General features: G+C 42.0%; 1 protein-coding gene and 1 pseudogene across 1 annotated transcript; one reads left to right on the top strand and one right to left on the bottom strand.

Annotated features, from left to right (window-relative positions):
• Nucleotides 1-23,748: 23,748 nt before the first annotated feature.
• Nucleotides 23,749-24,811, bottom strand: LOC108491481 (annotated as a pseudogene).
• Nucleotides 24,812-31,003: 6,192 nt separating this feature from the next.
• Nucleotides 31,004-53,302, top strand: Adgrf2 (adhesion G protein-coupled receptor F2). The gene is made up of 8 exons (XM_008846743.1): nt 31,004-31,075; nt 36,121-36,163; nt 36,865-37,016; nt 39,600-39,830; nt 41,420-42,778; nt 46,731-46,772; nt 49,962-50,021; nt 53,267-53,302. The coding sequence occupies exons 1-8, from the start codon at nt 31,004-31,006 to the stop codon at nt 53,300-53,302; spliced, it is 1,995 nt and encodes a 664-aa protein (XP_008844965.1).
• The last annotated feature ends 18,787 nt before the right edge of the window (nt 53,303-72,089 follow it).

Consider the following 72,089-nt stretch of genomic DNA (forward strand, 5'->3'; position numbering starts at 1 on the left):
CCTTTTCTCTCTTTTGCTCCTTTATCTCTCCAGCTGAGAACTACCTTGAGACGGTCCTTTGGTCTCATCTCCTCTGCTTTTCTGCTAGCCCTCTCATGGGCCCTACCTGCTTCGTACTGGTTTTTGTTGCTGTCGATATTATTATAGATGTAGTGACGTAAACAACAGAAGTACATTATTCACTGGAGCTCAGGATTCTGATGTGAATCTCAGTAGGTTGAGATCGATGTAGGCAGGCCTGTGATCCCTTCTGAAGGCTCTAGTGGAGAATTCATATCAATGCCTTTTCCAGTTTTAAGAGATTGCTAGTGTTTCTTGGCTTATGGCTCCCTTTCTCCATTTGTAAAGCCAGCGAAGATGGGCCAGATCTGTCTGACACTGCATCACCCCAACCTTCCTGTGCAGTCACACTGCCCTGCTTTGTTTCACTCATCACCGTTCTTTTAAATTGGGGTGTGCCATTCCTTAGGTACTGCAGTACCAGGTGGATGTGTGGAGTGGATGGAGCCAGCTTCATTCCGTCTCCCTGATCCCAAAACTCATTTAAGTTATTGTGCTTGGATAGAGGGCTTGTCAGATACTGAAAGATACCATTCTTGGCTTTTGTTTGTTTTTTTGTTTTGTTTTGTTTTTTTTTTTTTTGAGACAAGGTCTTCCTATAGCTCCAGATACCTGGCCTAGAACTTGATATGTAGACCAGGCTGGACTTGGTTTCACAGAGATCTGCCTGTCTCTGCCTTCTGAGTGCTGGGATCAAAGGCTTGTGCCGTGACGCTAGGCTAAGAAAAGACACCAGGCTTGATCTTAGCCAAAAGGCTAAGCAATCACCTCTTTACTGTTAGGAATCTTCATGATCACATGGAGATCAGCTGGACAAACCAGGCTGTCTCCATCTCAAGGCAAAATCACATTTAAAAAAAACAAAAACAAAAAAACTCTTTTGCAATGAAAAGCAGTATGTGCACAGGTTCTGGGAGGAGGGATAAAGGCATCTATGTGGGGGTAGGAGTGATTATTCTGTCTGCTACTGGCTATCTGCTTCCTGTCTACTGAGATGCTCTTGTGTCCTTGCCCTCTCTGTGTTGTTTACTCTCCCCTCTTGCTGGTAGTAATGTTGGAAGACTCTCAGGAAATGAGTTCAGGCCACCCATGAGAGAAAGCCTATTTTGGGGGGCATATTTTGACAATACAGTGACCTACTCATGGAGCTTTCTTGTAAGGCTGCGTCACCCCAATCATTAAGGTAAACGAAAGCCAGAACACTTTCCATATTATTTTACATCCAGTAGATAGCTGGACTGACTGGATATCTGTGATAACTAAGACTCTAGTGCTCCAAATGGAAAGTTCTAGAGAAGTAGAAAATTCATGGTATTGCTACCTTTAAGATGATTTTGTAGAGTTGGGAAGATGGCTCTGTGGTAAAGTGCTTGCTATGCAAGCCTGAGGGCCAGAGTTTGGATTCCCAAGTGGGCTTGGCTATAATTCCAACTTGGAATGTCTGGGGATATCAGCCAATTGGTGAGCCCTAGGTTTGACTGAGATACCCTACCTCAATTAATAAGAAAGAAAAATCGAGGATGATTCCTAACATCCTCCTTGGGCCTCCACACGCACTCGCACACACGTGCATCCCCCATGTGTGCCCACACACATGTAATCATGCATACACACATATGTGTACACTTATATACTAATACACACGTGAAGATAGAAGATGTTTTAAAATGAAATTGCTGTTTTTGTAAATGTGTGGGAGTGTATTGCCTACATGTATGTAAGTGCACCTGTGTCATGCAATGCCTGTGGTGGTCAGAAGAAGGTGATCCCCCGGAACTGGAATTATGGACAGTCAGTTGTTAGCTGCCAGGTGGGCACTGAGAACAGAACCTAGGTCTTCTGCAGGAGGAGATGGTGCTTTTAACCTCTGAGCCATCTCTCCAGCCCCAATTTTGCTGTTGTTTTATGTTGTGGTCTTTCATCTGCAGGGCGCGATTGCAGAGTTGTCTACGCTTGCTGTACCGCAGGGAGAACGCACCCTAGAATTCCCTTCTCACAGGTTGGGAAGGAAGCACAAGAAGCAGTTGTTCTCCAGGACACGTGGTAGGCAGACTACAGATGGGGGTGGGGCTGGGGCTGCTCCTGGGAATCCCCCACAGTGGAGCTCCTGCAGCTTCCAGGGCATTACAACCAGCTTCCCAGCTGTTCTCAGGTTCCCTGGGGCAGAGCTGAGGCTTTCTAAGCACTTAGTTGTTTTTTTTTTTTTTTTTTTTCCTCCTACAGCATTTCCTGCCTATGGGCAGCAGGCGATTCCTGAAGGCTCTGGGATTCTCTGGTCAACTTATGGGAATCATCCCTTCTAAGGTACAAGCTGAAATTCTGGAGAATGTTGCAATTCCCTGAGCCTTTCCCCAAACTGTTGTAAGACTCTAATTCCCATTGTTCAGGCTCCTCATATTTAGATCACAGAATTGTTTCTGTTTTCTGGGCTGAATCCCAACTGTGAAGCTTTTAATTTTGCATTAAGATTAAAAAATATTTTCATCATGAAAACTTGGGAAATATCAGTATACAAAGACTTTTCACAAAACCACTAGCCAAAGGACAGATAGCTAGAAACACTCTAGCCTCTTTCTTTCAATACTTGTCCATGGTTTATATAAATATATTTTTCCTCCAAATTAAATGGTGTGTAGGCTTTTGGATATTTAGTCACTTGACATTTTAGTGATTCTTTCCATGTTATTATTTCCATGTTATTGTCTCAAAACTTGAATTTAGGGGCCAGGGACATGGCTCAGTGGTTAAGAGGGCCTGCTACTTTCCCAGAAGACCCGAGTTCGGTTCCCAGCATCTATGATGGGTAGTTCACAACTGCCTGTAATGCCAATTCCAAAGGTCCTGATCCCCTCTTCTGGCTTCTGTGGGCACTCATAGGCACATGGCATGTAGTCACGGAGACATATACAGAAACAGAAATAAATCTTTAAGTGGTGCGTGGTGGTGCACACCTTTAATCTCAGTTTTAATCCCAGCACTCAGGAGGCAAGAGGCAGGCAGATCACTGTAGCTAGTTGTAGGCCATCTGGGCTACAAGGAGACTGTCTCCAAAAGACCAAAAAAATCTAACCAACAAATAAATAAACACATCTTTAAAAAGGCTTGAATTTGCATGCTGTTGTAAAAGTGTGTTTATGCCATAATAAAGTTAACCAATTTACTTATTGTGTACGTATTCATATGGATTTCGGTGTTTCACTGTTAATGATACTGTGATAAGGATATTTTATGTGAGTATCCAGAATCATCTAATTTCTCTAAGATAAAGGCCTAGAAATGAACATTTCTAGCACTTTTTCATTCAGCCAGTGAGTCTCTAAATAATATGTACCAGTTATAATCCCCTTCATGCCAGACAGGATCGTGCTCTGTGACCCAGTCTGGTTTCAAACTCATGATTCTCCTGCTTCAGCCTTTCAAGTGCTAAGATTACAGGCATCACCACTACAAACAATCTCTCTCTTTTTTATTTTTTGAGACAGTGTCTCATGTAGTTCGGGCTTTCCTCAAATTCACAATGTAGCCAAGGATGACCTTGAACTTCTGATCCTCTTGCCTCCACCTTCTACATGCTGAGATTACATGTGTGGGCCACCACCCTTGATTTATGTGATACCGAGACTCAAACCCTGGGCATTGTGCTTGCTAGGTAAACTCTCTACCAACTACCTACATCCCCAGCCCCACAAATCTCTCTTAAAAAGACTAATCTCAGCGTACAAAGGCTATGGGTAGGGAACCCCAGGGTTCCCTGGATAATGAGTTTACCCTGGTATGGATAACTTCCTACTGTAGAGGACACTCAAGTCCACAGTGAGGCAGAGAAGCAAAGGTGAGCCCAGAGGACACCTCTAACAACAAGCTGACACCCTTCCAGCCCAGGTGCTGTGCTATAGATGGAGCTTTTCTTGACTTTTGTCTTTCTTTGGGATGAGTTCTGCAGCACGAAGCAGAAGTTCCTCAAACTAATGTAACCATCTGCTAGGATCCTACCATGCCCGCCCGACACTGCCAGTGTAATCTCTACCAACGTTTCCAGCTTTTCCTTCTGTTAGGTTTGTCTTCCTTAAGGCTTGTATGTGCCCAGCTGCCCTTTTAATCCTTCTAGTAGTAGAAGAAGAGGCTATAGTAGTAACAGTAACAACAGAAGCATTAGCAGGGAGAGGGTTGGTCAAAGATGTATACTACACCTGGCTAGCTTAGCCTGCTTTGTGCTGCTATCACAGAATACAGGAGACTGTGTAATTTGTAAAGAACAGAAGCTTATTTCTCCCTTTTGAGGCTGGAAGTTCAAGATCAAGCACAGGAAGGGGAGGCGTGCTGGGTCCTTTCCGGGCCAAGGAAGAGAAGAACAAACTCCAACTGCTGAATGCTGTACACAGTCTCTCTTTTTTTAAGATTTTATTTTTAATACACAGTTAAAATTTGTGTGTTTGTATATGTGTGTGTGCGTACACATGAGTGCAGTGCTGATGGAGGCCAGAAGAGGGCGCTGGATGCCCCAGAGCTGGAGTTGCAGGCAGTTGTCTGATCCTCTGTAAGAGCAGTAAGAACTCTTAACCACTAAGCCATGTCTCTAGCCCCTACACTGTGTCTTTTGTAATAATATTCAGGAGGAAACACTGTCCACAGCATAATCACTTCTTAAAAGCCCTTTTTAACATCATCACATTGCAACACTTGAATTTTGGAAGCAACACATCCAAGTCACAGCATGTCCGGTATTCTAGTTGATTTTAAGTAGGATGACTGTGTAAGGCAGGTACTCTTATTGAATCTTGTATTTAACTGCATGTACCAAAAATCTAGGATAGTGAGTTTCTCATAATGGCCTAAGTAAGGAGACAGTCCTTGTGTTAAAGTTCAGAGAAGGAATCACAGAGTTCATCTGTTCTACATCCTGTTCAGCCATTCTTAGCATGTGGCTTTCATTTTAGTGTTTACAATGTAGATCCTGCATCATTATCTCAGTCAGAAAGAGGAAAAAGGATAAGTAGTCCAAATATGCTTTCCTGCTAAGGATGCTCATAGGATCAAGGCCTGGGTGCTGGAAGTCCTAATGAGCTAGGCTCAGCCACTCATTCTTGAATGCCGATTAAGAGACTTACAGGTAATGGTGAAAAGCAGGGAAGAGAGACTTATCCAATGTAGCTACATGGGGAAGATGAACCAATAAAATGGTTTAGTGACCCCAAGTCTATCTTTAGCATTCTGATATGAAGTTTAGGTTTAAATAGAGGGCACGGAGTATGAATAACTAAGCAATCTTGGTCAAAGTGTGGTCTCGCCCATGTTAGTGTCTGGGTGTGCTGGATAGCTTTAGTGTCAACTTGACACACCTGGGTTGAGGGAGCCTCAATTGGGAAATTGCCTCTATTGGACTGGCCTGTGGCCATGTCTGAAGTGCATCTTCTTGATGAGTGATGTGGGAGGGCCCAGCCCACTGTGGGTGGTGCCACCCCTGGGCAGGTGGGCCTGTGTTGCATAAGAAAGCAGGCTGAGCAGGGGCCAAAAGAGCAAGCCTGTAAGCAGCATTCCTCCATGGCCTGTGCCCCAGCTCCTGCCTCCTGGTTCCTGCCCTGAGTTCCTACCTTGGGCTCCCTGATGAACTGCGTGCGACCTGGGAGATGTAAGACAAATAAACCCTTTCCTCCCCAAGTTGGTACTGGTCAGAATGTTTTGTCACAGCAATGAAGAACAAACTAAGACACTGGGTTTCAGTCTCTTCAGCAAGGTGCTCTGACAAATTGTCAGAATTGTGTGAAATCTCTTCCCTGGACACAAGCTTCCTTCTGGCTAGTCAGGGCCTCAGCCTTTCCATCTCCTAGGATGAGACTCCTGGGGAAATTACAATTCCTTGGGGCCCTTTGTTTCAATAGTCTGACAGGTAGGAGGGGCACCAAGGGCCGTTGTTTAGATAATCTTTACCTCTGCCAGGATGGTATTATGCTTTTTCCCATTTTATTTAGTGGAAAAATGCTGATTTTCCCCAAAGCCTGTTAAACTGACCAAACAATTTGGTCACAAATTGTTTATATCCCCAGTCCTAGTTGCAGAGGTCTGTAGGAACTTCCACATTTTAACAGAGCACATTGCTGCCTGAAATAAATGTTGAAGTTCACTAATAAAGAGCAGAATAAAAAAATCAATGGACAAATAAGTGTCCTTCATCTCTCCCTTTATAGAGAAGCAAACTGATAGAAAGGATGCTAAGCAATTTGTATAGGTAAGTGATTGTTGGGTTAGTTTTTCCTTGGGAGATGTGGACAAATGTCTACTCACCCCAGACAGGGTATCAACATGACAGATCAAAGTTAATGATTCCACCAAAGTTCACCTTTACAAGACAGTGAGTTTATTGAGCTTATAGAACATGGGTGAGGGGTTACTTGCAAGAATGTAGGTGACCTTCAAACAGTTACACTATCAAAAAGTCCCAAGTCATCTTGAATAATGACCATATGGAAGTGACATTGTTGAATCCCTGTGCAGCCTGAGGGCAGCTCTGCTGACATGCTGATCTCCTCAGCAGTTGTGACTGCTTGTATAAACATGGGGAGGGGCTTTGAAAATCTTGTAATTTTCAGGACCTTTCTGGGACTTGTAAGTTTTGTTTACTTTTTGAGTCTCAGGAGCCCTCCCTCCCCTTTTCAGGAAGAATGCTTTAGTTTGGAGGATTATTGCCCAACAGTGAAGAATGGGAGTAAGCTTGGTCTCTTAGAAAATCAAGTTCTGGCTGGGTGTGGTAGTGCACGCCTTTAATCCCAGCACTTGGGAGGCAGAGGCAGGCAGAGCTCTGTGAGTTCAAGGCCAGCCTGGTCTACATAGTGAGTTCCAGGACAGCTGGGGCTACAGAGAGACCCTGTCTCAAAAAGACCAAAAAAAGAAAATCAAGTTCTGGTACAATGGATCTTTAGGCTTTGGGAATATTCCAACAGCTTCAGAAAAATGCACTAGACAACACAGAAGACAGTGGTGCATGCAGTGTTACAATGTCATGTATCTCTAAAATGTATTAATTCATATCTTTACAGGATCATGTAGAAGTCTTGATAACACTTAAAGGAACCAATGATAACCAAACCTTCACTTACTTATTAAAGTTGGGTAAGAGAGGACTCATAAAAGAAAGAATTCCTAAATAATGCAAAGGGTTCCTTACAGTAAAGTGTTTACCACTTGGAAAGGGAGATAGGATTTGAGATGAGTTCTAACTTGGCCTTGTGTTCACCCTCTTAGGGATTTTTTTTAATAACATCTTTGGATATGTTTATTCTGCTTGAAAAATTGAATTTCAAGAGCTAGTATAACTGTAATAATTTACACACACACACATACGTATATACAGATACACACATGCATACATACACACTTATGCAGTGTCTGTCCTTCTGACTCTTGGTTGCTGATGTAACAAAAATTTCTGATTGTACTCCCCTTTAGAGCATTCTGTTGTTTAATCTTAGAGGAGGACACCCATAGTCAACAAGTCAAGTGTGTACTGATTCACTGGCTCCCAAAAAGCTTTTGCCTCAGCTGAAACACAAAAGTCCCCAGCATCATAAACAGAATAAAGGTACTGGGAGGCATCACTGGAAGTCAAATGGAATTAGAGTGGCCAGGAAATGTTGAAAAACACAGGAAATGAGCCTGAAGAACCAGTCTTTTCATAAAGAAGAGAAGGCAAGCCTGATGATATTCTGAACAGGAAATACTTTATACTGAGAGCAATTCCCCACCACAGCCCATTCCGACAATTGGATTCTTAAAACTAGCCAGGTGGCATGGCGAATTCTGCAGTATAGAATCACACTACAAGAGAAAAGTGTTTCCTCTTAGTGGTTAAGACAGGAATTGAAGTCTCTGACTACCTCTGTGAGCCATCTGAAAGGTGAGTGATAGACAACGGACAGGGAATAGAAATTAAAACTGAAGGTGACGTTTAGAACACCAGAAAAGAGCTCCCTCCATACCCCTGAATTTGTTTTAAGGCTCAGAGGTTAATGATTCCAGGGCAGTTTCAGTAAATTAGTGGTATGTTCAATGACCAAAAGTTGTTCTTTTTGTCCTTCCAGTCCCCCTGTGCTCAACCTACTTATGATGTCCTAGATGTAGAGATGTCTTATTACTTTCAATTGCTGTCATAAAATATTGACCAAAACTAACTTGGGGAGGTAAGGGTTTATTTAACCTTCAGGTTACAGTTCATCATGGAGGGAACCCAGTACAGGAGGTACGAGCAGAAACCTGGAGCACAGACCATGGAGTAGTGCTGCTCACTGACTTGCTCTCCTGGTCCATGCTCAGCCCGCTTTCTTATACAACCCAGGACCACTGGCCTAGGGATGGCACTGCCCACAGTGGTCTGGGCCCTCCCACATCACTCAAGAGAACAATTAAGACAATACCCCACAGACATGCCCACAGGCCAATCCAATTAGAAAATTCCTCAACTGAGGTTCCCTCTTCCCAAGTGTGTCAAGTTGACAACTGAAGTTATCCAGCACAAGAGATTATATCCTCTCATGGTTCCCAAAGCCAGAAAGGAGAAAGGAAGGTACAGAAATGGGGACAAGATCGTTATTTTTTTAGTGTAGCTAGTAAATCATTTTCATCTTTCAGATAAATATCCTTCCTAGAACCTCCCTTGCTCTTCAGATGACTTCCCCCTAAAACTCATCAAGTGAAAATGGTCCTCAACCTATGTCTAGTTCAGTGATCATCACTGAGGACTTGCTGCAGCTGGTTAAACCATGAGGAATCATATCTAGGTTTGGGTAAGAAAGCAGGCAGCATGGTGTGGGGTATGCCAACAGTGACTGCGTGAAGGGAATGCTTCTCTGGGGAGATGACGTGTGAGCTGAAACCACACGGCAAGGCAGAGCCATCCTTGCACGCTATGGGATATAAAGGGAGAACCAGCCAGGGAGGTTGGTTATGGAAAGCCTGACAGAGGAGGAGACACTCAGGACAAGGGTGAGTCAGCCAGGTGTGAAGCTGCAGGTGGAGACGGGTGGGGGCTATCCAGGCTGCAATAAACGCCAACAGAGAGGCAAAGAAGGGATGGGAACCAGTTTGTGGGGTTGGAGCAGGACAAACAGGATGGGGTAGGTTGCTGCCTTGTGAGGATGACTTGATGGGTGGGGGTGTTAGAAATCAGATTCCAGCTCTGTAAATTCAGTGATAAAGTGCCCTTTGCTAAAGGAAGGTACTGGGTTTCACCTGGGCTTCGAGTGAAGTTTCCTCCAGCAAGTGTTGGGTTGAGTTCTGCTTGAGCACTGGACACAGCCAGTAGGCAGGCAGAAGCAGGTCACCAGCGTGTACCAAGGCTTGGAGGCTCAACATAAAAGAGCCTTCTACAAGGCTTTGCCAGAGTATTATGGGTGAGTCAGAGGGTGGCCTCGTTGCAGCTGGGGCTGAGGCTGGCAGCCCTGCTTTGTGTAGTGAAGCCCAGTACCCACCTTGGTAAAGGCTGGGAGTTCCAGCCCCACTAATAATAAGAAAAGCTGAGTTGATTTTCTCATTGTGTGGAGTGGTGTTGGGCTAGGGTGCTCGCCAATAACATTTCCATCTTCTATGTTCTAGGTCTCTAGTAGATGCTTAAAGAAAGTTTGCTGAATAAATGGATTGTCAACAAAAACTCTGTTCATTGTGTGAATCGGACAAGTGCCTCTAGGCCTGGACTGGCTCTGTGTGGTCCATCATGCAACTCCTGACCAGTTGAGCTTCTAGCAACCCCTCCCTGTTTTGCAATAAATAGTCAGATCTTAGCAGATAAGTGTTCAGACGCGTTTCATATTTATATGTATTTTTCCTCTGAGATTGTGGACTCTGAGAGCAAAGGGGATACCTTTTTATTGTTTCAGAATTTCATATATGCATGTAATGAAATACACATTCCTCCCCCCAATTCCTCTCCTGTCTCAGCACTTTCCCTACCAACTTCATGTGTTCATTCTTTGTTTCTTTTTAAAAATTTTATTTTATTTTATTTTATATGTAGAGTGTTAGGTGTGCATGTATGTAAGTACTTGTGTCATGCAAGTGACCAAGGAGGACAGAAGAGGGTGTCAGCCTTCCTGGAACTGGAATTATTTATGGTTGTTTGCCACCATATGGGTGCTGGGATTTGAACTTAGGTCTTCTGTTAAAGGCTCAGTTAGTGCTTTTAACTGCTGAGCCACCTCTCCAGCCCCCGGGTGCTTTTTGAAACCCACTTAGTCAACTTAGTGATGCCAGTATGTGCCTGGATGTGGGCCCATTTACCAGAGCAAAGGTGCTTTTCCTGAATAAAAGTGACTCTCCCTCACCCAGTAGTCACCAGTTGCCAGTGGCTCCTCAGCCAGGGGTGTGACTTCATGAGTCCCTCCAAAGGGAGCATCCTTTACGTAAGTCTGCATACCCACAGATGTCTGACACACTGGGACTCGTTTATATACAGAGTGAAACTGCGACTGATAAAGATATATCTTTGAAGATTCTTTAGTTGTAACAAGTACACCACATTGATGTGGGATGTTGATAAGGGGGAAGGGTGTGTGTGTGGGGGATGGGAGTAACTGAGATCTTTACATTTTTAAATAAAAAAAATGTTTAATTTATTATTTTTATTTTATGTGTATGTGTGTATTGCTTGCATGTATATAAGTGCACCCCTGTCATGCAGTGCCCATGGAGGTCAGAAGAGGGCATTGGATCCCCTGGAACTGGAGTTATGGATGGTTGTTAGCTGTCATGTGGGTGCTGGGAATTGAACCCGGGTCCTCTACAAAAGCAGCCAGTGCTCTTACTAAGCCATCTCTCGAGCCACAACAAATGTAATTTCTTACTTTATTCTAAATATGTCTCTCTGTATACCATGGCACACATATGGAGGTCAGAGGGAATTGGCTCTCTCCTTCCAGCATATGGGTTCCTGGGATTGAACTTTGGTCATTAGGCTTGGTGACAAGTGCTTTTACCACTGTACCATCTCACCAACCACAAATCTTCATATTTTCTGCTCAATCTCGCTGTGACCCTAACACTGCTCTATAAATAAAATTCACTGAAAAATAGAATTTTCCCATTTGGTTCACTTGGCTGAATTTCCAAAAGGGAGTGTTCAACTCCAAAGAGGATTCTGAAATCTGTAGTTTGTAAAAAAATAAAAACTAAGTACAGCACCTACTGACTTTGCCTTCTTGCCCTGGTCACTCCATGGAATAATGATGGTTAAAACTAAGGGGTTACTCTCACTTTGTTACAAGAACTTCTTTGTGTTTAAAAAGAAAAAGTCACACTCTACATAAGCATGAATATGATTTTCCAAACATCAACGGGGAAGTAATATGTTCATGAATAGTAAAAACAAAAGACTTTTCATGAAAAGGATATTTTAGTTGCTTTAAGTATCAAAAAGATATATTCTGGGACTGGAAAGATAGCCCAGTAGTTAAGAGCACAGGCTGCTTTTCCAGAGGATCAGTTGGCTTTTTAGCACTCATGTGTGGCTAACAACCATCTATAACTCCAATTCCAGGGACCTGACACCCTCTTCTGGCCTCCATAGGCATTTCAGGCACGGGTGCACTTATATACATACACATAAAATAAAATTTTAAAATTAAAAACATGCATATAAGAATCAGTTTTCTCCAGGGATGAGACACCTGATGGGTTATCCCATCCTAAGTGATTAGCCCTAATCACTTGTGCATATGAGCACTACACAATGGACTCACTAGGTTCAATAGATGTATGCATGTGCAGCAAGAATTATAGAAGAACAGGTCATGAGGGAGTTGAGAGGAGGGGGAAGTTGGAGGGGGAGGGGAGATGTAAATATAGTGTACTCATGTATGAAATTCTCAAAAATTATTTTGAAAAGATAGGATCATGCTACTCTGCCAGAGCCTTTGTGTTTGTATCAGTGAGTATAGGCTTGGTTATGCTGCAGTAAAAACTAGCTCCCAGGTATCAGTAACTAAGAAAATGAATAACCTTTTCTAAAAAAAAACATTTTATTTATTATTTTTATTTTATGTGTATGAATATATTGCCTGCATGTATATAAGTGCACCCATGTTGTGCAATGCCCATGGAAGTCAGAAGAGTGTGTTGGATCTCCTGGAATGGGAGTTAGGATGGTTGTTAACCACCACATGGGTGCTGGGAACTGAACCTGGGTCCTCTGCAGGAGCATCCAGTCCTCTTAATTGCTGCTGGAGTTATCTGGAGCTATCTCTCTAGCCCCAGAGTAACCTTTTCTTATGCTCTTGTAGGTTAACAGGGGTCTGTGCTTACAATACTCACCCAGGGACCTAAGGTGGCTGGGGAGCTAGTATTCTGAATTGCTGGTCACCCTGGTAGAACTGTTTGTGTGTACCCATGCAACCACAAAGAGGTGGGGAATTGCAATGTGATTTGTCCTTGGAGTATCCCAAGGATAAGTAGGGAGCTATACTAGAATAATCTTAGGGTAGGGAAACCCAGCCATTGACAGAGCCCATGTGCAGGCACATGTGGTTTCTATATCTCTCAAGCTCAGGCAGACTTGGAAGGATGAATAAAAAAAGACCAAATACCACAGATCCCGTGCCACCACCACAACCCTGGGTCTCTTGCCAAAGATGGAGCCTTTACAGTTTGTGAGAGTCTGTGTGTGTCAGCTAGCATGTGACTCATCCACTCCCCAGCTCTGTGCCCCTCCCACTGCAGGTTCTGCTCTAGGGCAGGACCGGTCTGCCAGGCTGAGGCACCCCTGCACATGGGACAGAGGTCTGTGGGAGGACAGGGCCCAGCGAGGCTGCCTTAGTCTCCAGAGCTGAGTTAAAGAGGTCCAGGAGCCTAGCTGCTAATCTGAAGCAAGCTATGACGAAGGAAAGCCACTGATGGCCCTAATCCAGCTGCCACAGAACGGAGCAGGTGTCCCCGTGAATCTGTTGTTGGCCAGTCACAGTGAGTAGTCTTGTCTCCTTCCAATGACTTTCTTTGCCAAGGAATTTCAGACATGAACAGCCAATTATGATTCCATAGTTGGGAGGCTTTGATAGTTTGTGCTTCAGTTAGTAACATGTACAGGGAATATGTATCAAGAAAGAATTGGATAACTTACAAGTTCTTTGTGTAATTCAGTAAGAGGACCAGTCTGGGGTGAAAACATTTGTTTCTATCTGTGGTTCTGTGCTCTCCTGATCCCATTCAAATTTCAGAACACAGGAAATTAGAATGCTGGAATGACTTTCCCCTTTTATAATGTCCATGGGATAATGTCCATGTGTTCTTGTCATTTTTCCATCAAATGTTGTTTTTTGTTGTTGTTGTTTTTGATTTTTCGGTTTTTGGTTTTTGAGCTAGGGTCTCCCTGTAGCCCCAGATGACCTAGAACTTGCTATATACACCAGACTGGCCTCAATCTCGTAGAGATCTGCTTGCCTCTGTCTCCCAAGTTCTGAGATTAAAAGGGTGAACCAACACACCCAATCAAGTGTCATTTTTAAAATATATACTTTTATCATTTTTATTTTATGTGTATGACTGTATTGCCTGCATGTATGCAAGTGCACTCATGTTGTGCAATGACTGCAGAGGTCAGAAGAGGGCATCAAATTCCCCGGAACTGGAGTTATGGTTCTTAGCCACCATATGGGTGCTAGGAATTGAACCTGGGTTCTCTGCAAGAACAGCCAGTGCTCTTAACTGCTGAGCCAACTCTCCAGCCCAGGCAAGTGCCATTTTATTATTAAGGTTTCACCAACTTCAAATCTCCTTGAAGCTGGGGGACTATTTTTGTACTTTCTTAAATAAAAACAAAAACAAAGCAAAACAACAACAACAAAAACCATGCAGTTCCATCAACTAACCCAAGACATTGACATTTCTTGATCCTGGATATTCTTTCACTTAGTAAATCTGAACTTCGGGGAGATTTCTATTGTTTTCATTTTAAATTTTTTAGTTTATTATTTTATTTTTATTTTATATGTATCAGTGTTTTGCCTGCATGTATGTAAGTACACTCATGTGCACAATGCCCATGGTGGCCAGAACAAGGTGTTAAATTCCCTAGATCGAGAGTTATGGATGGTTGTTAGCTGCCATATGGGTGCTGGGAACTGAACCCCAGTCCTCTGGAAGAGTAGCCAGTGCTCTTAACCATTGAGCCATGTCCCCAGCCCCCTTGGTTTAGTTTTTTAAAAAGTATTTATTTATTATTTTAGTGTATGTGTGTGTGTGTGTGTATGTGTGTGTGCATGAGCATACTCATCATAGTGCATATGTAGAGATCAGAGACAACTTGAGGGCATTGTTTCTTTTTGTACCACATGGGTGGTGGGGATTGAACTCAGGTTGTCAGATTTGGTTGCAAGTACCTGTATCTGCTGAGCCATCTCGCCAGCCCCTCTCTTGGTTTAGAAGGTTGTCTTTGGTGTGCCTCTCTGCACTGTGGGAGAGGAAAACCCAAACTGACCTCCATGCTCTCATACTATTCTTTAAAAATCATGTCGTAGTGGATCTCTAACTTTAGTTCTTTTTTCTTCTGAAAGATCTTTGTCAGAATTTTGTTGAATGTGAGTTTTACAAGACCAGTGCTCTAACCCCTGAGCTATGGAGGGAGCCCTGGCTTGAATGTGAATTTTAAAAGTTGAATTTATTCTCCAAAAAGTTTTGTTCTTTGAATTTTGACAAAATGTATTTTCCTTCAAAATAGCTTACTGTGTGAAAAGGGAGGCTCACATTAGTCTCTCATTATTTTAGACTTATTTCCTCTTTCAAAGCTGATGCCTGCTCTTATCAAAAAATTGACTTGTTAGTAGCTCAGAAAAATTATCTTAGGCACATTTTCAGCAAATGCTTAGCCTTTTTAGACTGTAAATTTTGCATTTTATATCATTATAGGTCATATTCTAAGATCAGGGAGATCTAAACCCCTTCGTAGCAATACTTGAAGAACATAGAATAGCACCATTGTCTTTTTGTAGGACGAATGAAAATCTGTAAACAGAAATTAGGATTTTTCTAAAATTCAGGAAAGTAGGAGGGCACAGGGACTGGTTTTGGAAGTAGTTTTCTGAACCCAGGAAGTACAGGGCACTGTCTGTAGAGAACGATATCTTTAGGAGTGTTTAAATGACATTGTTTCTTTTCTGGTGATTCTTTTTCCTCCTCATTTTCTAAATTCACAGCGTTATTTCTTTTTAGAGATACACACCCCATTAAAGAAATAGTCGCAATTTGTCTTACAAAGAAGAAAGTAAATACCTCATACCACGCCACAGAAGAGATCCTGAAGGCCTTTTCAATAATTGATGTATTTCAGAAATGGTTCTAGTTACTTTTCTGTTACTGTGATAAAACAGTGACCAAAATCAATTTGGGGAGGAAAGGGCTGATTTCGCTTATAGCTCACAGTCCATTTTCAAGGGAAGCTGAGGCAGGAACTCAGGCAGGAACCTGGAGGCAAGAAATGAGACAGAGACCATAGAGGAACACTGCTTAATGGCTTGCTCCTTTACCTATGCTCAGCTCACTTTCTTATATAACCCAGGACCACCTTCTCAGTGGTGGCGCACCTACTATGGAATGGACCCTCTCACATCACTCAACAATCAAGAAAAGGTCTAACAGACATGCCCACAGGCCAATTTTATAGAGGAAATTCTCCAGCTGAAGTTCCATCCTCCCAGGTGTGTCAAGTTGACAACTGCATTTATTCGCTACAGAAACCTTGAGAAATGGATTTAGTTAATCAAAGCAGCTTTATGTACTGAATGATTCCACCACTCTATGAATAGCTAGGCATTTCTTTAGTAATGTTATAGAAAGAAAGGAAAAAAAAATCTGTTTCAACCTCTGTGAAAGCACATTCCTTTTCTGTGTATATCTCTATTAGTACTCAAAACATTCAGGCTTGGTGGGTTCTGGTAATTCTCAACCATATCATAGAAACATGCTACTTCCCACTGGGACAAGCCACATCCAGCGCCACTTTCCCTCCCCACTTAGTACTGTGTCTGATGTAGGAGATGTGATTGCATTCATAGCAGAGAAGAATCTCAGCTCACCGTGACTGCTTCTGAACACCCACAGTTCAGCAGGCAGTCTATGAGTTCCATGATTTTGGGAATATATAGCTATGGGGGTTTGTTATCTTGATATATTTTTCTTAATGTAATAGCAATAAGTAGTCAGGTTTTAATAACCCCTGATTTTATTTTTATAAAAGGTTATAGACCCTTTATTGCCCCTGCATATCATTCCTGAATCTTTTGAAAGCAATGAGCAAACTCCTACGTCACTCTAACATGAGCCCACAAAGTGACTTTCTCACAATAATACAGGTGCATTTGGGAGAAACACGGCATGAAAGCAGCCTTTCATTTTTCACTGTTGTTTCTCTTAAGGCATTTTCCTCAGTCTTTTCTTTCATAGCTGGGTGGTTCTCAGTGACTTATTAATATCAATCCTGGGGTTTTCCCTCATATTTGTGTGTGAATATCAACTAATTTTAAAAGACCATTCTGCCCTGACCTGAAAATGCTGAGACAGTGAAGTAGGAGGAGACGTACAGAGGTGTTCCCTATAATATGGTTCCAGTCTGCCAATAGTAATGAAATTATGCAAAACAAGGAATTTTAGGAAAACAGTGGTGTCCAAACTTCTAGAAATTGTGATGGATTTCATGAGTCGGTCACATGTGTTATTACGAAGGTCTTTTTGGGATCTTACTATGCAGTGAAATTGAGAAATTACTGATGTGAGCTGCCATCCCTTTTCACCTTGTCTGAATGAAGAGAGCGTAGCTTTTAAAATTCTTGTGCTGAGGGTTGATGGGTCCAGCGAGGTCAGCTGTTGTCCCTTAGCTCAAACAACTGGGTCAAATACACTGTTTACTGGCTGCACTCTCAGTAGACATGGAAGGGGCAGGAAGATTCCAGACAAGTGTGGGTGAGGTGAGAGCATGCCTAGGCAAGTGATTAGAAACAATAATGACAGTACAATAATAATAAATAACAATAGCAGTAATAATGCTATTAATAATACTAGAAGTCTAGTATAATCTTCTATCAAAAAAGGCAAAGCAAGTCCTGATCTGCTAAACTTGAGAACATCTGTTGGTCGACCAGCTAAAACCCTTACTTATTAATATAGCTTTTTTTCTTTCAAATTAGATCTTTGTTTGGAAAGATTGGAATGATGTGAATTACTTTTTATTTATCTGAAAGATTTGTAGTATAAAATACAAATTAAATAGATTTGGCAACAAAAACCAAACTCTACCTGTATCAGAGTAGTCCTTCCAAGTTGCTATGCATAAAATAAACAAATACTACAAAGTATGCACAGTATAACGTTCTGGTTGTAGGAGGTATAAAACTTGCCCCAGAAAAAACACCTGGTTTTAAAGAATCACATTGTTTTAGGGGCTGGAGAAATGGCTCAACAGTTAATAACACTGGTTGCTCTTGCAGAGGACCTGGGTTCAGTTCCCAGCACCCACATGGTAGCTAACAACCATCCATAACTCCAGTCCCAGATGCCCTCTTCTGACCTCCACAGTCACATTGTACACATATGTGCACTTACAATATGCAGGCAAAACATTCATATACATAAAATAAATAAATACTTGCTGCCAAGACTGATGACCTGAGTTTGATCCCCAGAACCCACATGGAAGGAGAGAATGAACTCTTGAAAGTTGTCCTCTGACCTTCACATGTACACACACACACACACACACACACACACACACACACACCCCACAAATAGATAAATGTGAAACAAAGATCATTCTTTAAATCTGTTAACAGCCTTTCAGTCCTCCCTATTACCTCTAATTGCCTCCTCCAGTTTTTGAGCTGTCTCTTTGAAGGCTCAGGATTCAGTAAGAATTCTGAGCTTCTTAAGCAGCTTCAAGTTGGCGTAGAATCTGGAAGATTGGCAGTCTCACTTCTGTGAAGGCTATGGCATGGAGATCTTTTCCATGTTTCCTAATACCTGGATCTCAGACATCAGTTCTCCCTGAATTTGCACTCACCCACCTGTGAGGTCCTCTAACTTCTTGAAGTTAGAGCCAACGACCAGGAAGTCCACATAACCTGTCCATTTCCCATGCCAAAGGAAACTCTTCTTTTTTTTTTTTTTTTTTTTTTTTTTTTTTTTTTGCCACCGGGTGTGGTGAAACTCACCTGTAATCTCAAAACTCGAGAGGTAGAAGCAGGAAGATCAGGAGTTCAAAGACATCCTCAGCTACATAGTGAGTTTGAAGCCAACCTGGGCTACAAGAAAACTTGTAAAAGCAGCAGCAGCAGCAGCAGCAGCAGCAAAACCATTTTTAGGGTTTTGTTCTGGTACCTACCTACCAATTTCCTTTTTGGTTGTATGACACAAAAGCTGTTAATAACTCATTGGACCAGGGAGCTTGGAATTTTAAAACAATTTCAAAGAAGACAATTCTTCATTGGTCTATTCTTTCACAGCAGTGAGACAGACACCCCTGCAATCTCAAAAGACTGTCTAGATACAGGTCTCTGCGCTTGGAGCCATCTAGCAAAGGGTGTGAATGGTGCCCACCAGCACATCTCTGTTTTGGTGGAGTTAATGATGAGGGGAAATCTGAGATGTGTAATCAAGATGACAAACATCTAAATGGCAGCATTTCCAACTGGTTCCAAAGAGACAACTGAGTTTCTTGTAGCAAGAACTGGATTTTGGGGAGACAGAAAGGCTCTTGAAGAAATGGAGCAGGCAGAGAGAAAAGTAAGAACATAGGATGAGGGAAGAGCAATCTCCCATACCTGTGAGAATTGCCAGAGATTGGTCTGGACTCAGACTCTGGCCATTGAGAAAACAGAATCCATGTGATCTGTGTACACCTGGCTGACAGCTGCAAGAGCGAGACCAGATGGTGCAGTGTGTGCAAAGCTGGACTGAGCACTGACACACAAAGACCAGCGATGACTATACACCTTGGCAGGAGCCAGTGTGGTAGAGGAGATCTAGTCCATGCTGAAAACCAGTGAGCTGACCTTGCATGGGAAAGTTTTCCATTATTGGCTCAGATTCCAGGGCTCACTGAGTTCAACTACTTGATTACACCCAGGCCCACCTTGTTTCATGACTGCTAGGTCTTTGTGCACTTGTCTTAAGTGCGAACATTAGGTTCTAGTCTTCTCTCTCTACTGACTTGCCAGGAAAGCTCTGCTTCACTTTGAGATGCAGGCAGGGCCTCTAGGGTGCTGCATCTCTTTCTAGTGAGCCCTGTGCAACTTGTGTCTCAGCTGCCCCGTGTCCTTCAGGCTAACTTTTCAAGGAAAACCATTTCAAATGTATTGATGCAGAAGCCTCTTCCCACTCCAGCGACAACCCAGACACGTCCCTTTTCGAGGCAGAAGCAGTGGCGACTTGGCTGTGTTCTCTTTCCTTCAGTCATGCGGAATGGGAGGGAAATACAGCATTTGTACACGTACAGAGATGAAACGGTTCATCACACATTCATGTTCATAAAAAGAAACGGGAAAGGATGCATTCCAACAAGAAGCAAAGTGAATGTGAAGAAAAGAGATGTACAAGTGATGTGGGGCCAGTGAGATGCCTTGCAAATCTGGAGACCTGAGTTTGATCCCCAGAACCCACATGGTTGAAGGAGAGAACCAACTCCCACAAGCTGTCCTATGACCACTCCTGCCCAATGCTAACTAACGACGTACATGTAATAATAATAAAAAAGAATGTGACTCAAGAAACAGAGCAGGAAATGAGTTTCCAACATGGAGAACGTGGGAGGAAGGGAACACTAGACATTTTCATTTTGAATATCAATCCAGGAGCACTTTCCTCTATCCATTTATAAAATAATTAATTATAAAATAAGTATTTATTCCTCTCCCATATCTACCTGTAGTTCTACATGGAGAGAGGGAGGGAGAGACCAGCAACGAGATTTTCTAGATTTGTTTCTTATTTCCCATCTCGTTGCACAGCATTGAAATTGCTGGTTCCAAATACACAAATACTGTGTTCATTTCCCCTGCTTTTTCCATGACTTTTTTCCATTTAAACTCTAGACTTCCCCTCCCCATCAAACTTCTGAGCTCTATTGTTGAGCTCCATCTCTAGTACTTTAGATCCATTAAAAAAATTATTTTGTGTGGGGCGTGGGGAGGGGGTGAGGGGGTACACGTCAGAGTGTGCCAGTGGAGATGGGAGGATACTATGCAGGACTTGTTTTTCTTCTTCCACCGTGTGGGTCCTGGGAATTGAACTAGGTTGTCAAGCTTGGTGGCAAGCACCCTTACCTGCTGAGCCATCTCACTGGCCCTGGATTCAGATTTTAGTGCCCTTTACTCCTCCTTCTTGCTCATTTGGGCATTGGGTCCTGTTGGTTTTGTTGACTTTGAATCCATGCTCCTTGGTTTGGGTCCTTATTACTGTTTACCCAGATGGAAGGATGCTTTCTTCACTAGTGCCCTATCTTCCCACTTCACTGTGGCAGCATAATCTCTGTGAAATGAAATTCGATCCTGTCTTTATAAGATCCTGTCACCGTTCCTCATTCTCTATGGAGGAATGTCCTTGCTTAGCTGTGGTACAGATCCAGCCTGACTTTAGCCTCTCTCTCTCTCTCTCTCTCTCTCTCTCTCTCTCTCTCTCTCTTCCCCTTTCTCTCCCCCCTCTCCCTCTGTTCATGTGTTGTGTGCACATGCATGTGGGGAATCAGAGGTCCATCAATGTTTGGTCTCTTTCTAAATGTCTATCTCCCATTTCTTTGGACAGTGTCCCTCACTGAACCTGCAGCTCATCAGTTAGTTAGGCTGACTTGCCAGCAAGCCCCAGATACCCTCCTGTCTCCCCACTCCCAGGACTGGGATCAGGGTGCATGCTGTCATGCCAGGCTCTCTGTATAGATGCTGGGGATTCAAGCTCAGGTCCCCCTGCTTGTGTGACAAACTCTTTCCTAAGCCATCTCCCAGGCTCCTGGCACCAACTTTTCTTTGCCTGAAGAGCTACACACATCAGCTTCTGCACACCTGGTGCTCCAGTTTGTGGACCTTTCCAGTCATCCCTGCTTCACCTGGCTGGTTCACACCTTGCTGGGGACCTTTCACTCCTCTGCTTGGAAAAATGCTCTTGTTCACCCGGGGCAAGCCCACAACTTGTCTAGGATTGTTTCCCCAGTCTCTTAAGGGAAGCTTATTGCTTCTTGTCACAGGCTCTCCAAACATATTTCCTATTTTAAGTAGGACACTTATAGCATTACCTTATACCTTTTATCTTGCATGCCTTCCTTAATTATGTTGTAGATTCCTGAAAGGCCAAATCATGGCTTGTTTGTTTCCTTAGTCATCTCCAGAACATAAATTTTACCGGAATGAATGAATAAATCAACAGAGAAACATGACTCAGAGAATTCGAGAATCCCGCCATATTTCCTAAAGCTCGTCATGACAGAATTGAGGGAAAAATGCAGATTCCCCAGAGTTATGTTACTTTATGCTTTTTGAAGCACAATGTAGAAAAGTTTAATTTTTCCAAGCCGGGTGATGTGGCACATGCCTTTAATCCCAGCACTTGGGAGGCAGAGGCAGGCGGATCTCTGTGAGTTCAAGGCCAGCCTGGTCTACATAGTGAGTTCCAGGACAGCTGGGGCTACAGGGAGACTGTGTCTCAAAAAGACCAGAAAAAAAATTATTTTTTCCTACTGTAAAAATTCAGAATATAAAAAGTAGTACATGGAATTTTAAAAGTAATTTTATGTAGTCATTGTTAAAACTGTGCCGTATTTGTTTCTTATATTTTTTTAAAAAATAAATTTTGGAAATTGAGAAAATCTCAAATATAAAAACAAAATAATAATCACCTATGTTCCCACCTCCAGGATAACGTGCTGTTAGCATCTTGTTATGTTTCCTTCCAGTCTCTTTTCTATTGCTCTTTTTTCAGTTTTAAAAAAGAATTGTTTTATTTATTTACATTTAAACAGATTTTATTGATTCTTTGAGAATTTCATACAATATGTTTGATCATAACCAGACTCGCTCTCCCAGCGTCTCTCAGATTCCTGCTTCCTTCCTACTCACCTCACTTCCTGTCCTCTATGCTTTTAAGGCTTATCAAGTTGCGTCCCTCAAGTACTCTTGAGTATGGGTCCATCCATAGCGTGTGATCAAGCTATTTTTGTTTATTCATGTGTTGTGTGTTTCTGTGTGTATGCCCATATAGCCCCACATGTTTTTGCGGCCAGTAGAGGGTGCTGGCCCCCCCGTGAAGCTAGAGTTACAGGTGGAGTGAGCTGTCCAATGTGGGTGCTGGGAAGCCAGCTCAGGTCCTCTGGAAGAACAGTATGGGATCTTAACTGTTAAGCTATCTCTCTAGCCCCAGATGCTTGTTTTCCTTTTAAAATCACTCTTTGACTCTGTGAGCAATGATACTTAATACTTATAAAGAATTTCAAATAGACTAAAAGCTGTGAAGGAAAAAACTGGAAGAAATGACATGTAATTCTGCTACCCGGACTGTTGGTGCTGCGCATAGGAGGTCTTTCTTATCTGGTTGTTTGTTAACGGTCAAACATTATTTCTGATGTTTTTCTGATTATGTTTGGTGATTTATAAAGGCCTGATCAACTGAGGCACAGAAAGAAATAAAGCAAAGCCAAATACCACGATTACACTCTATTGGCTATTAAAGGTACTAAGTTTTCTTAACAGTAAAAGGACACCTAAATGAAACCCAAGGGAATGTTGAACCTCTAAGTATTTTTCTCACAAAATATTGTTTTCCAAATAATCTTCCTAATATTCTAAAGAGCAGTTATAAAATACACTGAGGATGAAGCGACATTTAAAAACCTCCCTTTTAATTGTATAAGCAGGTAGAATTATTCTGTTCTGTGAAGATAAAGTCTCAGTTAGCTACTTCCTGTTTTTTCTATTTTCCCTTTTCTGCTAAATGCTTTTATAGTGACCTTTTCTTATCACTAAATTTCAGGGAAAACATTCTTGTATGAATGTACTTTAAAAAGTCATGACCTTTATTTTCTTCAAGATCAGTTTTTGTGATTTAATTATATAAATATGAGGAGTTGAGTTTTACAGCCTAAAATATTTACTTATTAAAGCCATATTAATCTTCAGTAGCTTATACAGTAAGAGCTATTGAGGAAGAACATGTGCATTTATAGACCTGCAGAGGGAATGCTCAGCATAACTTCATTCGACCGAGGACACAGAACAATCTTTGTTTAGATATGCATCTCCACCTTCTTGCTCAGCATTGTCCTCCCCCTTCACATCTTGATGGTCTCCTTCTGTGAATGCACATGATTAGCTGTCTGCTTCTTAGTGTTCACATTGACCCTCCTTATCCATCAGCCATTGGAGGAGGACTGGGGCCAGGAAGATGACCGATTCATGCCATTTTTTTGGAGAGGGTTTCTTGGTGGCCCTCTTCCTTCACTGTATCTGGAATCCAATGAGCTTCTGTTGCCTCTTCCTGCAGAGTTGTGAAAAAAAAAAAAACCTACAAATTCTATTATTTCCCAGAAGAAATCTGTTACCAAAGATCATTTTCATAGAGACGGACTCTTATGTCCAACATTTGTCCATTTGAAATGTAAGCCTCTTCCGACCTGTACCCTACTCCCAAGCAAATTTAAATATATATATATATATATATATATATAAATTTCACAAATAGGACTTTTTATTTGTTACTGTTAAAAATATGAATTTTAAACAGATTTTGGACTGGTGGTTCATAGCCATCAGCTCTTTCAACTTTGGCTCCTGTCTCATCACCAGCTACTTTTCTAGGACGATTACCTTCACCATGAGTTTTCCCAATTTGAACTTGGGTTTCTTCGGCATTTTCACTTTTCTAACGAAGACATCGTGCAGAGGATAAATAGATTGGCAAATCTTTCCTGTGTCTTTTCCAATACTGTCTGGAATCAATTTCTTAACCACTTCTTTCAAGTCATTTGTCTGTACCTCTCGGGTTATGATCTCCATCATTTTCTTCCGGATCTGGCGGACCTTCTGGTGCTGTGCATAGGAGGTCTGGTTGTTTCTTTCTTAGTAAAACCAACACAGAACAAGCAAAATAAATAACCATAGATTGTCTTGACATCAATATGAGTTTCAATCGTGGTCTGCCATTTTTTTTTAACTTAAAAAAACTTTATTGAGAATTTCATACATGCATATAAGGTATTTTGGTCAAATCTGTGCCCACTCCCTCTCCTCCAACTCCTCCCATATCTCCCCATCACTTTTTCCTCACAAGTTCGTGTACTCTTTTTTAAATTATTTTTTGTTTTATGTGTATGCGTGTATTGCCTGCATGTAGGTAAGTGCACCCGTGTGGTGCAATGCCTGCAGAGGTCAGAAGAGGGCGTCAGATCCTACCATGTGGGTGCTGGGATCTGAACCTCGGTCTTCTGAAAGAACGTTCAGTGTTCTTAACCACTGAGCTATCTCTCCAGCCCCCCCTTTTTTAAAATGGGGATTTTTGCTACTCTAACATTCCCCCCCTCTGAAAAGGTAACCTAAAATCTTTTAGGGATTAGATAAGAGATCCCAAATACTTTTGACATTTTTGGCCTTTGGAACAGAGTCAAAATGTCCTTGGGCCTCTTAGCAACATACTCTGTTCCAAAGGTCTGCCATCTTTTTGTCCATGGAACACATTTTGTCCCAGGTAAGATCCATGCCATGGAAGTTAGACAGTTTTTGCCCTGAACATCCTCAGTAGTGAGCTTGATTTTTTTTTTTTAAAGAAGAACTACATTTCTGTGTTCCAGGCACTACAATTTTCTTTGCTTTAGGTTATTTTGTTGATTTCATATTTCTACTACTGTATTAGCCAGGGATCCCAGGTGGAAAAGAAACAAGAGGCCCCCCCACATTTGGTTTGTGTACATGTATGTATAGAATAGAAGTTGTGAGATTGGTTCAGATGATCCTAAACTGGGTAGTTCCACAGTGGCCATCTGTAAATGGGGGTCAGAAAAAAGCAATAGCTGTGAAGTCCAAGCTAGAAGACTTAGAACAAGAGAGGCCAATGATACAGCCCCAGTGTAAGGCTGACACTGGGAAGCTTCCTGGTGGGCTGCTGGAGTATGTTTGCCTTTAGAGTGCCACAGGAGAGAAAACCCACTCAGGAACACAGCTGCCTGCACTAGTGGGCTTCTTCCTTCTGTTCTTTTTTCCCTAGCTGAGACCTCAGCCCCTTGGATAATGCTGTCCATGCTCTGGGTAGATCTTCCTCTCTGTTAGAGGAGTCACATGCCAATAATCTAGGCAAAGACCCTCAGAGTCACCCAGAAGTGGGTTTTTCTGACTTCCTAGATGTCTCTCAATCTAATCATGTTGACAATCAGAATGAACTATCACAATGACCTTTTTATTTGTTTCTCCTTTATCAACATTTCTGATGAACTGCCTCAAATCTTTCTTAATGTTGACACTTAAAAAATATTTTATTATTTTTATTTTATGTGTATGAGTGTATTGCCTGCAAGTATGTGCGTGTACCCGGGTTGTGCAATGCTGTAGAGGTCAGAAGAGGGCTTCGGATGCCCCTGGAACTGGAGTTAAGGATAGTTCATAGCCGTCATGTGGGTGCTGGGAATTGAACTCGGGTCCTGGGCAAGAACAGTCAGTGCTCTTAACCGCTGAGCCATCTCTCTAGCCCCTTATGTTGACATTTTAAAAATAGTTTTTAGTTATTATTTTCATTTTATGTGTATGAATGTATTGCCTGCATGCATGTAAGTGTACTCATGTTGTGTAGTGCCCGAGGGAGTCAGAAGAGGGCATTGGATCCCTTGGAACTGGAGTTATGGATGGTTGTTAGCCTCCATGTGAATGATGGAAACCGAACCTGGATCCTCTGCAAGAGCAGCTGGTGCTCTTAACCGCTGAGCCATCTCTCCAACTCCCATGTTGATACTTTTTATTAGTATCTCTTTGCTTCAGACTTCTAATTCATTTATGAAGTTCATGATGTTATTTTAACTTTTGAAGTTTTTATCAGGATCTGTTGTTTTATCTTTTCTTCTTTGAATGCACATGCAACAAAAAGTATTTTCATATCGTTCTGTTTGTTAAAGATAACTGTGAAGAATTCTTTCTTTCTTTTTTTCTTTCTTTCTTCTTTTGTCTTTTTGAGACAGGGTCTCCCTGTAGCCCCAGCTGACCTGGAACTTGCTATGTAGACCAGGCTGGCCTTGAACTCACAGAGATCTGCCTGCCTCTGCCTTCCAAGTGCTGGGACTAAAGGTGTACACCACCACGCCTGCCAACTGTGAAGAATTTTCATGTGAGAGTGTGAGTTTGTGTCTGTGTGTCTTTATGTGATTGTTTTCTAGATTGGCATTTATGTGCATGCTGGAGGGATGCAAAGTCAGGTCCTCATGATTGCATGGCAAGCACTTTACCCCATGAGCTATCTCCCCAGCCCTTAAGAATAAGCATCTTCATCTTTTCTTTCCACCCTCTAATCTCCTACCAGTGACTTCCACCAAAAAAACACCCACCAGAAGCAGAGACAAGACATCCCGTAGCAGTCAGCATCTTATGGCAGAGAGTAGGACTGGGAAGGATGGAGATCATCTTTGATGTGATGTGTGCAACTCCTCAGGTTCACCAAGGCTCACCCAGGCTTAGCTCACATACTGAGATTTGGTTAAATGCACAGTGTCAGTTTTCTCTGTTTCCATGGGTTGTGCATTCAAGTATCTTAAGGTTCTAACTTTTCTCTTAATATTTTTTGTGTATATTTTTATTGATTCTTTGAAAGTGAATCTATTCACCCCCCACTTTCCTAGCCCCTCAGTTTATGTCCTCTATTAATTTTTAAAGGCCTATTGAGTCTAGTTTTTGTTCCCCAAATGTTCTTGAGTGTGGGTCCATCCCCTGGAGCCTGGCCACACCCTTAAAAAATCCAACTCCTCTTCTTCCAGCAGCTATTAGTTGTTAGTAGTTCCTCAGCTAGGATTGGAACTTCTTGCCTACCTTCTCATCCATGCTGCAGTTTTATCTGGCTTGTGCTTGCACAGGTCTTGTGCATGTTGTAACAAGCATTGTGGGTTCATATGTGCAACTGTACTGTTGTGTTTGGAAAACTGTTTCCTTGTATTCATCTACCACCTCTGAGTCTTACAGTCTTTCCCCTGCCCCCCTCTTCTGCAATGATCTCTGAGCCTTGGGAGGAGAGGGTGCAATAGTGTTGTCCCATTTAAGGCTGAGCATGCTGCGGTCTCTTATTCACTACATGTTGGCCAGTTGTGGGCCCCTGTGTTAATTGAAATCTGCTGCAAGAAGAAACTTCTCTGGTGAGAGTTGAGAGATTCACCTTTAGATATAACAATAACTCATCAGAAGTCAATTTAATACTATGTACATTTAGCAGAATAATAGTAATACGTTCTCTCCTATGATCAATGACCTGTCTAGTCACAAGTTCTCAGCCCTGATAACAGTGCCAGGTATGGGCTCTAGCCTGTGAAGCAGGCCTTCAATCCAATCCAAAAGTGATTTTTTACTCATATAACATTCATGCCACTATTGCACAAGTGGGCATATCTTGACAGGACAGTCATTATTGTAGCTTTCAGCATTCAGGATTGGGTAAAACTGATGATTCCATTTCTCTTCCAGTAGCATGCATAGCACCTTCCAGCACCATGAAAGCTAGACGGTAAAGATGAGGCTTTGAGGTCAGTACCAGCTTGATTTCTTCTTGTTTGTTCTATGACTCACCTATGCTGTGTCTTCAGCAATAGGGACTTACTGTCAAGTTATGGGATGTAATCCAGAGCAATGGCAATAACCAGTATTGAGTGAGAGTTGATCTTCTTTAAGGTAGTGATGCTAGATAGGCTGAACAGGCTCCAGTGGATAAACTCACACTGAGGGACATCTGAATATATAAACTTGACTTGATAGGCCTTAACATATAAGACAGAATGCATGAAATCCTGTGGGCAGGCTATGGGGGGGTGCAGATAATATGATTAAAATGTATTGTATGAAAGCCACAAAAATTCAGTAAAAATATACATTGAAAGAAAAAAAAAGGACCACCATGCAAAGCCTAACAAAGGTGTTTCATGCCCAACGAGGAATATCACTACATAAACCACAAAGTGATTATTTTGTCATACATAGAAACAAGAATTTAATAATAAAATATTTTTATAACTATTACATTTAACCCTTTAAAAATTAAAGCAAAAGATAATGGAGTAAAAACTTAAAAAATATAATGCACTAAAATTTTAAGCTAATAAAGTGGTTTCATCTTGATTTGTAGAACTCAATTTTCATTTTGTAAAATGCTCCCTACTTAAGTCTGTGGACTGCATAGTGACAGATCTACGAGAGTTCATTGCCTCCAATCATTTCTTTTTGTTTTTGTTTTGAGATGGGGGTCTAGCTATGTAGCCCAGGCTGGCCTTGAACGCTCAGCGATCCTCCTGTCTCAGCTTCTCCAGTGTTGGGATCACAGGAGTGAGCCACCATATCTTGTTTTATTGCCTCATTATTTCTTTTGATTTACTTTTATTTTGTGTGCATGAGTGTATTGCCTGTATGTATGAAAGTACACCCATATTGTGCCATGCCTGAGAAAGCCGGAAGAAGGTGTCAGATTCCCCTGGAACTGGAGTTACAGATGGTTGTCAGCCACCATGTGGGTGCTAGGAACTGAACCCAGGTCCTTTGCAAGAGCAGTCAGTGCTCTTAACTGTTGATTCATCTCTCCAACCCCACTTACATTTTTTAAGGCTAAAATGAACTTAGAAAAGCTTAAGTTTGTTTCTAGGTTTTATCAGAATTATGGCAACAAATCCATCCATGTCTTTAATATTTTTATGTTTTAATGATTGTACCCAAAGCAGTAATGGCCATGATCATAGTCTGAGCTCACTGGGTGCTTTTCATACTGGAGTTGTCATCAATTTGAATGACTAAGGCTGAAGTAAAAGATGCAAAAATGACTGTAACTTTACTGAAAATTGTGTATCCATCTGTGTTGCAACTGAATATATGTAAAAGTGGTCAGCAATACCTTTGCTCTTTTGTGTGAGCACCACAAACATTGTATCAACATTAGATTGAAAGACACAATAAGAAACATTCCACACAATGGTTGAATTTCAGTGGAATTTCTGCTAGATTCATATTTCAGTGCAGGAAACATGAATGAAAATCAGTTCTATCTCATCCTAAATGTAATGACATTGTTATATATGATCCATGATCAGGCTGAAGACCAGTCAAGTGGTAAATACCAACATTATGATAGCTGCTGGGCTTTGTGATAACAGCCAAGTCTTCTGAATCTAATTCGATTGATTAACTTGGGGGGTGGGGGGAGTATGCCATTTTGTGCATGTGAATCTTTTAGTTTTTATCTTTTACTATTTTCATTTGATGTGTTTGAATATTTTGCCTGCATGTTTGTAAGTGCACCACATGCGTGCAATGCGCCACAGAGGCCAGAAGAGGGTGTCCGATCCAATGGAACTGGCATTGTGGATAATTGTTATCTGCCATGTCAGTTCTGGGAATCAAACCTGGGTCTTCTGGAAGAGCAATAAGTGTTCTTAACTGCTAAGCCATCTCTCCAGCCCCCAAATCTTATTTTTAAAATACTTTGTATTAGCATATATTAATTATGCATAATAATGGGTTTCATTGTGCCATTTTTATACATATATACAATGTACTTTGGTCATTTGAATCCTTTTATCTTAAAGTGCACACATCTAATATTTTTCTAAGATGATCTTACTCAAGATGAAAGTATTAAAATTTAATATTCTCAAGTGAATCATTTATAAGGGAATCTATACACTCCTTTGTTACCTGTTATGCAAACTGCCAGCTCTTCCCACCCCTGTTTCTTTCTTCCTTCCTTTCTTCCTCCTTTCCCACCCTCTCCTTTCTTTTCTCTACCTCTATTGAGCATATATATTTATATATTTAAATTTTTTATTTAATGTGCATGAGTGTTTTGCATGCATGTAAGTGCTCCCGAGAGTGGAGACTGTAATGCCTGTGGAGGCCAGAGGATGGCGTCAGATTCCCTGGAACTGGAGTTACAGATGGTTGTTAGCCACCATATGAATGCTGAGAACCAAACCTGAGTCTCCTGCAAGAGCAACCAGTGTTCTTAATTGCTGAGCCGACTCTCCAGCTCCTATTGAGTATATTTCTGAGTGTATTGCATGTCCATCATGTACCAAGACAGTTGGAGATGGTAAGCAGTTGGTTTAGTTTTGATGCCGTTTCTGGTAGACATGAGAGCAGACCAGTTTGGAAGAAATTGCTACCCACTTAGGGAAACACACCTTTTGAACCTTTTGAATGGGGGGGGGAGAGAGAGAGAGAGAGAGAGAGAGAGAGAGAGAGAGAGAGAGAGAGAGATAACAGGATAAGTCTGGTGCTTACTCTCCTCCAAAGGTATTTCTGGGTGAACTTATCCACAGAAATCCCTGCTTACCTTCTTCCTTCTTCTGTATCCTCCACCTACACAGTTCTCAGCCCTGCCTAACCCAGAGAGTGAGTGTAGTTTCCATCCCCTGAACACAGGCTGGTATTTGTTACATCCTGGAGGCAAGGTGAAATCCATCAAGCAGCTTCATTTGGAGGGATTCCCATGCTAGGTGTGCCATGCAAATCAACTGCAGACTGAGGGATAGCTCAGTGATGGCCTGCACCTCCCCATGTGGGCTGGTGCTTCCACAGGCAGCCTCCTGGGAACATTGGTGGGAGGCCCCAGGGCCACCACCTCTTAGTCAGAGAGGTCTGTTTGGACAGCACTGAAGACAGAGCCAGTTCTCAGAAGCAGACTGAGTCTGCAGCGGCATGGTGCTATGAAAGTTTCAGACTGCAGACATTTTGCCTTTTTTATTTTTATAGCAGCAAGACATCCAGCTGTGTGGAAGACAATGATTCGTACACTTTGGTGGTACTGCTTGCTCTTTCTTTTGCCCACAGAGTCCTGTAAGACATTATGCCAGGTAAGATAAGTGAGTGAGTGAGTGGAGGGTGAGTTGGAGGGGAGAACAAATGGGCAACAGAATCCATCAGCTACCAGCTCTGCTACCCAAGAGCTGCTGTGCAAGCTGGAGATGGTGACTCACAGCCAGAAGAAATCGCTGCTACAGGTAACAAATGGACCATTTTGTTATGTTTTTTTTTTTTTTCTCATCAATTTTCCCCATCAGTTCGTAGATACAATGGAACTGAGATGGTGACTCACAGCCAGAAGAAATCGCTACTACAGGTAACAAATGGACCATTTTGTTATGTTTTTTTTTTTTCTCATCAATTTTCCCCATCAGTTCGTAGATACAATGGAACCAAGATCTTTCAAGGGTAATACCTTTTCCCTCACTCTTGGGAGGTGAATCTTTTACCTTCTAACCAAGGTACTGCTGTTTCTTGAGCAGACCTTGAATAGATAGAAGTGGTGAGGGTTCACCAGGACTGGGAGATAGGAATGACATTTGGTGGGCAGGACCTAAAAGTGGTTTGGCACAATGAAGCATCATCCCACTCAAAATGGCCTTGCATTTGCTTTAAGCATCTTGCCTTTAGGGAAGTCCAGTTGGGGTGGAGTCTATAGCAGTGCACTTTTTTAACTTTTGTGGGGGCAGCAAATCCTGTGGCTCTTTCTGGTACATTTTCCCTTATTTAGCATTTAAATTTTCCCATTATTTATTTAAAATAAGGTGTGGAGGAGCATTGGTAGAGAGAAGATCTAAAAATATTTTGAGAATTTGGGGAATAGAAGTGCTATTATTTGACCGGAAGACCTGGAAGACAGCTTTGAGGTTAACTGGTAAAGCTCCACTCCTCACTTTATAGACTGAGGTCAGTGTTGTAGGATGTGATTCATAGGAGCTACGTAACTCCTTGTACAATGTTAGGCTAGAACTCCTGTGTTCAGCTACTCAGCTTCTCACTCTTTCCATTTTAATGTATTCCTTCTTAGCAAGATCCTCCTTGGAGAGAGGGACTTTGGAAGTTCTTGTCAGGAGTTTTCCAAACAACATTTACCCCCTACTTAGCTTGTCCTCAGATGAGAACCTTCTCAGGGACACCCCTTTCATCCCAACACTGAACTGAAATCTGATTTCTGAAATTAGAGACTCTTTGGGAAGGCTTTCTGCTGGAGGCGTCCCAATGCCAGCTTGGTACTGTGTTTCTTTTGCTCATTCACTATTTTCAATGAGACAAAATGTAGAGTAGGCAGAGCATAGGAAACATTATTGCTGCTATTATTACTGAGGATCAGCTTACCAGGTGACCCACCCTTTTCTTCCCCTCGAACACATTTCTGGGCTGTCAAGCTGCTGAGTACTGCCCTCTGACTTACCTACACATTGGGCACTCAGCAGGTTGACCGGGTTGCTGATTTGCAGCTGTCATTTTCGTGCTATGGGGCTAAGGGATGTTGTGTCTGAGACTGAAGTCACCCACTTTGAATGCCACCCAACAAATGAACTAACCAGAGGAATCATACGTGATGTACTTCGGAAAATTAACTTGGAAGAAGGAAATCAGGTCCTCTAATTAAAGGTAGATTTCTCAGAACTTCTTGTCTCTAACGTACCATGGCCTTCCACCCACATACCTAATTAATCTCACACACCTCCTCTGGAGTTTGTTTAGTGGGCCAGGCCTCCTCCAGAGCTGTTGACTTCTAATTGCCTTTCTAATGGTGTATTGCAGATCCTGGCTCCAACAACATGAGTTTGGAGCCACTTGAGAAGCCCGTACTTCCTGCCATGCATCCTCTCTGCCTGTTGTACCTGAATGTGATCCAGCCTTTGGGAAGAGCTGTGTTGTAGGAATTAGCAGGACAACATTCTAGTCTCAGAAACAAGAGAATTTCTCTGCATGACATTGTTCAGGCCACCTCATCTATTAAAGTTTTAATTTTCTTAATTGTGAGATAATGAGGTTGGACTGGATTATCTATAGAGTCTTCAACAACTCTAGAAACATTAGACTAGCTTTCTGGTTTAGTGGAAGGATTTTGACCTTTTGGCTGATGCACTAAGGCTTTATTATCTTGAATAAAAGTGGGAGGCCGTCATACATTAGCCAAAGGCATTGTTCTTCATGAGTCCTTAGCAATATCTTCTTGACTGTGTGGAGAGACCTCAAATGCTTAATTCAGAGTCTCTCTACACTATTATTTGATGGAGAAAACAGGAACTATTCAACCTTGCTTCTTTTAAAAAATTATTTATTTTTATTTTATGTGTATGAGTGTGTTGCCTGCATGTATGTAAGTGTACCCATGTCATGCAATGCCCTTGGAGGTCAGAAGAGGGTGTCAGATCCCCTGGAACTGGATTTACAGATGGTTGTTAGAAGCCATGTGGGTGCTGGGATTTGAACACGGGTCTTCTGCAAGAATAACCAGTGCTCTTAACCACTGAATCATCTCTCCAGCCTTTCATCACACACCTTTAAAAAATATTTATTATTTTTATTTTGTGTATGAGTGTGTTGGCTGCATGTGTTGGATCCTCTGGAACTGGAGTTACTGATGGTTTAACAACCATCATGTGGGTCCTAGGAATTGAACCCAGGTCCTGTACAAGAGCAGCCAGTACTTTTAACCTCTGAGTCAACTCTCCAGCCCCTCAACCTTGCTTCTTCATAACATAGGGAGAAATAATACTATAAGAAGATGAATCTCAATTGTTAGTCAAACAGCTATGACCTCAAATTTTGTTTCTTCAGTAACAATTGGCTCAAGGCTCTTCCCAGCCAGTAGAGGGCACTCTCTTGGTACAGAAATAGAAATACTAAGTTTTCCTTTTTTCTCCCTTTACACACGTATTAATATATACATGCCTATTTTGTCAGTATATATGGTCACATGCACACTAATATGTTTTTACACAAATGTTTATGTGTAGAAGACCTTGAATTAGCTACTTAGGCAGGTATGAAGGAAGATAATACATAATCACGTTGCTAAGGAACTTCAATTTTAATTGAGAAGATAACATGTAAAAGATTAGAAAGATAGTAGGCCACGTGAATGTAGGGTGACCATCGTGGTGTGTGGTGTGTAATGAATCCCATAGAAGCCATAGGAAAAGCTAAATCATTTAGAATTTAGTCAGGAAGGATTTCTTGGATGAAATATTCTTGGTTTATCGTACATTTATAGTGCTATAATGCCTATTCAGCTTATAGATGAAGAAACAGGCTCACTCAGAGAGTTGAGCCTTCTTCTTTAAGTGACTGTGTCAGGGCTTGAAACCAGTTGGGCTTTCCCCAGATCACACTTTCTTAGCAGAACCAGATACGTATAAAATGGGAGGGTGGGACAGAGAGGGGATTCTTATAAAGAGGGGATGGAATACTCATGGTAGGGTGTTTTAGTTTGCTTTTCATTTGCTGTTACAAAACATTCTGACCAATGCAAACTTGGGGAGGAAAGGGTTTACTTGGCTTACATTTCCTGGGTCACAGTTCATCACAGAGGGAGCCCAAGGTAGGAACTCAGGGCAGGAACCTGGAGACAGGAGCAGAGACCATGGGAGAATGCTGCTTACTGGCTTGCTCTCTTGGCCCATGCTCATCCTACTTTCTTGTACAACACAAGACCACCTGCCCAGGAGTGGCATCACTCACAGTGGGCTGGGCCCTCTCACATCACTCAACAATCAAGAAAATGCCCTATAGACGTGGCCACAGGCCAGTCCAAAGGATGCAATTCTCCAATAGAGGCTCCCTTTACCCAGCTATGTCATGTTGACAATTAAAGTTATCCAGAACATAGGGCCCTCTTAAAAATAATATGAGAGGTGGCTCAGCAGCTCCTTTTGCAGAGGACCTAGGTTCAATTCCCAGCACCTACATGATGGGTGACTAACAAGTCTCTATAACTCCAGTTCTAGGGGATCTGATGCCCTCTCTGGCCTTTGCAAACATTGTACACATGTGGCACAGTTGTATACATGCAGGCAAAATACTCATACACATAAGAAATTAATTTAAATATTAAAAATACAAAACAAAAATGAACATTTTCTTAGAATGAGAAAAGAAATTGAAGAAATTTCTAACATAAAATTGGTGATGGGTTTTGTATCCAGTAATTTGTATCCAGTAATTTATTTTGTATCCAGTAATCAACATTATTCAGTGATAAGTTTAGTAAAATAATTCTATATCAATGAATTGCTTATACATTTGTTCTTATATTTTACATGCAAATGACTGCAGTTTTTTCCACATATAGAATAGAAAGACAAATCTTTCCTTTGGCATTGTTGGTTATTTTTCTTACTATTGCTGGTTTAGAAAAACACCTTTCAGTTTTCTCACTTATTAGTAATTTTATGTAAATATGTGGGACTGCTTTAACCTTTGGGAAAACTTCAAATTTCTCCCAAGTGAGCTGCAAGATGTCATGACACTTGGCATTTTCTTGTTCTGCAGCCACTTATAAATAATCTTGAATTAATGCTACTTATCTGCTGATATTTTTCTACTTTAGACATGACCACAAACTACACAAGTGTATCCTATTACATTCAAATGAAAAATTTCCCCAACTCAACTCCTTGCCCAGATTCCATAGACACACACCTATAGTGATGCCCCAAATGACATAGAGTAAAAATGAGATTCAGACCGACAAAAATAATAGTCTTAACATTTAAAATAGTTTGTCTTTTTAATAAACATGACCATATAGATATGTGGCCGGGCTCTTTCTCAGGATTCAAAGGACCAACACAAGTGAAGTAAGCCTCCTTTAACTTCCGAGTAAATTCTTCTCAGCCCACAATGTATTACCTGTGCAGAGTGTAGACTTCTGACCTGGGAGAGGACATCCCTACTGTCTGGCACTGGGATGCAAAGTGTAAGGAAAGTGATATCACGGGGCCAGGCTTAATGGCTGGGATTGGTGACCATGTTGTCATCATGGCTGATTCAAATATGGTTGTTACTCTGTAACTAAAATGAACTACTGGAATGGCATGCTGACAACTTCATTTGGTGTGAATTTTGATTTTTCTCTTTTCAGACCACCAGCAAAAGTATGGCGAAGGTGACTGTCAAGCCACTCGGTATGTTGGCAGCAATTACTAGCCACACAGAAATTTAATCATCTGTTGTGATGTTGGGCCACTCCAGACCTCTGGCTCGTGATTTGACAGATGTGACACCCTCATATTTTACATTTGAAACTTGATTTGTCTAATGTATATTCCATTGTGTCTCTGACCATAGCCATATTCCTTTCAACTCCCAGCATCCTCTGCACCACTCAGTCTTAGAATTCTTTGTCATGAATTCTTCTCATTGAGCTAACTTAAACCATGGCAGTGGTTAGAACAGATCTCTGAGCGTTCCTTGACCATGTGGGCATCCTGGGAAGGTCTGTGAAGGTCTGGACTAGGAAGCTTCTTTAGGAGCATCAGGCACAGTAGATTCCAAATTAGGGCTGACCTGGATAGTTCTGGAACTCTGTGGAGGTACTCAGAGGTCTCTATAGGCATGTGAGGGTGCCCCGGTGGGCTAACCTGTGGGTTCTTCTCCCTCACTTGATTCAGTCAGTTTTATATATGAGAGTTTGGCATGTGGTTCTGTCAGAAACAATAGGATCCTGTATCAAACTGTATGATGACTATGGATTCTATTTTACCAAGAAAAGATACCCACGTTACAGAATTCACATGACTTCCTGCAATGACACTTTGGTGACGATGGTGATGCAGCCAAGATCTGAGACCTTTCCATCTGATCTGAATGACTTTTACTTTCCCAGGTGTATGTGATGGTGCCTGTACGGAAAGTGCCTCCTGCCATCAATCGTGTCCTCCAGGCACTGAGGGTGACATGGATTTTGCCTGCAGGGCCAAGAAATGGCATAAAGTCAATGATACCTGCTGTACTCTTACTGCTTTCAACATCTTTGAGGTGATGTTCTTTCCTTCATACCATGGATTCTCATTTGGGGTCTCCGAGCAAAGTGGAACTTCAGATTAGTAATACTGTCCCTCTTAAACAGAAAGGAAGGACTAAAACAGGGCAGCAATAGGTTGTCCGTCCATGAATACATAAGCATCTACCTGTCCTTCTCTCTTCACTTTGGGCATCTGAGAGTTGTACATCATCTCCCTCTGCTTCATGACACGAAGAGATTTGATCATTTAAGCAGAACTAGGCGGCATCTAGAGTTGTCATGGTGAAATTCTTCATCTTCATTTTCTTAGCTCTTTAAATAACCCAAAGCTTAGATACTCAAAGTGTCCTTTGCTGATCAATAACATACCCCAAAGCTTATTGAACATATGGACTTTGGGGCCTGTATTAGTCACTTTTTTGTTGCTGTGATGAAACATCATGACCAAGGCAACTTATAGAAGAAAGAGTTTATTTGAGCTTGCAGTTCCAGAAGGCTAGAGTCCATATGGTGGGGAAGGCATGGTGGCAGGAGGGACAGAAAGCTGATCGAGTGATCGCATCTTCAAGCAGGCACAGGAAACAGAGAGAAACTGGAAATCTGGCAAGGTTTAAGAACTCCCAAAGCCTTCCCTCAGTGACATGCTTTTTCCAGTAAAACCATACCTCCTAAAACCTCCCAAAACAGCACCACCAACTGGGGACAAAATGTCCAAATACTTGGAGTCTATGGGGGACTCTTCATTCAAACCACCACAGGCCCCTCCCCAGACCAGTGAAATCACATTCTATAGTCTAGTAAGATTCCCTAGATGATTCCTGTCCTTAAAGCATGAACAGGCTGACCAAAAGAGAAGGACTGATCTTCAAGCTCACATATGTTCACACAGACTTCATATTTTTCTATTAAATTATTATATATAAAATTGGGTCAAATACTGTTTCTTCTCCTGTTGTTTCTTTTCCTCCTTTTCTGGTAGGGGGCTTTATCTTTCTGAATTTCAGCTTCTGATTTCCTTGGAGGAATCTGCTTAGGCATGCCTTCTGTCTCAGGAACATTCCAACTCTCTGTGTGGCTCTGGGTACTAGTGAGTTTCATTCCAGAAATCCTTCGCCAGACCTCAGAAAGCTCCTGAGTTCTCATGTTGGAGGACCCTGGACAAAGATATCCATGGAAACCTCAGGACCATGTATCTTAATATTTAAATGTTTTAAAACATTTGAAAAGTGCCGAATAAAATATATTCTGCTTGCCTTCCACCCCAGTTTCCATTTCATATCTCAAGGGATATGGATAGCCACGGCCATGCATCTGCTCCCTGAGAACAGAGGTACCTGGGCTGCCTCTCAGGCCTAGGGAGAAGCACTCTCTTAGGATGGTGGTGCGGTTCACCCTTGTCAGGACAAACTTAAGTGAGAAGCCCATGCAGGTCCTTGGAGTGTGCTTGTGTTCAGAAGCAGGGACCTATGATCTGTGTATGTTTGAACTTCTAGTCTGTGGACTGCTCTTATGAAAGGGCAGGCTGGTGGATGGTGATGCAGTTCAGTTGGTAAAGTGCATTCCTAGCATGCATGAAGACCTGAGTTTGACCATCAGCACTGTATAAACCTGGCATGGTGGGATAGGCCTGTAATCTTAGCACTCTGGAGGGGAGGAAGAATGACCAGAAGACCAAGATCTTCCTCCGATACATAGTGCGTTAGAGGCCAGCCTGGGCTACTTGAGACCCTGTCACAAACAACAAACAAACAACAAACAAACAAACAAATAAACAAAATGGCAGGATGGTTGGCAAAAAAACAAAAATGAATATTTTTAAGAAAGGATCAGCAAACTTCTTTTGTAAAGGACTAGATGGTAAATATTAGGTTTTGTGGGTTACATGAACTCTGTTACAACTACTTAATTCTGTGGCATGAAAGCAGTCCCAGACAGTACTTAAATGAATAAGTCAGGTAAGCTCCTATAAAGTTAATTTATAAAAAAAAACAGGAGACCATGCTGGGACCATAGCTTGATACATCTGTCCTAAAGTGTGGAACCCAGAGCCTGAATCTATTGGTGGGTCTGCCTAGCACTGTTTTAGTCCTCCTTTGGTCTTGGTGTTCTAGTTGTTGTATCCAAATTTAGCTTAACATTTTTCTCTTTTTAAAAAGATTTTATTTTTGTTTTTAATTATGTGTATGTGTGTGTGCAGTGCCAGATGAGGACACAAGAAGGTATTAGATTTCCTGGAGCTGGAGTTATAGGCAGTTGTGAACTGTCCCATGTCGGTGCTAAGAACCAAACTCAGGTCCTCTGCAAGAGCAGTAAGGACTCTTAATCTCCAAGCCATCTCTCTAGATCCCACTGTTTTAAGAATAAGCTCATGTCTCTTGGTCCACCTCTTGGGAATAGTAAAAATAAGCTTACATGACAATAGGAATATATATGTATATTTCATACATGATATATGTGAAATATATATTCACAGGAGTATCTGAAGTGATATATAAAAGTTAATATTTTCTTATTTGGAAGACAGGTTAGGGGGCAGTCAGTTGGGAAGTTCAACGAGAAGCACAATAAAAGAGTTCTTTCCTTTGGTCACATCTTAGGAATCATATTTACTTCAATCATTTGAAGAAACTGTACGTGTAAATGAGTTCGCCAGCAAACCTGAAACCATAGCAGATATATTGATGGAAAAGTGTCCAGTGGATTTGTCTTGTGTAATTAGAAACATTCAGCAGTCTCCCCGGATACCAGGGAACATCGCTCTTGTGGTACAACTCTTACGCAACATCTCAACAACTCTGACCAGAGATGTTGATGAAGCAAAGATGCAGGTAAGTGGCCTTACATGTCTGGAGAGCATTATCTCCATGAGGAAGGAATTTAGGTTCGTTGGAATATTCTCTGAGCTTCTTCAGAATTGGGAACCATGTTTTCAAATGTTTAGTACAGTGAGTACCCAATGAATCTTCATGGAAGGAAGAGTATTAAATGAAAGAACGAAACAAACCTGTTGAATCAAGTACCATTCATGGAGAGTACTTATTTGGTTCCATGGTGGGCCTCTCAGTCTTTTCTCTGAGGGGATGTCCCACGAGAGACTGATTTTGGGGTGGACTGATATTGTGAGTATATGACTGTCAATGGTTGTTTAATGAGAGGCTGACTCTGGGATAGGCAGAGGCTGTGTGGGATTGAGCCTGTGAGGGACTGATTATTTTAGCTCCTGAAAACATTGAAGAAACATTATAGGTCCTACATAGAGGAAGACTTTATTTTCATTTGTGAGTTATAGCAGTCGCTAAAATAGGAAGCAGTTGAATGCAAAGAGAGTAGTCAGACCTGTGAACTACAGAAATGGAGATGGAATATATTCATTTTTCATAGTTTGGATGCTGAAAGCAGAGAGTAGTAAAGTATATTTAACCTCTGAGGTCAATTTCCAATTTTTAGCATGTCCCTGTATAGGGTCCTATAACACAGTTAGGACCAATAGATGTTAATTACATGATAGGTACTCTGACCAAGTAAGTGGCTGTGTGTGTATGTGTGTGGGGGTGTATGTACCTGTTGTGTTGTGCTTGTGTCACTATGTGCATATGTGTAGAGGCAAGAGGTTGATGTCAAGGATCTTTTTCAGTTTCTATCTTAAATTTTTTTTGATGTATTTATTTTTATTTTATGTGTATGAGTGTTATGCCATGTATGTAAGTGCACCTGTGTTGTGCAGTACCCTTGGAGGACAGAAGAGGGCATTAGATTCCCTGGAACTGGAGTTACAAATGGTTGTTAGCCGCCATGTGGGTGCTGGGATTTGAACCCGGGTCTTCTGAAGAGCAGACAGTGCTCTTAACTACTGAGCCATTGCTCCAGCTCCTTTACTTTATCTTTTGAGGGCAGTGTCTCTCGTTGAACCTAGAGCTCGCCTGACTAATGAACTTCAGGTGTTCACCTGTCTTTGCCTCCCTAGTGCTGGGATTACAGATGTGCCACTGTGTCCAGCTTACATGGGTACTGGAGATCCAAACATGGGCCTTCATGCTTGTGTGGCAAGTACTTTACTGAGCCATTTCCCAAGAGCCTGACTTAACCTTTTGACATTGTGATAATGATATTGTCAGCTACAAATACGTTGGGCTGTGTTCATAGCTATCCTAGGATGAACGCAGCACGTGGGCCAGGTTGGGCATGTCTGCAGTTAAACTCAAGTTTTGGTGTGCAAACGAGTCACCTGAGTCTTCAATTAAGATACTGAAAGTGACCCATTAAGCCTAGAGTGGGGCATGAGATTCTGCACCTCTGGGAAGTTCTTGGGGGATGCCTACACTGCTGGTTAGAGCACCACACTTTGTAGAAGCAAATCTTACGTGTATCAGCAGTTTGAGAGAGTGGCTCACTATTAATGCCAGTTCTTTATTGACAGAGTTACAGTGCCATGGCCAACCACATTCTTAATAGCAATAGCATCTCAAATTGGACCTTCATTCCGGACAGAAACAGCAGCTGTGTCCTACTTCATTCAGTCAATTCCTTTGCAAAAAAGCTGTTTGTGAAGAAACACCCCATCAACATATCAGATGCCTTCATTCACACCATGGGCACCATGGTGTCAGGAGAAAACCTGGAGAATTTTACTTTCTCAATGCAAATTAATGATACTGGCGATAAAGTCACTGGGAGGGTGCTGCTCAGTACCAATGAGCTTCGGAAGGTATCTTCTCCTTTGCAGGTCATCAGCATTGCTTTTCCAACTCTTGGGGCCATCCTGGAAGCCAGCCTTTTGGAAAAGAGAACTGTGAATGGACTTGTCCTGTCTGTCATTCTACCTAAGGAGCTTGAAAGAATCTCTCTGGTTTTTGAAAAGATCAGCAAGTTAGAGGAGAGGAAGTCGCAGTGTGTGGGCTGGCACTCTCTGGAGAACAGATGGGATCAGCGGGCCTGTGAGATGATTCAAGAAAACTCCCAGCAAGCTGTTTGCAAATGTTGGCCAAGCAAGTTCTTCACGTCTTTCTCAATTCTCATGTCACCCAACACCTTGGAGAGCCGGATTCTGACTTATATCACATACATAGGCCTGGGCATTTCTATTTGCAGCTTGATCATTTGCCTGTCCATTGAGGCCTTGGTCTGGAGTCAAGTGACAAAGACAGAGATCTCATATTTACGTCATCTTTGCATCGCTAACATCGCAGCCACCTTGCTGATGGCTGACATGTGGTTCATCGTGGCTGCCTTCCTCAGTGGCCCAGTGACACACCACCACGGATGTGTGGCTGCCACCTTTTTTGTTCATTTCTTTTACCTGTCTGTGTTTTTCTGGATGCTTGCCAAGGCACTTCTCATCCTCTATGGAATTCTGATCGTGTTCCATACATTGCCCAAGTCATTCCTGGTGGCCTGTCTCTTTTCAGTGGGCTATGGGTGTCCTTTGGTTATTGCTGTTGTTACAATTGCTGTCACTGAGCCTGGAAAAGGCTACCTCCGGCCTGAGGCCTGCTGGCTTAACTGGGACATGACCAAGGCCCTGTTGGCCTTTGTGGTCCCAGCTCTAGCCATCGTGGTAGTAAACCTGATTACAGTCACACTGGTCATCATCAAGACCCAGCGACCTGCCATCGGTAGTTCCATGTTCCAGGAAGTTAGAGCCATTGTGAGAATCTGTAAGAACATCGCCATCCTTACACCACTGCTGGGACTGACCTGGGGATTTGGAATAGCCACGGTCATCGACGTTCACTCTTTGGCGTTCCATATTATCTTCTCTTTGCTCAATGCATTCCAGGTAAGTTCAGGTGGATGGTCTGACGGAATCTAAAGCGAGAGTGGGTGTGCAGGGGTTTTGTGAGCAGGAGTCTGTGGCATGATGCTTCTATTCAAAAGGCAATGAAAGAGCCAGGCTTTGTTGTACTGCCTTTAATCTTAGTACTTGGGAGGCATAGGCAGGTGGATCTCTGTGAGATTGAAGCCAGCCTGGTCTCCATAGTGAGTTGCAGGCCAGTTGTGTCTACAGTGAGACCTTGTCATAAAAAAAAGACAATGAGTGAGAAAATAGATGTTTGTTTCAGAAAGGTCTGGTTGAATTATGACTCATTTACTAATAATATGCAGCATGATCTTTGCATATTTAGCTTTTTTAAAAGTGTGTTTTTCTCATACAGGAAAAGGGAATAATGTTGCCATTTTACAGAGGTACTTGGAAATTGGAATAAAATGATGAATGGGAAAAGTCAAATTCAAGTACTAAAACATTCTGAAAATCATAATGCTTACTAATAGGCTGACTTGTTTTCTTACTTTTTTTTGACATGAGTTTCCATGTATCTCAGACTGACTTTGAACCCTCTATGTAGCAGAGGGTAACCTTAAACTTCTGGTCTTCCTGCCTCCATCTCCCAAGTACTGGGATTTTACAAATGCACACTGCATTCTTTAAGAGGTACTAGGCATTGAACCCAGGACCTCATGCACAGTTGGCAAGCACTCTACCAAATGAACCACATACTCATCCCTGAGAAGTTTTTATTTAAAATGAAGCAATAATACCTCTTCCAAAATTTAGGGTTAGAACTGGAGGTATTACATTTTTTTGTATTTTCTACTACTTAGATATTTTAGTCACCATTGGATAGTGCCTTATTTTTACAAGGCAGGCTATACAAAGATGTAGTAGAGGTAGTTTCTTCCCCGTCTAATTTCATTTGTATGAATTAAGCAATGTTTTATGTGCGAGAGACTGACCCCAGGGCTTCTGGTGTGTTAGGCCGGTACTACACCACTGAGCTACATGTGCAGCTATTATGCAACTTTCTTTCTTAAAGATACACCTTGATCTTTTACTGATCTAGTATGTCTGTCCTTTTAATGTCTGAATAGTTTTGGTTATTTAATAGTTTCTTTCTTGATTGAAATTTTGTTTCCAATAGCTTTTCTGTTCATAGTGAACCAATTAGTCAATATTTTAATATATTGAATATTAAATATATGTAGTAATTTATGAAAAAAGCTTCTAGTTTCCTAGAGAGCACAAAGTATTTCTTTGTGTGTGTGTGTGTGTGTGTGTGTGTGTGTGTGTGTGTGTGACTGTGTGTGTGTGTGTGTGTGACTGTGTGTGTGTGTGTGTGTGTGTGTGTGTGTGTGTGTGTGTGTAGTATCCAGTAAGACTACTTTTTGTATGTGTGTCTTTTTGAGACAGGGTATCCCTGTACTCCAGCTAGCCTGGAACTCACTATGTAGACCAGGCTAGCTTCGAACTTGCAGAGATTCTCCTGCCTCTGCCATCCAAGTGCTGAGATCAAAGGCGTGTGCCACCATGCAAGGTCCACAAATTTTATTTTTTTAAAAATTAGCTTACAAAATAACAGGCTTCCTTGTGTCCCTTTTGTTGTGAATAATCTTTTATCACAATATTTTCAGAAAATTTCATGTAACTTTCTACAAGTTGGCATAAACCAGTGAAAAACAATTTTAATGGACTATTTCCCTGTGACGCATTTGTCACTATATAAACAGAGGGTGTATAATAGAGTCATTAAAGCTAGTAATATAGTTCAGTGGTAGAGTGTTTGTGTGACATGCCCAAGGCCCTGAGTTCAGTCCCTGGAACCACATCACCCTTCACAAAACAGAACCACATAAAGTTATTAAATATATGCACATTCCAAACAGAATCAATACATTTATTATTTGTTTCATGACAATCATTATGTTAAAGGTTGCAAATGCAAATATTAAAAAAATCAACCCAAGGGATTTAAAATCTTATGAGACATTCTTAGTTCTTCAGCAAAAAAATAAATAACAAAATCCTACCTCCCCAAAACAAAAATAAAATCAGTGTAGAAGAAATATAGATTAAAATTCTTTTAATTTAGAATTGTGACTTCTAGATTAAAAAATAAATTAGAGACGGGGCCAATTTTATTTATATTATGATTTTAAAATGATCCCTAGCACAAAACATTCCTAGGATATATTTATCCCAAACATCTTTCAAGAATGACACTTTGCAACTTAATGTTTCATGTCACCTATGACATTTTACTAGTAGAGTCAGTGGCAGATTTTGATAATTATCCTATGGGCTTAAGAATTTGAGGGGCCAGTGAGGTGGCTCGGCAGGTGAAAGTACTTGCCACGCAAGGCTGATGACCTGAGTTCCATCCTTGGAATCCATGTAACAGCTGGATGCAGTGGTGAGTATCTGTTATCCAGCACCCCTATCATAAGATGGGATGGAGAGGCAGGAGAATTGGCTAGAAGCTTGCAGAACAGCTGGCCTGGAAGAAACAAGAGAAACTCTGTCTCAATAAGGTGGAAGGAAAGAACTACCTCTCAGAAATCATTCTCCAACCACATTCACACAACGCTGTGCATGCACACGCCCACACCCGCACGCACACAAAGTACAAACACACGCAACAACAATAAGTAAAATTTAAACATTTATTAAAACTTATTTAAAAGGGGCTGGAGAAATGGCTGAACAGTTAAGAGTACTGGCTGCTCTTGCAGAGGACCCAGGTTTGAATCCCAGCACCCACATGACAGCTAACAACAGCCTGTAATTCCAGTTCCACGGGATCTGATGCTCTCTTCTCTCCTCCACAGGTGCTGAATGACATGGGTGCACTTACACACATGCAGGCATAACACTCATACACAAATAAAAAAACTTAAAAATTATAACAAAGAGTTTACGTGTACATACAATCTGATAAAAGCTATGTGCAGACCATGCTTTGCATGTTTGTTGGACAGCCTGTTTGGAAAGGTGTGTTTCTGTAAGCTGGAGGAATGAATGAACTGTCTGACTTTATGTTGGATCCTGTCATTCTCCATCACTCAGCTGTGATTTTACCAAATTGTAATAGCAAGTAGGTTGGTTGTTTTCACTGCTGAACAAGTAGCTATAACATCTTTTACGGTGCCAGTTGTGTTTCTCTGACTGGATTCATATTCAGTTACAAAACTAGAGCAACTTAACAAGGAGATGCCAAGATGAAAAGGCATCTTCTCACTTCCCTTTTCAAATCCACCCCTCAAGTAAGTCAACATTCAAGAAAAAGGTTGTCTAAGGGATGCTGCTGTCTACCACATTTTGAAAGTTGAATTTCTGAGTTTCCTTTTCCTATTAGGAAAATGGGGCTGTTCCCTGCTCTTCCTTCAAGGAGGTTTTGTGTGAATGTGATGTGAGGCATGGGGAGGGATGAAAAAATAAAAACAAACAAGAAAACCTCATATGGACCATAACTGTGGAGGGTCTTTCACTGTGAGGGTGATATAAAGAGATTACAGGTGGCCGATTTCACTTGCTTTTCTCTGTGCTGTGGACGCTTCTTTCATTATTTACTGTTCAGAGACTGCAACTGTAAGCCTGATGTGCATTTCTAAACATCTAGTCTACCTCTTTATTGGATCATTATACTCTGAGAGAAACAACTTCCGCTAAATGAAAACCATTTTCAATTTGCTGCACTTGAAGTTTCTAAAATAGCCCTGCAGGGCCTGTGCTTGGCTCAGAGTACTGAGGGGTACCCAGTGTTCAGAACAATAGCTGCAACAGGGGGGACAATGTTTGTTGAATAAATGAATCTAGATGTTCTGACCTTTGAATAGGAAATGAAAAGATTGAATAAAATTGTTTTCTTTTTGCCAGAATAGTAGTGAATGCTGGCATTTGTTTTTCTGATGATCACTATTTTGCAAATGGATCTTCTTTCCCATTTCTTTTGCAGGGTTTCTTCATCCTGGTGTTCGGGACCATCTTGGATCCAAAGGTACTATATGTAAACCATCTTTAGTTTTTCTGTTTGGTCAGTATTGGCCTGAATGTGTACTTGTTGATTATTTATTTCACCTCTATCATTTATGCAGACACCTGACCAGAGTTTCAGTGCTCTTTTAATGCAGGTGATGCCAACCATCTTTCAACCTCTTTGGGGGTTAAGCAGTTCATGAACATTAGCTCTAACTTAAAGCAATTTTGGCTATTACTATGGTCTGTTTTATAGGTGAGGAAACAGACTCACTGGAGTACCTAGCATGCTCAAGATCCTGCAGACTCACTCTGGCTTGTTGTGGAATTCGTTAAGTCTCACAATATCATATTGGGAGGCAGTCTCCTGGACTTGAAGACCATATTCTGGGAATAGTTCCCAATGCACAACACAACTGCCCAGGGAGAGGCACCATTGGCCCTGCCCTCATCCTAGGCACAGAAAGTTCAGCATCACAGTCCAATGTTAGGGACAAGATGGTTTAAACAGAGTTGCCACTTCTGTCTACGGGTTCACCTAGCACTGCTTCCTGGGGCCCTGGTGCCTGTGGGTTTTGTATTGTTGGATATCATTAGTTGAGCTCATCACATGGCTGCATCTTGGCCACATCTTGTCTGGGTGAGTTCCTGACTTTTACTATGAAGAGTAGTGGACTCCAGGGAGGGAAGTCTCCAAATTCAGATATGTTGATGGTTGTATCTGGTGAAGATAAAGAAAGACTAAATAGCAAAACATCAAGTATTAACTCAAGCTACTGAGATTGCATTCTTGCTTTACATTGTTCCACAGTGCCTCTTGGAGTAAGTCAAGCTTGCAACCCTTTCAGATGCAGATGCAAATACCTTCTGTTAAATCAAAATAAATTAATTAAAAAACGATGCAAAGGAATAGCATCAAAACAAAAACAGAAGCAAAACCTAGTTTATCTTTTCAAACTATTAATCCCATCGTATTACAAAAATCAGTATCAAAAGTTTGTGAGCGGAATTTCACAACTACCTTTCATTGTCTTAGGAAGATACTATGTCAACCTAGGAAAAAATTTTCGGAAGCGAACAGAGTTAGTATTGATATTTCTGTGTACGGATGATCTCCGACTTACAAAATTTCAACCTATAAAAAATATCTTTCAGTTTATGATGGTACAAACTGCTTTACTTTCAGCAGGAACTTTATTTTGAATTGTGTTCTTTTCCGAGGCTAGGATTATGCAGCACGATACTTTCTCACCAGGCTGGGCCTTGGCGGTGAGCCGCAGGTCTGAGTCAGCCATGCGATTACACGCAACACTCCACTGTGTTGCAAAGCTGTGATGTTCAGTAGATTAGATGTACCGAATGTAATTTTGACTTAGTATATTTCCAGCTTACAATGAGTTTGTTTCGATGCAACCCTACCTTCACAAAAGGAGCATCTGTACTAGCTGTGTGCCATTAGGAAATTCCATAATACTCTTGAGTCCCAGATTCCTCAAGAGGAATGCACAGATAAAGACGTGCCCTCCTCCTGGGGCTGGAGAGATGGCTCAGCGGTTACGAGCATTGACTGCTCTTGCAGAGGACATGGGTTTGATTCCTAGCACCCACATGGTGGGTAACAACTGTCCATAATTCCAGTTGCAGGAGATCTGACACTCTTTTCTGATCGCCACAGGCATCGCAAGACATGGGTGCACTTACACACATGCAGGCAATATGCTCATACCCAGAAAATAAAAAAAATAAAATATTTTAAAAAACATTAAAAGATGTGCTGTCCTCCCTCACTAGATTACAGAAAAGGATGAATTTAACTTTATAGGTGAAACCATAAAGGAAGCATTCACAATATCCCACAGTCATAAATGCCAGACTTTTGTGCCTGTTAATTGTAACACCATAACTAATATGTATAGCCAGTAGCAGTAGGTGCAGCACTTTTATTTAGCATACTGGTGTTAGATGCTGTAAGACGCACAAAGAATTCTAAGCCATGGAACTGTTGATCAAGTTGAGAATCTCTTCCATTTAATATTAAAGTGTAAAAGATAAATGCTCAAAGGTGTCACAGGAACAGAGATGATTAATGAACACAAAGTAGTATAAATCACTAGTCTTCAAATTTTAGATCAGTTGAAAACGGCATGCCTTCCAAAATGCGCTTATTGTTAATTTTTAAAGTAAATATTATGTACATTATGAAACATAGAATAGTAAAAGATAAGAACAAAACTGTCAATAGAAGCTTCAGTATATCTTCACAAATCCCAATTGGCCCCAGAGTGCTTCTCTTTCTTAGAAACCTGTGTATAGCAAAGTACATTGCATTTTCAGGGAAGGGTGAAGTCTTTCTGAGCTGCAGGCTTTTGGCAGACATTGATGTGAGGACAGATTGTAGGCAAGGCCTTAGAAAGCAATGTTTTCCATAGCAGAAGGGAAAAAGGAAAGGAAGCAGGAGAGAATCAGGGAGGAAGGCAGGATGATCTGTATGAGGAATATGAATCCAAGCCCTGGTGGTTTCTCTTTCTAGCTGACCAACTTCAAATGTTACTTAACCTTGAACTGTTACCCTCCACAGTTATAAAATGGGGATACTAATATCTATTTTCAGGGTTATTTTGTGGGTAAAATGAGGTGACAGGTGTGAAAAACATTTTAAAGTTAACCAGGCGTGGTGGTGTGCACCTTTAATCCTAGCACCTGGAAGGTGGATCTTTATGAGATTGAGGCCAGCCTGGTCTTCATAGCAAGTTCTAGGCCAGCTGGGGCTGCAGGGAGATCCTGTCTCAAAAAGGCCAAGAAAAAAAAAACCCATTATAATAGAATTATCATCATTATTATTATCCCTTCCTTGGGTCTTAACCATTGCTATATGGTATAGTATTTTTTCCTTTACAAAAGATTTGACAAATGGTTTTGACGAACTATTTTAGTGCCCCAAAAGTAAGGCCAAACCTGGGATTGGAATGCTCAAGCTTTTGGCAAACTTGCTTCCTAGCCATTGGGTCCCTGTTTAAGATGTGGATCTGCATCTCCTGCACCAGCTCCCCGCCCCCACTCCCCGCTCCTATCTCCCCACTTTCCTCCAGCCCACTCCACCGTATCTCACCATGAGAACCCAGCCAGCCGCTCATTCTGTTGCCTCAGTATTTGTCAAGTTCTGTCACGTGTGTTGACCTCTTATAATTCTTAATGCCCTTTGTTCAATCAGATAAGAGAAGCCTTAAAGAGTCGAGTCAGCTCTGCCAAATGGATCTCCAGAATATCAGAGGTAAACCACTTTATTTCTGTATCTGACAAGATAAGAATGTCAGATAACCACTGTAACACTTTGGGGTGTGGCTTTTTCTTGAGGGAGTGCCTCTTTCAGCTGCTCAGATGCTTTCTGGAGTGTGGATCCCAAATACAAAGTGATAAAAGTCAGTTTAAATGTATGTAGAAGTGGGTGACAAGGTGTCAGGTGTTGCAGCTGTGAACCTCAGACCAGGAAATGGGAAAGCAGGTGATGAGAGGGAGAAATAAAAGGAGATGAGGCATCTCAGGTTCCCAGGAGAGTTGGATCATATGCAAAGTGTGCAAATTCTAGGGAAATACACTGTAACCCTATACAAGGAATATCCCAATAGCTTGATTATCAGGGTAGGTGCAGTTGCTATGGCTACTGTGCTATGGCTACTGGAGTTGCATAGGTGTAGGGCCAGTTCAGGGATGTGGCAGAGACACTTCAGTCATTGTGTGGGAGCTGGACTGTGATGTGTCCTTTAACACATCTTCTATTTCTAATACGTAGAAACCATTTATTGTAGTGCAGAGCTGTTCTACACACACACACACACACACACACACACACACACACACACACACACACGGGGCACTTCACAACCAACTTGCTCTGAACATTGTCAGCACCCACTATGAGCATCAAGGCACCTTCTCAAGGTCCCCCCAGGAGATCTGCTCTTGGTGGGAGAATTTCTAGCCCAGAGAACAATGAGAATTCCCACATAAATGGGCTTGACACGTGCAGCTGATAATAACCCTGCAAGACAGTCACCAGGGGGCAGGAGCAATGGCTCAACAGTTAAAAGCATGTTCTGCTCTGAGGACCCAAGTTCTGTTCCCAGCACCCATGTTTGGCAGCTCACAACCACCTATAACTCCAGCTCCAGGGAATCTGACACCCTCTTGTGGCCTCTGAGGGCACCTACATTCACATGCACATACCATATACAGACACACAAACACAAATAATATTTTTAATTTTTTTAAAAGAAAACATTACGAGGTCATTGGAAAGAGGGCGGAGTCATTCCAATGGCTAGAGAGAAAAGAAAGATGGTGTGAATCAGTCCCACCAAAGTAAAGACCCAAGCAATCCCAGACTTCCCACCAAGCATTCACTGACCAAAAAGGCTGAGCAGGAGTTTGAGGGAGACTTATGCATCACTTTCAGAGGTGCTGGGTGCTGTGTTGCTTACTGTGACAGGGGCCTTGAATAGCTCCGCTCTAGAGACCACTGCCAGTGCACTGATGAGAGGTGCACAGCTGTGTTCTGAGGACTTCCCAGAGCAGAATCGGGTGCTGTTGGTACCCTGAGGACAGCACTACTGGGCAGACATCAGGCAGAGAAACAGCACAGGGGGCAACTAGGTAGACTCCAGCTCACTGTGCCTTCAGAGTGGAGGGGAGAGCCAGGCAGAGTAAAGGCATCATGACTGACAGAGAATGGTCCCTGGCCTTCTAACTGCCCCTTCCCATAACTCTGCCCCTGCCTGAGAGGTGTCCTGTGCCCTGCTCCCCCATGCCGAGATGAGCTGTGTCTTTTCCATTTGCAAGCAGTGCCTGGGCCTTCCCACTCCACTTCCTCCTGAGTGCTGTGCCCAGAGTTGCCATTCTAATCCACCCAGGGCTGCATGTGCCTGCATTGCAGTCACTGCACATCTCTCCAGAGACCACAGTCACCTCCATCACAACTGCCAGCCCCTCAGTGAAGTGCACGCTGAAAATTGGCTCAGGCATTCACTGTGCTCCTTCTACAATGGACAGAAAATAGAACTGAAGTTCATTCCACCCCAGGAAAACCTTGTGTCTGGTACTGGAGGAAGAAGAGGTAATTCAGTTTAAAACAGAAAAAAAAATTTTTTCTTTTTTTTTCTCTCCCTTTTCATGGCGCATCCTCTAGTAGCTTTCTAAGGAAAGGACACCTGAAGAATATGTTTTTAAAAACCTGTATATAAAATTTTAAACTGTAAAAACATTTTATTCTATTCAAACTTTGAATTTTTTTTTAGCAGAATATAGAATTTTAAATTTTGAGGCAGTATCTCATTATGTAGCTTTGACTGGCCTGGAACTCATGGAGATGTGCCTGTCTCTGATTCCCAGGTGCTTGGATTAAAGCTGTGCACTACCACACCCAGCTAGAATATAGAATTTTTGAGTCAAAAATTTCTCTCAAAAAACTTGAAGGTGTTGCTCCATGGAATTTTGGCTCTGTGAAGAAAATTCTTTCGGTCATTAGCACTGATTGCACAAAGATTTTTCTTCCTGGTTGATAGATGAGGTCAGGAAAAGATTCAGGAATTCTGACTTCATTTTTAAGGGTTAGCATAAATATAATGGAATGCATCTTAAATATTAGCTTGCTGAAACTATGGATGTGCACGTGTGTAGTAATAATCAACCAGATTATGATTAGACCTTCTCCAGGAGCACTCTGTAATGTTACCTGTGACACTTCCCATTCACTCCCCCTCTAATAAGAGGTCTAGAGTTTGTTTTTCATTACTGTAATGAAATAACTGAGGCATGCTGCTTAGGAAGAAAGGGATGTTTATTTAGTGCCATAGCTTTGGAAACTCAGAGTTCAAGCAGCATGTGCAGATTCTGTTGATGGCCTCTTTTGACTGCCTTGCCTCACCACAGACTGCTGATGGGGGTAAGAGATAAGACCTCCAAAGAGCAAGCTGGAGGGACCAGAGAGACCGTGGTCCCACAGTCTTCCTGAACATCTCAATGTGACATACCGTCTCTCAGCACTGTTGTAGTAGATATCAAACTTTCGACTTGTCAGCCTTTGGGGGACACTTTTAAACAATATCAAAACTTTAGAAAGATCTGTTCAATTTTTTCAGTATCAATTAATTTTGCTTGTTCTAGAACTTCATATATGCTGAAGCATATAGCATGCAAACTTGCACTCAGTCAGATGTTTCGGAGATCCATCCACATTTCCACATGCATCCGTGGTCTGTTCCTCGTGGTTGCTGGGTTTGGCACCTCTTGTGGATATGGTGTGCTGTATTCATCCATCCTCTTGTTCTTGGGCATTTGATCATTTGCAATTTGGGATTTGCAATTTCGTAATGGCTTCCTCAATAGAGTCAATCAATCTTAATGTTAAACTTCCTTTCATTTCTCCAGAGATCTGGTGGCTACCCATTTTTGAGTATCTGGGCATTCTGAAGAGTGAATCCTGTTGAGTTTTGTCTTTATTGCTGTCTTAATGTTTTTCAGTTTCCTCAGGACTCCCAAATCAATTCCACCTCCTAACGCTTTGTGCTGTTTGTCTGTTCTCTCTGTCTTCTGGATTTCTGCATTTAAAAATTTCATTTTATTGTTATTTTAGGGTTTTTTCAGGAACTAGTTTTTCAGGCCAAAATACTCTCAACTCACCATGTTAAACTTATTCATTTTGGGGTGTGTATGGCTGGAGAAATGACCCAGTGGTTAAGAGCACTGGCTACTCTTCCAGAGGACTTGGATTCAGTTTCCAGCACCCACATGGCAGCTCACAACCATCTGTAACTCCAGTTCCAGGGGATCTGACACCTTCTTCTGGCTTCTGTAGTCACCAGGCATGCATGTGTTGTAAATACATACACGCAGGCAAACATTCATACACATAAAATAAAATTAAATAGATCAAAAAAATTTTTAATAAAGTGCCTGACTCTGAATTAGAGAAGCACTTGAGTATGTCAATGTTATAAAAGCCTTGAGAAAGAGAAGGCATCATTGTGTGCCTCTCGACACACTTCCATCTACTTTGTTTTCATGCTGGGCCCCACTTCTCTGGGCACAGTGGTTGAGTGACATGGCCTCTTTCCAGGTAAGCTTACTTAGCTCTCTGTCCCATACCACACAGCATCATTCGCTTGGATTTCAGCATTCCTTCCCACAATCTATTTATGACAGATACATAGATGAATGGATCCAAAGTAAAAGTGATCTTATGTCTTATTGGAGATGGTAGTTATGTCTTTGAAAATTGCTTTTTCATGCTCCGATAGCAGCAGGTGGTCTGTTTTGAAATTTGGTATCTGTCAAGGAGTAGAAGCTGTTCTTTTATCTGTACAAGTTCTAAGGATGGAGAAAATAGAGGTCAGTGATGTGGATTTTGTAACCTTCGAATCTGTTCATCTTTGCTTGTCCAAGGTAAAGAGAATCCAGTGAAAATCTCTTAGTTCTCACTTTATCATATTGTGTTTTGAGGTTTTTGGTCTCTAAACTCTCACCAATAAGGTCAAGCTGAAAGGCATCTTTCAGCTGTAGTAAGGACCTGGGTTAGAATTGAAGAAAAATCCTGGGAAGAAAAAACAGATTAACGTGGATACTGTCAATGGAGACACCTGTGGCTCTTTCTAAGCCTCAGCACCCCTGCTTGTCATAGCCAAGTCAGTTGCTCTTAAAGATAAAGCCCAGGGCATTAGGAAGCTTGATAGAGAAAGAGTTTTATGTCAGAGCCCAGAGCCCAGGGCCCAGGTGAGATTTGGGTTTCTAGCAAAGCAACATTGGGCTTCAGAATCAGAGAGACAGAGAGAGAAAGAGAGAGAGAGAGAGATAGAGAGAGAGAGAGAGAGAGAGAGAGAGAGAGAGAGTCTCCCTCTAGCCCCAGCTGGCCTGGAACTCATAGAAATCTGCCTGCCTCTGCCTCTCAAGTGCTGGGATTAAAGGTGTGTGCCACCATACCAGGCCCAGAACTGGAAATATTTAAAGCTTAAGGAACATACCCAACAACAAGAGAAGGAGTGATCTGGAGTTTCACACACCATCTTTCAGGTCCTGGTGTTACAGATCTGCATGGTGTTGGGTCACGGTCATTTCAGGGCTAGACAGCTGTGGCTGGGTGCAGCACTGCCTGACCCCCAGCCTTCTTTTCCTAGCCTCTTTCCTCCCTCTTATCACCTCTTCCTTTCCACTCTTCTCTTCCTAGTCCTCTTTGCCTTACTTTTATCCAAGCTTTGATGTTGTTTTTAGTCCTTGGTTTTCAATACCTGAAAGACTACTTACTGACTTTGTTAGAATCTTTTCTAGCTTTAAAAGAGGGCAAATAACTGGGCATGGTATGCAGGCCTTCAATCTCAGGACTCAGTAGGCAGAAGCAGGAGGATCTCTGTGAGATTGAGGCCAGCCTGGTCTACATAGTGAGTTCCAGCTGGGGCTGCAAGGAGACCCTGTCCGAAAAAAGAAGAGAGGGACATTTTACTGAGAATAGACATTAATAGATAATCTATAAAGCTGTGGTTTTCAACCCTGGTTACACATCAGAATCAGAAAGGAAGGTCCAAAAATATGATGTTGCCGGTGTTGGTCTGCAGTTTGGCTGGGATTTAGGAAGCTTTAAAAGCTCACTAGGTGATCCCAATTACAGCCACAGTTGAGTGCTGTTTACCCGAAGTGTTCCTAAAGTACCCAGTGTTGTGATCACTCACCTCCAACTCACACACCTGATTTAAGCATCCCTAACTGCTGCTCTCTCATCTGCCTCAGCCTGATTCTCTCAAATCCTTTACAAAGTAACAGTGCTTCTTTCCTTATGAGTTTTCAGTATGGATCTACTCAGGTCACTATAGAGAAATTCTGCACTTCAGTGTGAAAGAAAGACAGCCATTTTGGCCATCTCTCTATTTTTTACATAAGTCAGAATGATGACCAGCGTTGATGGTCTGTGTTAGTGGTTTGAAAACCTGGATGAGAAGAGAAGAAGAATCGTGGGAGCTTCAAAAAAAGAAACCCCAAAACCAGAAAACCAAAACTACATCACTCAAGAAAAATTGAATCAGAAACTCTTGAGGCTTGAGCCTCAGCATTTATTTTAAGCGATGTTGTGATTCTAATGTGTGACCAGGATTAAGAGCACCTGGTCTAAGTACTGCATCCATTTATCCTGGTTCTTACGATCCTTTCATTCTGCTCAGTAGCTTCAGGTCACTGCCTGTCATTAACTTTATCCCCGCTACCCAAGGATGAAGTAGGTGTATCATCTGTCTTCTATGCTCCTGCTTTGAAGGCCTCTGATCCTTGGGTAACAGTCTTCTGCAGTTCAGATTTAACTTTCCCCATGGTACCTGTCTGGACAGATCCAGTTCTAGCCTCCCCTTCCCCAGGATAATAAATGTGCTTATTTATGCTTATTTTATCTCTAATATGTTGAGTTACCTTATGTGTATATGGTGGTAAATCTACCAATATGTAAATGTATTGCTTCTTTTTAGACAAGTGCCTAAAACATACCTAAAAGATACCCTTAGGACACATCACAAGGGTGTGTAGAGAACTTTAACACTGAGAATTTCAACAGACTGACTGTTAAAAAGCTGAAGATTAGACCTGGAAAAGATGGCAGTGGTCAGGAGTGTATACTGTTCTTCCAGAGGACCTGAGTTCGGTTCCTAGCACCCACATTGGGTTGCTCACAATAGTCTTTAACTCCAGCTCCAGAAAATCTGACACCCTCTTCTGGACTCCACAGGCATCCACCTATAGGTGACAGACACTCACACAGACACACAGGCACACAGACACATGGACACACATATACACATACACCTAAATATAAGATTAAAAATTAAAAAAATATTTATTATTTTTATTTTATGTGTTTGTGTGTATTGCCTGCATGTAGGTAAGTGCACCCGTGTCGTGCAATGCCCACGGAGGACAGAAGAGGCTGTTGGATCCCCTGGAACTGGAGTTACAGACAGTTGTTAGCTGCCATGTGGGTGCTGGGATTTGAACCTGGGTCTTCTGAAAGAACATCCAGTGTTCTTAACGGCTGAGCCATCTCTCCAGCCCCAAGATTAAAAACTTTAAGATGCTGAGGAGTGGGCTCTCTGTCTCTTTCTCTGTCTCTGTCTCTCTCTCTCTCAGTAGAGGTGCCAGGCCACAGTGGAAAAGGACATCTTACATGAGCCTGTTTCCATGTCTTTAGCAGTTCTAATATAAACAGGAGAGGCGAGGGATGGAATGAAAGGGTAAAAGAAGCTTGCTGTGTCTCAAATTTCCTGTGTGCCTTGAATCACTGTGATAACTGCAAACAGACCAGTAATTATAGATGCAATTGTGTTTTGTCTGCAACAGGACCTTTCTTCTGAATTCTCTTGTCGTCCCACCAAAGGGCCAAGCTAACAAATCGGGTTGCATCCCTAACACGGGAGGTGAGTGTGAAGCAGGAGAATCCCAAGTGTGTGTTGTGCTTATGACATTTCTTTAATTATAATCAGAAATAATATCTCTCGATTATCTTCACAATCTGTTCTGTCTTTACTATTATTTAATGTGTATGGATATATTGCTTGCATGTAGGTAGGTGCACCCATGTCATGCAATGCCCACAGAGGTCAGAAGAAGCCATTGGATCCCATGGAATTGGAATTTCAGATGGTAGTTAGCCATCATGTGGGTTCTGGGAATCGAACCCAGGTCTTCTGCAAGAGCGGTCAGTGCTCTTAACCTCTGAGCCATCTCTCCAGCCCCTATAATATGTTCTTATCTTTGATTACACATGTATTCAAATTTTAAATTCTTGGGTTACTGGATCTTTTTTTGACCCTGCAAAATAATTGGATGTCAGAGAAGGCCTATGCACTGGCCTGGGTGTGCTTAGGAGGACCCAGCTGAGATGTCTCCCCTCCTTGTTGCCTCTGTTCCATCTCATCTCTCCTTTCCCACCCTCAGGACCTCACACATCAGTAACTTTCTACTGTGGCCTTTTTCCTTTCTCTAGTCTTAAAAGATCAAGAAATTATCATTGACAATCTTTGGGAGATTGTCGTTTGGGAGATTATGACATTTCTTTTGTTATACCCAGAAACAATATCTCTCAATTACCTTTGCAATCTGTTCTTTCTGTCTTTTTATTTAATGGGTATGGGTGAGGTCTCAGTGCAGGTATATGCAAGATGGACAGATTCATAGGGGAACAGAGTGAAAGAAAAGAGCCATCGGAGAAACACTTAAAGATAGAGGGACATAGTAACTCAGGTTCGGAAGAGAGCCAATTAGATCTAGCAATCCCTTCTCTGTGTCCCTCTAGTCTACAGAAAGAACAACAGAGCATGAGACAAAAGCAAGCCTATCGAGGTACCCATAGGAAGACTCACAGAGACAGGAGATATACATGGAAAGAGGTGGGAGGCATCTAAGGGAACTCAGAAATACAGAACGAAGTAGAGGGGTTGATAAAATACAGAAATAGACTCACACAGAGTTAGAAACAGAAATGCAGAGAGGTACTCAGGTAAGTAAAGAGAGCCTCCTGTGCCTCACTCCAACACATCTAGGCGCCAGCAGCCTTCATGGCCTTTGACAGGAGCCCAAGCCCTTGTAGAGAGAAATGGGTCTTTTCTGATTTATGGTTCAAGTTGGGTGTGATGCACACACCTGTAATCCTAGCACCTCGGAGGGAGAACCAGGAAGGTCAGGAGTTTAAGGTTATCCTAGGCTATATAGTGAGTTTGAAGCCAGTTTGGGCTATCTGAGATCTTATCTCATGCTCCCCCCAACTGCAGTGGTTCATGTTAGGAAAAAGGCAAGTCTTGTAACTTAGCATCTGTAGGCAATAGAACAAGCCAGATTCTTTGGTTCTAGAGTGGCTTGTGGGAGGAGACTTGTCTATCTGTCAGCCAGGGACTTACTGTCTAAGAAAGAAATAACTCATAATATGCAACTGTGAAACATGTCTTGTTACTTATATATTATATATTAAAGCTGTTCTTGGCGAGGCCACTCATTCCTGGAAGGGCAGTACCGAAGAAGAAGTATGTACTTACTCCTGTCCTCTTGCCTCCAGGGGGACTTTAAAGGAAGCTTCTCACACTGTGGAGCCGACGGAGGAGGGGGTGAAGTTTGGACGGCATGGATGCCCCTCTGTCTAAGCCGTTCTGTGCTTCTAAACATGTCTGCTCCATCAACTGCAGATCTAAATATGCTACACTGAGCATTGACAAGGAACAAGATGAAACTATTCCTTGCACAGCCATGAGGCTCTTGCTGGAAATCCCTGCAGGAACATGGTCTCATGGCTGCCTCCACCTCCATGCTACTGGGCCACACTTACCCTTAGGAAGAGAGCTCTGGTTTATCTTGGCAAAGGTGGCCTGAGATGCCACTGGGATGTATTCAGTGGGCTGCTAAGGGAGAGACCCTCATGAGTAGTCACAAAATGTTTGGTTGACTCTAAGTAGGTCACCTCTGATTCTTTGAATAGCAGGAAACCATCTGAAATATATTCTGTCTCTTCAAAGTTAAATTGATTAGATGATCAGCCTGGCTTCCACTTAGATGTGACTTCTTTGCTTGTGAGCCAAGTGCAAACCACAGAGCTTTTGAATCAGGAAAAATGCTTATGTTGAGTTGAGATGGAAACCTGGAGCTGTGAGCCACAGCTAATTGAGACTGAGCCAGAGGCTCGGGGAATCCAACCCTGTTGTCTCCCATCTCTCCTCAGAGGGCCTTTCTACCTACACATTTGGACATCGAAGGCTGCTGAAATGTGGATGGGGGAAGAAGAAGTAGTACATTTCAAGTCCAGAGCTGCTCAGTGGCTCAACTGTGTATGTAAACAAAGCAAATTCAACATTTAAACTGACTGTTACCTGAGAGCGAACAAGCTGTGGGTAGAAGTCCTTTATGAAGCAAGCCCACAAGCAGCTGCCCCTGAGGAAAAACATGGGCTGAAGACAAAGGGCACAGACAGATGGCCCTAGGCATCCTATCCTATCCAGTATTATTGATGTTACATTACAGATGGGAAGCTAGACACGTGGTGCATACCTATAATCCCAGCACTCAGGAGGCAGAGACACAGAAGATGGCTGAGAGTTCGAGGCCAGCTTGGCCTATACAGTGAGTTACTGGACAGTCAGGACTAAAGAGTGAGACCCAAACCACAACCGGTTAACCAGCCCACCAACCAACCAACCAAACTCAAAACCAAAACCAAAATGACCCCCAAACCAAACAAAAACTCCAAAAAACCCCAAATAAAACACAAATCAGAGTGAAACTCACTTTGTGAATGAGTAGGTCTCTTTCTCCTTTGTGTGTGTGTGTGTGTGTGTGTGTGTGTGTGTGTGTTGTGTATGTCTGTGGGTGGTGTCTGCACACATGTAAGTGCAGGTGTGTGTGAGAAAGCCAACAGAGGATGTCAAGTGTCATGTTCCGTCACTCTACCATACTCCTTTTGATAGAGTTTCCCTCTGAACCTGGAGCTAGGCTGGCAGCCAACAGGATCCAGCAAGCCTCCTGTCTGCCTCCCTGCCCCCCGCACCAGGTTACAGGTGCACATGGGTACACCCAGCTTTTTAACGTGGGTTCTGGGGATTGGAACCCAGATCTTCATGCTTGTATAGCAAGTGCTCTTACCTGCTGATCCGTCTCCCCAGTACCCCTTTTTGAAACTGAAAGAAATTCTCCTTTAAGTAGAGAGGTTTAAAAAGGCAAAGGTAAAAGAGAGGTCAATTAGAAGGCAAGAAAAATGCACCAGCCAGGAGAAAGTTCTCTTTCAAATGGCTCCTGTTGGGACAATAGCATCCTTCTCAAGTGATCAGAAGTGGTTTAGTTAGCTACATTCCAATATATCCACAGGACCTCATCAAATCGAGGAGGAGTAGACACAGTGCTGATTTTTCCTTGTAGAGACTTTGGCACGATGAAATGTCACTTGTCCATGGTCAAGGGAAGGAGTCCCCTTACGTTTGAATTATGTATTGAGCAGACCTTACTGCTAGAAAAGTATTTAACTCAGGTATACTCAGTCTCTGAGACAGGATAATCACTAACCAGGAAGGCCCATGGATGCCAATAGACACACTCTGGAATGACTTGGGAATCCTTTGAAGAACTTGGGCCTTTCTTCCCACAGCCCCCAATCCACACTGCAGCATCTTGAACGTTGACAAGGGACTGCATGGGTTAAGTTGACTTGGGGTGATCCTTGATAGACATGTACAGTGTGCTGCTCACACCTCCCAAAGATGTGACAAGGAGTCATTAATTGACATTAATGCTATTTTTAAAATCAGAGTTCTGTGAATACACATACATAAAGATACACACATGCAAACACATAGATATGGTGCTTGGCATGAGTTTGAATGTACATACCCTACATACCTTGTTCCTATGAACAAGTTAATTGATTTCTAAATAAAATACTTAAGGATATGACTTGGTCTGTTTAACATTAAGGTTATGAGCCAGCAAAACCCCTTGAACTTACCATGGAAGGAGCTTCTTAGCCAATGTGGCCCTGATTATTACACATGGTTCTATTCTTGGGAAAACCAGCGTCCACCGTGGGGCTCCACTCACTGTGTACTGTTTCCAAGCCTGGCTTCATCTCTACTTTCTCTAAGAAGTCTTCCCTGATTTTACAACACCAGTGCTGATTCTCCCCTCCCCACCGGTTGCTTAATTTCTTAGTCTGTTTATAATCTGTGCTGTTCATTTTCCACTATTATTTATTGTGTTATGTAGTTTGTTTTGTTTGGTATTTTCTGTGCATGTATTTTCTTTTCCAGATAAAGTAAACCTTGAGGATCAGGGTGACATCACATTTGGATAATCACTGTGTAACTTTCTTTTGCAGGCTTATTGGGCAGACCAGAGTCTTGTACCCAGAATATGTTCAGTAAATATGTATGTTCAATAAAGTCCTTTGATTATACAACCACTTGACACTGATTCTTCCAAATCCCAAATGACCCAGTCTTAAACTAGTGACCTACATAGAACTGACCCATTTCCACAAACGCTGTTGCCTTGACCTGAATAGCTGTAAGTTAAGCATCACAACTGCCTCCCACTTATTTCTCCTTATTGCCAACATTTTTCTGGTAACTTCTAAGTAGAGGGTTGCATTAGTCCTTGGGGAAAGACAGAAGATATCAGAATTAGGGTATGTGGACTCTGGCGAGGACAGCAATTCAAATTGGTTACTCTGTTGGAAGTCAGGTCAGCTGAAGTTCCTGCAGGTAGAGACTATACCTTCTGGGTCTGTGTTCCTCATAGCCATGGGCAGACTCAATAAGAACATCACATTTCATTCAGTAAAAAAGAAAGAAAGGAAGGAAGAAGGAAAGAAACAGCTGCTGAGATGACTCATTGGGTAAAGGCACTTTCTGCCAAGTCAATGACCTAAGTTTGATCCTTGGGCCCCACATGGTGGAAGGAGAGACTTGACTCCTTCAAGTTGTCCTCTGACCTCCACATGCATGTCTTGGCACATATGTTCCCATCCCATTCCCCAAAATAAATAAATAAATAAGTAAATAAATAAATTAGTAAATATAATTTTAAAAAATTAAAAAAGAAAAAGAAATCTCTCTAGTGCTAATGTAGAGAGAGGAAGTTAGGTAGGTCCTAACTTTCTGGCCACTTTCTCAACCAATGTTTTCCAAATGCATAGGAACAGGAAAAATACAGTAAGAATGTTTCAAAGTCACGCACGACAGTGGCACACCACTGCGTGTTGTTGCTCTCGTTCTAATTACACCAGTGAAGATGTAACGCAACTCTTATGTGATCATCTGAGATAAAGATGAAAAATGGAAGGACAAACAAATGACTCATTTTAATGCATTCACTTTAGACAAGAGAAACCTGTAATTTCTCTTAGGCGTGCTTGACAGACCCACTGTGGGGTGAATCACAGCCTTACACAAGCCTTGAAGCTGTAGGCAGCTTTGCATTCTCCAGATTGGCTTCTCAGTACGGGCAGCTGCATCTCACTGGGACTTCCTGGACTCCCCTTTCAGAAGATGAGGATGGGTCACAGCCACTGAAAGGAGCTGGAGGGTGACAGGGTGGGCACGTGATGGTGAGACACCATGGTGGGGAACTTGGAGCTGACCTTCCTGCTGGGTGACTGTTCATCTCTGAGCTGCTAGATCTACTTCGTGGATACTGTGAGTACATGGCCCATGCGAACGCCTCATTCCTAGTGAAGAATGGATTGTTTTTGTACCTATTCCAGAATTGGAGGAGGGTGTGTGTTTTGTGATGGTGTTTTCTAGAATGCTTGATTCTGCAGTCTAATGCTCTTTTAGAATTTGGCTAGCTCAAAGCTGGAGTGTTTCCTGTCTCATATATATATATATATGTGTGTGTGTGTGTGTGTGTGTGTGTGTGTGTGTGTGTGTGTGTGTTTTAATAGAGCCATCTGTCTGGCATGTATTACTCACTACTAGGTAGAGCCATCTGTCAGGCTTGAATTGCTCACTCCTAGGAATGAACATGCAAAATATCCTGTCAGGCACTTAGACTTACTCTCCATGTGCTGTCTCCTTATCAGATTAATTTCAATTTCCTTCCTTCCTTGAATGCAATGCTGAATTTCTTTTCAAGTTCAGTTTTTTCTTTTAGTGAGGCTGACAAAGCTGTCTTTATAATAGCAACTTAAAACTGGTTACTGCTTGAAGTTTTCCAAAGACATCTCCCTAGTTTGGAGGGGTCAGTCCTGTGCTGTTTGAAGGTCTATGTTCCCAGAACTCTCAGGACACTCAAGGGAGCTCTAAACAGTTGTATTTTCGGTGTTATATTGTTTTTTTTTCCCTACTGTACTTTTGGTGTCAACACTTCAATGAGCTTTCTTCATGGAACAGAGCAATTGCTGGTTCTAATTTCTTTATAATTAAGTATTAAGATAGTGAGTGAGGTGTAACGATGCCGTCCAACTCTGAAATTTTGTGATTCTTGAGACCTATCAGCATTTGAAACCAGAGTCCAATCTCAGAAAAGATACCGAGCTACAAAGAGATCGCTGGAAGCTATCTAAACTAGTTAAGGAAGAGATGTGCTTTATTCTAGTAGTTTTTGTATCTTTCTTTCCCTGAAGGCCCCATACCTCATCCACGGCAAGATAAAACCACTGAAAGTGACTCAGGAGAGTTTATTATTGAGGTCAAGATACTGGGTTTAAACACATAAACAGTTCATTTAGTCATCTGATATTATAATCAAACCTGTAATTATAATACTAAAGTAGATAAAATATATGGTTATGGAATTCAGTGTGGGGGAACAATACACACACACACACACACACACACACACACACACACAAAGAGACAGAGAGAGAGAGAGAGAGAGAGAGAGAGAGAGAGAGAGAGAGAGAATCTCACTCTTAAGTTCCTTGCCCTCCAGTTAACCTTTCTGAATTGGCCATTCCCGTAAAACAATAGGATTGGCCAAGAATTGTAGGATGAGTTTTTGCCTATAAGGTTAACAAACAAGTGAGAACATGCCTCCCACTTACCCTGTGTGGATCAGTGGAGAGGAATGCCTTGGGAATGTATTTACTTGGTTGACAAATGTTCCCAGCCTCCTCATGTTAGGGTGTTTGTGTCAAGAAGTTTGAGAGCTCATATTCTAACTCATTCCTTCATCACTGACTACCTTACAGCTCCTGGCCTGACCTCTTATTTTCTTTGGGAGTTCCAGTGCCATCCCTCACTAGGCATGTTCAGGCGTGTGGGGAGTACCTCAGTCTGCATGAGTCGCTCTACAACCCCATCCAACACGTAACAGAAATGAGTTCCAGGACCCAGGCAGACTGGTTATTGTTTTGAATTGCAACTCTTTCAGAAACTCAGTTCTAAGTACAAGGAAGATCGGACAAGCAGGAGATGGTGTTGAAGAACACAGGGGTCTTTGGAGTCTGTGCAGAGGGTCACAGTGTTTTATGAGTTCCGGCTTACAGAGGGAGCATAGAAAGACAGAGCATAGTCAGTGCCAATATGTCCTGATGCCCCCTCCTCTTCCCTCCCCTTCCCTTCTTTGTTCTCCCGCCCCAGTCCTCTCCTCCTTCCCTTTCCTTTCTCTCTTCTTTCTTTCTTTCTTTCTTTCTTTCTTTCTTTCTTTCTTTCTTTCTTTCTTTCTTTCTTTCTCTCTTCTTTCTTTCTTTCTTTCTTTCTTTCTTTCTTTCTTTCTTTCTCTCTCTTTCTTCATTTTTGTTTATTTTTATTTTACACGTATGAATGCTTTGCCTATGCAAGGATACCACATGCATGCAGAGTCCGCAGTGGCAGAAAAGGGTGTCAGATCTTGTGGAACTGGAGTTACTGAGGGTTGTTAGTCACCATGTAGGTGCTGGGAACTGAACCGGTGTCATCTGCAATAGCAGCCCTCCCTCCTTCCCTCCCTCCCTCCCTCCCTTCCTCCTTCCCTTCTCTTTCCTTCTTCCCTTCCCTTCCCTTCCCTCCCCTCCCCTCCCCTCCTTTCTGCCACACCCTACCTCTCTCTCCTTCAACTAGAAGGGAAAACAATTCCCCCAGCATTGCATCTTACTTGGATTCAGGCCATTTCCACTTCCCCGAGCCAGCCTTCTCCTCTCTGAGCCTCTCTTCCCTGCACCCAATAGAATGTCTACTTGCACTTTGTGCCATGTCCTCATAGTCCCCTTTCAGCATTTCCCTTTGCAGTGTAGTCCATTCCTTGGGATGCCTTCCAAAAATTGTTGGAATGATAAAAGTCTTCTCTACTGGGGTACACATTTTAAAACACCATTAACAGACTCTTCCTTCCCTCCCTCCCTCCCTCCCTCCCCAACTCTTTCTATTCATCCATGAAACATCACACTTTTCTTGATTTTTGGTTGTTAGCCTGAGCCTTTAACAGCCAGCTATCCCTCCAGCCCTTTCACACTTCTTTACAGGAGGGCTCCACGTAGAGCAACAAAGAGACACATAGTGGATCTGATGATAGGAAGTATTTCTACCAGATTCATCAGGTTCCCAAAATTTCCTAGTGTTTCAAAGACCTTGGCCTTCTGTATCTGTAGGTTCATAGCCACAGATTCAACTACAGAATGAAAACATTAAGAACAGAACATTGTGGGTGTTGGAGAGGTAGCTCAGTGGTTAAGAACACTGGCTACTCTTTCAGGGAACCTCGGGTGGGTTCCCAGCACCAATAAGGTGGCTAACAATGGTCAGTACCTCCATTTCCATGGCCACCATGGGCCTTGCCCAACATGGGTGCATCTACATACATGTAGGCAAAGCACTCAGACATGTGAAATACATTAATTAAAAGTTTTTAAAAAGAAAAGAGCATTGCATTTGCCCCTAGCACACACAGACATCTTTCTTGTTACTGTTTCCTAAACTATACAGAATGACAACTTCCACAAAGCATTTGAGAGAATTTAAAGGACAGGGGAGGATGTTTGCAAATACAGCACCATTTTTTATAAAAGACTTGAATATGGGAGGATTTTGGTGTCTGAAAAGTGTTGGCACCAACTCCTCGTGACTGCTGAGGGACTGCTGTGCGGTCACTTGCTTCTTGAAGATAGAAAAGTTTCCTCATGATTTTAGAGCAAACCTTTCAGATGCCAGGCAAGGGTCTTCAGTCATTCACTCCGTAGGAACCATTCATTCATTCATTCACTGATTCCTTCATCCAGCCGGTGTTTCCAAGTATGTACCTTGTACTTATGCTGGGCTAGCCGCTGAGGACACGAAGGTCCTTCCTAACAACAACCTGATTTTTTTCTTAGGTGTGGCCTGCTTTCTCACAGGCTCTGGAGCAAAAGAATGCTCATATTTATGCTCTGTCTACCCATTGTGATTAGGGCTCTGTCATGGAGGAGTGGGGTGCTGACGACTATACATTGGCTGGGAAAGGTAGTTACTTAGACACTTCACTCTGGGGATTTAGCTGCATTTTTTCTTTAAGCCTCTGAGGCTAGCACATGTTATTTTCTCTCTGTAATCACTAGGTTAGAACAGGGAAAGGGGTTTCATTTGGCAGCCTAGAATTGCTGCTTATTGTTGTGTGAAAAGCAAAGGTAGATGGTTGATAGAGGGTAATTCATGCTTTTGCAAGGAAGAGAGAGAGAGAGAGAGAGAGAGAGAGAGAGAGAGAGAGAGAGAAATATTGTGTATGTGGGGAAGAGAAAGTTTTTATAGGTCCTGAGAAGCTGCCACGCTTGGAGGCTCAGCTCTTTCATCACTGAAATAGGTGCTTTGCAGGTGGCTTGGGGAAAAAGACATGGCTCTGCACTTTCTGGGTGGTTAGTACAGAAACCAGTAAGAGCTTCTTTGCAAATGACAAGCAGCTCTTCATTATGCCATTGCAAAAGAGATGACCCCAAGCAGGAGATCTTTGGTATGTTTTCCCTTCCTTTTTCATTTTGCATTTTGGAACCACTTTTTCTCTCCTTGCGTTCGCCCCAACTTTGGTGTGAGGGGCTTTATGAACACACTGGCCCAGGAATGACAGTGCAGATGCCCAGCAAATACATGTGGGGTCCATGTCTGGATAGAGATGAGCACGCTCTCCTCCTAGTCAACACAATTTCCCACAACGACAGCTTCATATTCCTCAAGGTGTCTTTTGATGCTGAGGTAATTTTGATAAAATCTGAGTGAGATAATACTTTTGCTGAAAGGACTGCCCACAGCTTTTCTGCACGTGTGTGTGCACGCATCTGAGTATGTGTTGGGGAGGAGAGAGTCTGGGGGTGGCATATTTTGCTTCCCAAGTTGTTTAACTGTGGAACATCTTTATGTTTCATGAAGCTCATGTTCCAAAGAAATCCAGTTTAGGGCACAAGGCCTTGATCAAACACAGTGCGCACCAAACCTACACTGCCTGTCAAAGGAAAGCAGGCAGGTGATTTCTCAAACTCAAAGAAAACTAAAGTCAGTGGATATAAATGCCCTGATTGTTAACTTTTCTTGTCTTTTATTTTCTTTTACTTTTGGTGTCTGTCACAAATAGGTAAACAAGTGGTGGCTAATCCGAGACATAAATATGCACCACTGTAGTACTGCTGTGTTAGGGCTACTGTTTACTTTTTTTCCCCCACTAGGTGCTCTCTGCTGGGGCTGAACCCAAGGCCTTTCCTAGGTTGAGTGGGTGTTTTACCAGGAACCTACACCTGTAGTACAGGCACTAGGGTTTTAAATAGCCTGAGACCTACCTTCTTTTTGCCACCACATCTGCAGGTTCAGGGCTCTGGATAGTAGGGATGCACACGGCTTTTCTAACAAAATGATTGAACCATAGAACAGAATTGAAATATCACGTACATGCAACAACTCAGATTCTCCATGTAGGACAGGACCTGACATACATTCAGCCAACCTTCACTGGGAACTGCTAAGCCTGTCAGCTAAATGTGACGCCTAAGCAGGGCTCCAGTCTGAGAGCTGCTTCTTTCAGGGCTATGATTTTCTTTTAATTTGCAAGCATTCCTTTGGAATATCTATACTCTTTTTGTTGCATTTAAATTAATATTCAGATTTTTTTTGTGTCTTCTTTTCCTTGGTCTTTTAAGAGATAACCTACTACAGATATATTGTGCTAAGGACTGAAGAGGTATTTTAACGTATTTGCAGAAACTTTTCAGTTTGGAATCACACACAATTTAAAGTTCACTTTAAGTGCTTTTAATTTTTCTGTTTATAATTTATTTGCGTGTGTGTGTGTGTGTGTGTGTGTGTGTACGCACACACCACAATGAATGTACATATAGAGGTCAGAGGACAAGCAGATTCTCTCCTTCTGCCTTTATATGGGTTCCGCAGGTCAAACTCAGGTTGTCAGGTTTGGCAACAAGAGCCTTTTCCCACTGAGACATCTTGCCAGCTCCGTATTTCATTTTAAGTGTTTATCAACAGTAAATCTAAGAAGGCATGCTTTCTGCACTCTATTGCAGTTTCAACTGCTGATTGTGAATTATGTGGATGATACGTCTTTTTTTTAAAATTCCCTTTCTCATGGCTGTTTGCTGCTTTGTGGAGCACACCAGCTTTTGTCCCTGGTCAAGCCTGAGTTCTAGAGGGACGGTCCCATTTAGCACTTTCTGAGAAGAATTAAAACAAACCCCACTGGAACCAGCCTGAAAACATCCACCTATCCTCACCAATCAGAAGATGCAGAAATGAGAGTGGTACAAGTCCTGCTCTGCAATAGCTTTCAAAACCCCCCAAACTTTTGTTGTCACCGAAAAAAGTTGATTTATAATTACCGTACCAAGCGATATGTTAATTACATATGTCAGACTATAATAACAAGTGATTGAAACCCTCTAGCCAGTTGCGCTGAGTTCAAATCTCGTGTTTCCTCCAGTAGTGCTATGATTTCATATCTACATGTATATTTTCTGCTAGTAAAATTGTTCTTAGTTTATAGGAATAGAGAAAGTGTGTCATTATCTCACAGTGCTCTTCTAGGAGCACAATGATCTATGGATGCTTCAGGACTATGGGGCATTTACTCTTGATCATTCTCAGGAGCTGTGTGAAAATCCTGTCACTTCACTGCACCTGCTTTTCTTTCAAGCAAGGTTTTCTCTCCCCCCTCCCTCCCTTCCTTTTTTTCCTATTCCATTCCATTTCCCGCCCTCTTTCCTTCTCTCCCTCCATCCTTCTGTCCCTCCTTTCCTTCCTTCCTTTCTCTTTTCTCACAGGAACTCCCTATATAACCCTAAATGGCCTCAAACTCACAATCCTTTGGCTTCAGTAGCCTAAGTACCAGGAATACAGGTGTGTATCACTATGCCCAGCAAGCATGCTTAACTTTAAACAAAATTCTTTACTAAAAACTGCAAGGAAAGTAGTCTGAAGCCCCAGGTGCAGGTGTTATTTACAAATGCATTTATTTATTTATTTATTTATTTATTATTTATTTTGGCTCTTTCACCCATTTGTGCATTTCTCATCCTCTTTCCCAGTGGAGGAGACTTTGGCTCATCCTCATAATTTGGTCTACTTATTTGGTCCCGAGTGTGGCTATCTTTTGACTCTGATACATATACCTTGGATGGGGGATTTCCATATAATTATGAAAAACAAAGAAATATGACCATGTTAGTGTAAGAAGTGAGGAAGCTCCACGTCGACAATGGAAACGAGTCTGGTAGTGCATATTTCTGTTTTTCAAATGGTGGGCTATAATGTATTAGAGACTTGTGAATTTAATATAGTGCATGGCGTTTCCTCTTTGAGAACATGTCAAATAGACTAGAGTAGCATGCAAGTTAAAATACTGGATACAGGGCTAGAGAGATGGCTCAGTGGTTAGGAGCACTGGCTGCTCTTGCAGAGGACTCAGGTTCAGTTCCCAGCACCCACACAGTGGCTAACAGTATTTGTAACTTGAGTTCCAGGGGATCCAACTCCCTCTTCAGGCCTCTGTGGGCATTGCATACATGGGTGTATTTACATTCATGCAGGCAAAATACTTACACACACAAAATAAAAATAATGAATAAAAATCACTGGATGCATCAGAGTACCTGGCTTTTAGGTAGGGAGAATAGCATTTTTATATAAAAATGTTTAAAGCATAATAATTATGTTTCATTCAGTTTTACATATAGATACCTATAGACATATCTGTATTTGTCTACACATATTAACTCAGGATGAGTATTGTGTTTCTTATTGTGTCATAGCCAAAAAATTTGAAAGTCATAGGAGTGTATGCAAAATGTATGAACACTTTTAAGGAGACATATACTGGTTCTTCTGTTATTTCCCTTTGTGATAATTGATTAAATATCTATCATAAAAATTGTTTAGCATACCCATGCACTGATTTACTCCACACGTGGGAACTACTTTCCACCCACAGTGTAAGATAATGAATTCTGTACACATAATCCCATTGTCTATGCAAATCCTTTGCCACACTTTGGCTTCTTTCTGCCGTATTTCCTTTTCCCTGCCCAGACTTGTTTTTCAAGATGATGTTGTAAACCTAAATACTTTCCCTCTGCTCATTGGTTGGTAATTTTAAACTTAAAGAGAATGTGGAAACCTTTATGTCAGTACCTGGGGCTCATCTCAATCGGAGGCTTGCAGGACTCCTGAAAGCCTATCTTAAGCTCAATCTCCTCAGGAAGATTTGCTACCAGGTCAGTGGGTTTTGTCTGTTCCCAGGCCACAGTGGGCCTCATGAGCATCAGTGTTTCAGAGTTGCATCAGAGTATAAGGGCGTCAATGCTTGCCAAAGGCTTACCAATGCCTGGTCTTGCAATATGTACTTGATCTTACCTTTGGCTTTTCTGTGTTCCTCATTGCGTCCTTTATGGCAGGGACAGTATCTTTTATTTTTGTACTCTCATATCTGGTACAGTTTCTGAGAAATAAGAGACAGCAGATAAATCATGGTTGGTAGAATCATTCCAGGTAGCCTAAGTACCAGGAATACAGGTGTGCATCATTATGTCCAGCGAGCATGCTTAACTTTAAACAAAATTCTATATTGATAACTGTAAGGAAAGTAGCCTGAAGTTCCAGGTGCAGGTGTTATTTACGAATGCCTCTTTTTTTTTTTTTTTTGAATGTGTGCCTACAGATTATAACATGAATGAAAAAAAAAAAAAACCAAGCTCAGTAAAGTCAAGTAGCTTCCATATAGTAGGGAGGAAATTAGAACACAGCTGTTACCAACTCCAAAATCCAAGCTATTTTTATTTTCCTTCAAGAAAAACAGGCCTAAGGAAAGCTGTCAGATATGAGTTCCAAACTCCTACCATCCCATGTGAAAGGGTCACAGTGATGATTAGCATGATGCTGGTGAGACTCAGATATGTTGATACTTTGTTAAAGATCTGACTTTGAAAAGATGGTTCAAGGAAAAAAAAAAGTAGGAAATACAGCCATGGCAACAGAAGAGATAGTTATCTGCACAGTAATTTATCAGTCTAGTAAAGGGGGTCTAAGCACTGGCTCTAGTAGCAGACAAGTATATATATATAAACTTTACTTCAAGTTACTGTTTTCAAGTGCCTAGAGAGCTGGTGTACCGCACTGTCAGATAGCCTCTCTCTCTCTCTCTCTCTCTCTCTCTCTCTCTCTCTCTCTCCACCGTCCGACACATTTGGCAATGTCTGGAGATGTTTTGGCTGACATACCTAGGATGTGGGTAACACTACTGGCATCTATTCGACAGAGACCACAGGTGCTGCTAAACATATTGTAATTCACAGGCCAACTAGCACCCAACATCTAAGAATTATTCATCCCCCGAAGTCATTAGCATCACGGGCAAGAGATTCGTATATATATGAATGAATGGTTTAGGGTCAGTGAGGTGGCTC

This window comes from Nannospalax galili, unplaced genomic scaffold, assembly GCF_000622305.1.
Source record: "Nannospalax galili isolate Female #2095 unplaced genomic scaffold, S.galili_v1.0 scaffold803, whole genome shotgun sequence".
NCBI classification, from domain to species: Eukaryota; Metazoa; Chordata; class Mammalia; order Rodentia; family Spalacidae; genus Nannospalax; species Nannospalax galili.

What these genes read in the sequence shown, in the direction of transcription:
- Adgrf2 (XM_008846743.1), top strand. Translation starts at nt 31,004, where the DNA reads ATGATTCGTACACTTTGGTGGTACTGCTTGCTCTTTCTTTTGCCCACA. An exon ending in CTGCTTTCAACATCTTTGAG is followed by an intron (nt 37,017 to 39,599) that starts GTGATGTTCTTT and finishes GTCACATCTTAG; the next exon opens with GAATCATATTTACTTCAATC. An exon ending in TTGATGAAGCAAAGATGCAG is followed by an intron (nt 39,831 to 41,419) that starts GTAAGTGGCCTT and finishes CTTTATTGACAG; the next exon opens with AGTTACAGTGCCATGGCCAA.